The sequence below is a fragment of the Lutjanus erythropterus genome, chromosome 7 (assembly GCF_056507025.1).
Source record: "Lutjanus erythropterus isolate fLutEry1 chromosome 7, fLutEry1.hap2, whole genome shotgun sequence".
Taxonomy (NCBI): Eukaryota; Metazoa; Chordata; class Actinopteri; order Lutjaniformes; family Lutjanidae; genus Lutjanus; species Lutjanus erythropterus.
In genome coordinates this window covers 2902969-2975057 of record NC_139323.1, presented here as the reverse complement: position 1 = coordinate 2975057, position 72089 = coordinate 2902969, and the positions used below count along the sequence as shown (strand labels likewise).

Below are 72089 nucleotides of genomic sequence, written 5' to 3'. Positions count from 1 at the left end.
CTAAGTACTGTTGTGTGGTATTTATTCAGGTGGCTCCCAGACCCGCTAAAGTGGACTGGGATTTAAAAGCTAACACAGACACGTTAATTAAATTTGGTATAGGTGCACTTATTTAATCCAACATCTCACAAAGTTGACTTTTTTTGAGAGCGGATGGGCTATTTTTATATTAAGAATATATACTCTTCAATACAATGAGATTTGCAAGCATCTGTCAGCTACTGATCATTTACAGATATGGAAAAAATCACAGTCAGTTGTGTATCAATCAAAAGGTGTGTGTTGTAATGATTGTATAATGCTCATTTTTACTGTGTGATGTGTAGCTGCATTTGTGACAAACATGGCTACCTCCTTCCATTGTGTTGTAGACCCCTTGCTATAGCATTTCTGCCCCCACAAAGCAAATCCCAATTTAACCCCCTGATCTGTTGCCTTTCATGTAACTCAGCAGCACGCTCAGCCAGAACAATGCACAATGTGTGCCGCTGTGGATCCAGCCACTGATTCCTTTGTATCTGCTTCCAGGTCGCAGAAATACCAGCATTTACCAAGCTCCAAGGCTAATCAATCTAGTCCATTTTATTTTCCTTTTTGCTCTTAATTATCAGCCACGTACAATGATTCAGTGAGCAGCCTGCTCATTTTAGGCCTGATGTGACTGTCACTTTATTTATTTTAAAATACAAAAGTCACAGGCATTGCCTGATTTGTGTTCATGCCAAACATTATGTGCCAAAACGGTAAAAATAATGGTTAAAGCTTAATGTTAAAGTGCTCATCCAGAATACATTTGTGAGGTAAAAGAAGCACCACTCTGTAACATCAATAATAATAAGAATGTCATTAGTAATATTATTATTATATAAACTCTATTTATAGAACAATGAAATCAGAGAAAAAAAATAATACAAGTAATTATACATAAATAATACCAGTAATAAAAACAATAAAAAAAGCTTTAGATAAAAGCATAAAACATATCAAAAACAGTTTAGTACAATATATAAATTAAATTAATTTATTAATTGAAAGCAAGATCATAGAAATGAGTCTTGAGCAGTTTCTTAAATCTATCAACAGAAATTGCTTGTGCTCCAAACACTGTGCTTTTTGTCATTAAGTTTAGGAATATTTAGCAATCCTGCACCACAAGATCTAAGAGGGCAGTTTGGAACATACTCGGATAAGCACTCATAAATGTATGAAGGTGCTGAGGCATTGCGAACCTTAAAAAACAAGTAAAAGAATTTTAAAATCTATCCTCAGTGACACAGGCAGCCAGAGTAATGATGCTATAACTGGTGAAATGTGATCTCTTTCCCTGGTTCTTGTAAAAAACCCTGGCTGCTGAATTTTGCACGAGCTGCAGCTCATCAGTGGCTTTTTCAGTAATCCTGAATAAAGTGCATTACAGTAGTCCAGGTGAGAAAACACAAAAGCATGACAGATTCACATCTAAACCTGAAAAACGGGGAAAAAAGTCTTAGTAAATCTGGTCCTCAGTGTTTTAGTAAAACAACAGAGCAGTGACTCTTCTCTAATTAAATCATAGCTGTGTTTTCATGCATTACATCAAAAATAAAAGCTTATAAACTTGATAATTATAAATCAGGACCAGGGCAGGATCTTCACAGCAGCCACAACAGCCATCGCCCCCATCAGTTGAGCCTTCTGCCCCTCAAAAAATCATCGGCCCTGCAGCCACATTGACCTTGATGCCCCGCCTGTACTGCCCCAGCTGATATTGACATTTTCTTCTCTGCCTTTTTTTTCTGTCAATATAGATTTTTGACACTTGGATCTTCTGTTGAGATCCTGATTGGGCAAGATCAACTGCGCAGAGCACAAAACCAGTGGTGGGTTAGATTTAGAGTCTTCAAACAGCTCAAAAACCAGGCTGTTTAGTGTGATGCAGACTCGCAGCAGAGAGAGAGCGAGAGAGAGAAGGTGCTCACACTGTCTCTCAGAGTGCTCATGTTGACAAATGTGAGAAACACAGTGGATGAATATGGACAGAAGTGTCAACTTGATATGAATTGATTCCTGTTCACATAAATGAATCTATAGATTTAATTTTCCCGTGCGCACAATTTACTATCTCGTGCACACGTTTTCATATCTCGTGCGCTCGTTTTACTATCTCGTGCACATGATATATATTTTTTTTTCTGCATGACACTTTAGGGGCTCCGTATAATAAGGTATTACATTATCGGTAAAAATGTTATTACAATATCAGTCAAGAATATTTTATTACATTATTGGTGAAGTTATTACATTATTGGGTTTTATTACATTTTCGATTGAGTTAAGTGCAAATTTTATTACATTTTCAGTAAATTATTACATTATTGGGTGCTACAAAGCTCAGTGAGCGTGCCAGTCATGGCGGCTGCCTCTACCATCGACAGTTTGCCACACGTGCCTCTCATTGTTGTGAAGTGTTAAGCATTGCTGTATGAGGTACTTGTTGAGCAGGACTGGGCCAGGAGACAGTTTCAAAAACTGATAGAAGTCGTCACGCACTTGCTAGGTTGTTTGTAAATTGTATTAAATCACACTAGGCATACGGGTGCTGTCTCTCTGTATTTATGTTTTAAATCTCGGTAGGGTAGCTTGTTAAAGGTGTTTTCTTTTCCTTATTTCTAGTTTATTTAGTTTCCACAAGTAGTTGTTAAGCTCCCACTTTGGGAACTCTCTTTTTGTTATATTTTTTTTTTTTGAGTTGAGCAGCACCCATTGGCCCTGTCGCCTGTTTAATTTCTGTCACCTGTGTTTTTTGGTAATTTGACTACTGGTGTTAAATAAATAACTTTACCAATTCTAACTGGTTTATGTTCCTTCCCTTTTCCCATCACAAGTTAAGGGTCGGAACATTGCCCAACTCTGGAATGCATTTTATGTTCAGAGTTGTTTTCTCTGCAATTATCACACAGGTGTTATATTTTTGATAAAGCACTGGTCCATTAACCTGTCATTAAAAAGTACAGAATTATGTGGCACCTGGAAATTCAGGTCAGCAGAGATCACTCAAGAGCCAAAGCACTGGGTTTTATAGAAATGAATACAATGGAGCCAGACAGGCTGAGAGACCAGCTTTTTCCTGCTGTGACAACAGAGAGAAACCTCTTTATCAAGCCAACCCGAGCTCCATCCACAGTCAATATCAAACCTGACTGAAGTGAAAGAGCAAGATAGACCCTGCTTCTCCTTGTCTTTGTGTTCTCCGCTGTGTCGGGGCAGATATTTGTCAGTCTGGGTGGGTGCAGAGTATAGCGTTGGCTTCCTGCCAGTCAAAACGCTTTAATGTCTGTGCTGTCACTGGATGCATGTGTGTTAGAATTTAATACAGCAGTGTGTGTGTGTGTGTGTGTGTGTGTGTGTGTGTGTGTGTGTGTGTGTGTGTTTGAATTTGCATGTAGGCTGTGTGTGGAGATGGAAGTGAGTGTGTGGATTGGGGGTTGAGGGTAGAGTGTGTATGTATGTGTCATGATTGGAGGAAGCAGCAGAGACATGGATGTCCCCTGACACAGTGAAACATTAAAAGCAGCATTCTGTCACTCTATGTCCAAAGCATGTCTGCACAGCAGGGAGCTGACACATGCATGATTCATGTGTCAGTGTATGTGTGTGTTGGTTGCATACTCCATAACAGCTCCCAGCCATGGTAACACAGACATAAGGCATAATTTCTCCATATATCACCGTCCTCTCTGAATTACTGTATGGCTCCATGGAGGTGTACAGAGATAGGAAGTAACTAAATACAAATACTTTGTTACTGTACTTAACTACATTTGTCAGGTGTTAGGCTTTTTTGGAATACTTTTTACTTTTACTCCCTAGATTTTAACACAAATATCTGTACTTTCTACTCCTTACATTTTCAAAACAGGCAATGTAAGCTGAAGACAACATTAAAAAAAATGGAAATAGCAGAAAAAGACTTAACAAGACAAATATTTCTAAGGACATGGCAAGACAACAATGTCCGAAAAGACACATCAAGACAAAAATGACGTAAAAGATTTAAAAAGACAAAGAAGACATAACAAGACGTAAATGAAGTAAAAGATGTGACAAAACAAAAATGAAGCAAAAGATGTAACAAGACAAACATGATGCAATAAGACAAAAATTACATAAAAGAAGGAAAAAGACAAAAATTATGTTACAGATGTAACAAGACGAAAATTATGTATAAGACATAACAAGACAAATATGGCATAACAAGATCAATATGATGTAAAAGATGTAACAAAATGTAAAAGATGTAACAAGGAGTAAAAATATGAAAATAAAAGATGTAACAAGACAAATATTACATAGTGATACTGAGACCAAATAAGTGTCCTTGACCAAGCGTCAACCAATACACACAAAAGCTAACTGCTGTGAAACATCATGAATAACAAAGGAAAAATATCACTTTTTATTTTATTTAATCATTTTAAATGTTTACACTTAAAGATGATCAGGTTATTGAGACAGACTCTGTGCTGCTCTGGTGCCTCAGTTTAGTTTAGAGACAGAACAATCTAATCCACCTCTTCTGCAACTACTCATCATGACCGCTTCCCTGTTCCTCCGAGGAGAATTTGGTGATGTGTCTGACATGTCTCAGTCCACTGTTTAAACATTATTCAGGCCAGATTACTCCCAAACACACACTGTACGGACAGCTGAAGTCACCACAGACATGCCCGCATTTCTTTTTTATTTCTTTTCTTCTTTTTTCCTGGTTTAACTTTACCTGTTAAATGTCAGTGGATGGTTGCTTTGTGGTTTGCACACGGCACATCAGTCTGCAGCCTTTATATGGATTTTTTCATATGTTAATTGCACATTTCCTGGTACACACGTCCGATTTCAGAAATTGAAATGCGATTCATCTGCATGCTTAGGTGGGCAAGAACAAACATGACTGTCATTCCATGTTTCATGAATCCAACATTGGATTTCTTATTTTTCTCTAACTGCTTTGTTTAGTAACACATGTAAGAGAAAACTCAGAGAACATTCATGCATGAGGCCCATTTTGTACCAGCTTAGACGTTGAGGTCAGAACTCACTCACCTTCAGTTCTTCAGTGTAATTTCTTTCCAGTTTTTTTCCTCTTGTCTCTGCATGTTTATGAAGCAGATTCATGAAGCCCCGGGACACGCACAAATCTTGAAACATTTCTAACCTCAATTTGTTTTTCAATTGACTTTGTATGCAAAAGTGCATTTTTTGGCAACCGAGGACCCAAATGTAAACACAGAAACAGAACAGGTCAAAGAATAAAAGACTTACAGTCAGGCGTGAAGGCAGTCCAGACAAGCCAACACACCCAGACGGGCAAAGCAGAGGGAATGTTGTATGAAAAAGACAGCATTTATACATCTGTGAACAAAGACTGGCTGGATAAGAATCACCCCCAACATCAGCACTTGTAATAGAAGTGGAAGCTTCAAGTTCAATATAAAGTAGAAGCTTCATGCATGTGCAAAAAGTTAGACAGAGCCGTCTAATGACAAACACAAACAATTTAGAGAGAATTCAGTCAGATAAAGCAGAAACTGCTGTATTCGTAATTCTTTACAGTCAGTCCCTCAAGTTAATGCATGAAACACCCTGCAGTAACACATGATTCGTGTGTGTGTGTGTCAGCCAACCAAGACAGTGATTAATTAAATCCAGGGGGAATCGTATTCATTGCAGAGGAGGCTAGAAACAGTGTGACATACACATCCAGTTGATAGACCTATCCCAAGTCAATAGGTGATGTATTACACCGCAAAGGGACTGTGTAAAGACCACCATCAGTTAATAGACTTGGCTCAACTCACTGGACAATATACAGTACAGTACCTGGGGGAGCAAAGGTGAATGATGGTATAATCATCCCATCTCATGGGAGACGGGGACTCGTATACACCCACTACAACTCAAACTCAGTCAATACACAGTGCATTAGTTAGGGACTGGAATCCCACAGAGAGCTGTCCACTGGAATAACAAGACAGACACGTGACAAAGAAGACAATCAACAGCTCTGACAAGTCACAATATTACCAATAAGAGACGCAACTGCTCTCAGCTTTCCTGTAGTATGTGTCAACGGTCACATTCTCACCAGGAAAATGGTCCTACAGGGAAGTGTGGCCAAAATGATGCACTGAACTTTAAAGTCATTAAGGTAAAATGTAAAATCAACAGATGTGGAAAATGCAGAGTCCTGCATTCAAAATCTAAAAAGTAAAAGTACTTGTTATGAGGAATAATGTGTTTTTGAACTATAACTGTTGATGCATTAATGTGTTTATCACTTTAATTTTGCAACAGGTAAAGGTGGAGCTTGTTATTATAACTTTACATTTGGTGGCTCAATCTGTACTTGTCTAACATCTACAAATTTAGATTAATGATTTTATAAACACTGATCAGGCATAATATTATGACCACATGCCTCATATTGTGTTGGTCCCCCTTTTGCTGCCAAAACAGCCTGGACTCCACTAGACCCCTGAAGGTGTGCTGTCGTATCTGGCACCAAGATGTTAGCAGCAGATCCTTTAAGTCCTGTAAGTTGCGAAGTGGGACCTCCATGGATCAGACTTGTTTGTCCAGCACATCCCACAGATGCTCGACTGGATTGAGATCTGGGGAATTTGGAGGCCAAGTCAACACCTCAAACTCGTTGTTGTGCTCCTCAAACCATTCTTGAATCATCTTAGGTATGTGGCACGATGCATTATCCTGCTGAAAGAGGCCACAGCCATCAGGGAATACTGTTTCCATGAAAGGGTGTACATGGTCTGGAACAGTGCTCAGGTAGGTGGTACATGTCAAAGTAACAGGCAGGACCCAAGGTTTCCCAGCAGAACATTGTCCAAAGCATCACACTGCCTCCGCCAGGTTGCCTTCTTCCCATAGTGCATCCTGGTGCAATGTGTTCCCCAGGTAAGCGACACACACACACCCGGCCGTCCACGTGATGTAAAAGAAAACTTGATTCATCCGACCAGGCCACCTTCTTCCATTGCTCCATGGTCCAGTTCTGATGTTCACGTGTCCATTGTTGGTGCTTCCTGTGGTGCACAGGGGTTATCATGGACACCCTGACTGGTCTGCAGCTATGCAGCCCCATACACAACAAACTGTGATGCACTGTGTATTCTGACACCTTTCTATCAGAACCAGCATTAACTTCTTCAGTAATTTGAGCAACAGTAGCTCGTCTGTTGGATCAGACCACACAGGCCAGTCTTCACTCCCCACATGCATCAATGAGCCTCGGCTGCCCATGACCCTGTCACCAGTTCACCACTGTTCCTTCCTTGGACCACTTTTGATAGATACTGACCACTGCAGACCGGGAACATCCCACTAGAACTGCAGTTTTTGAGATGCTCTGATCCAGTTGACTAGCAATCACATTTGACCCTTGTCAGACTCGCTCAAATCCTTACACTAGTCCATTTTCCCCTGCTTCTAACACATCAACTTTTAGGTCAAAATGTTCACTTGCTGCCTTATATATCCCAGCCACTAACAGGTGCCATGATGAAGAGATAATCAGTGTTATTCACTTTTCCTGTCATTGGTCATAATGTTATGCCTGATCGGTAAATATATATATATATATAAATATATATATAGTAAACAAAGTAACTAGTGGGTCTAAATATTTGAAACTAAAGATTTAAAATAAATGTTAGTTGAATAAAAGGGATATTTGTCTCTGATGTGGTGGAATTGAGTAATTAGATGGAGGAGCCTCAGTGTTCTGAAGCTGACAAACTGTGGCCCCTTTAAGTTGTTCAGTTACATTAAGCTGTTTTTCAGCCCCAGGAACTCCACCAGTGGCTGGAAACTGACTGGGAACTGGCTGGAAGTCAGCTGGCAGCCATAGGGCTTTCATCTGGGAGGGGAAATATGAGGTGGCTGCATCTGTATCAGTCATCTGTACAAACAACTTATCATGGCACCATATTTATGTAAATTATTAGGCAGCACCCTCTAGTGGCCATAGTGATTATGACTTGAGAAGTGTATCAAGAGCAGAAGTTAATGTCAGGCGGAGGTTGAGGTGGATGGATGGCTAGACATTCAACAAGAGGACCGGGGTTCACTGGTGGACTCAAGGGGGTGCACTGGACAGCTGGTACACTGTTGTTTTTTTTTTTTTTTGTTTGTTTTGTTTTCACTGCTGACCCTCACACAGCCTGAGTCTGCCACTACTGGGGTTTGGATCACATGTGAAACCAAAAGTCAACATTTTAGCTACTTAAGTCTCATTAATCACATCACTTCTGTCACATGACATAAGAAACATACTTATATTAAACCATACCACTTCCTAAAGCTAACCAAGTAGTTTAGTATGCCGAAACCTAAACAAATTTCTGCCGTTTCACAATTTTAACATTTAACATCATGTGGCTTATGCCAATTGACCTACGTCTCGATAACCAAGGAATGAGTCTCATTCCCAGGTCATCGAATACTGACATTTTGGGTTGGAAGCTGGCTCTGATTGGCTGTTGTCATTCAGGTACAGTGGATTCTTGTATATGCTATTAGGAGGAGCCAGAGAAACCTGTTTTTTTTCACATCTTATCTGTCTGATATACTACTGTCAGGATATAGTGACTGTTTGAGCAAATGACAAAAAGCTACTTTCTGAACGATTAAGGTCTCCAAAGCCTGTCACTAGTGCTCCAGTGGTCATACATGTTGTTTGTGGAGTCACTGGCAACCAACTTACTCATTTACGTGTGGATGTGTTGTTCAGTATTTTTGTGATGTGGAGTTTCTTTTGGGTTTTGTTTTTTATCCTTTTTTAGCTGGTAGTGATCTTGCAGTAAAAATATTGTTTTCTGGATTTCCAAAACTATACACAAATGTTACCTTATTAGAGTGAGTAAGGCAGTAAGGAGTAAGGCAATCTGAAATATTCTGATTTTCTTTTGGTCAAGGGTACATAATAGAGGCAGAAGTGACTGATGCACACTTCAGTGATTTAACAGTGAATTTTCATTTACCAGTGTTTAAGTTTCTGACCATTTGAAATGTTCACTAGTAAATTTCGATGTATTTCTTGTCACACATAAAAATAAAACAATATAAATGATGAGCACATAAAGTGCTGGTGGGTGTTTTTACCACCAATCTGGATCTGTGTTCCACCCAATTCATAATTTGGGTTTTTCTTGCAAGTTTAATGAAAATGAGTGAAACCAAATTATAAAAGCAGATTGGTGATGTTATAGGATCATGACCTGCTCTCATTTTCAAATTTCACCCTGAGCTGGATCAGATTTTGACAGGAGAGTTGAGACACAGTCTACATCTCTAATAACTGGAGTTATTTCTATTCATTAATTTTCAGTTTGAAATGGCTCATGTTCTTTTAGCTTCCCACAACGGCAGCACTGAACCACGGTTGGAGACCTCTGATTTGTAGCTAATTTAGCCCGGCTCATGGTAACATTAACAAGCCTTCGCAGGACCTGTTGGACTGTCAGACATGAACAAGTGAGTCCTATCTCCTCTGTATTAGCAAAATGCAATACATAGGCCTATATGAAGAAAATCAGAAGACTCCTGTCATACAGGTGTGCAGAGACCTTTTTTAACATAGGCCTATATAAAACTGGGATTTTTTTTTCTGAGTTTCCAAAGACGTGTAAGGGTGACAAACTTGCTTTTTTACAACCACTGACAGCTGACTTCTCACTCTTCTGAACTTGCTGCTAGGAGCTGCAAGTGATCAACAACTGCTTCAGTTTGAAATCTTGTTTCAGCTTGGGACATCATATGTGGGGATCATGTTAATGTTGGTGCAACTTTACAAATCCTTGGCAGTTGTTGTAAGTGTTGTCAAATAAATTGTGTCCACGATACACTAATAAATAATTGAAAGTCAGGAATTTTTATGCAGTAAATAAGTTAATAAATAAATAAATAATTTGCATTAAGGTTAAAATTTATGTATTGAAATCTGTTGTGTAAAAGGTAAAATAATATAATTTACTAAAATGTTGCAAGCACATATGCTCTAGTTCATTGTTTAAATTGTACATTTATTGCCTAGAACCAATGTTTTCTTTTTGTGGCGCACCTACGGTCAAGTTTTTTGTGGGACTATATACAGCGCAAGGCGAACGCCTCACAAGGCCTTATCTGTTTCTTGTTCAATTCATGTTAATGTCTGAAGCCTAAGCAGACGATAAAGAGACTTTAAGGAACTTAAAGAAACTTGAAAGGATTTTCATGGACCAAACCTCTCTTAACAACAAGCGGCCAACGAGGTATTTATTTCAACTGTAAATGTTCTTCATTTCATGTTGGTGCTGAGCGCCATGTTATATTTGTTTTCATTTTCATGTTCATCGTGCCTTGTAGCTCATTTGGATATTTGCACTGTTTCTTTACAATATAGTTCTCACGGCGTATGTGTGACGGCAAGAAGGAGAGGAGGTAGCAGTGATATGCCCAAGCAATAAAACGCCTGTTTTAAAGAACCGACCTGTGTCTGTATTGTTGTGGAGAGAGCTACAGTTGTGGTGGCATTGCAGTAGGTGCTTCACCATCTGTTGCTTGGTGGGGCTCTGCACTCCACTGAGTGACCTGTTCTAGTTTTGGTTTGGTTCAAACTGAAAAGTCACAAAACCCTTCATGACTGCCAAAAGCTGTGCCTTTCAAGCACAGATGATGGCCATCAGTAGCTGCTCGACAAGCTGAAAAGTTGAATTTTCGTCAGCTCTGACAACTGGCAAATTGCTGTGTGGTCCTCAAGTGCACCATCGGCTCTCTCTCTCTTTGCCACTGCTACAGTTCACTCTTAAAGTACCTTCAAGTGCAGGAGGGGAGGGTCTTTGCCTAATTTAACAGTGTACTTAGGCTTTAAGATTTTCTGTGATAAATGATGATGAATTTTCTAATCAGTGTTCTGAGCTGCAATATCAGCAATGCAAAATGGATAAGAGTAAAAAGTATTCAAATTGTCTGTAGTTGCTTCATCTTCATTTTAGTGAGTGGATTATTATATATTATATATTTTATATACCATGTAAATTTAAAGTGGACCTGGAGAAAACGGGAAAAATTACTCTGCTTCCCCAAACAGCGGTTAACATGACAGTGTGACGCACACAGTTTGTGTTTGCAGTTTATGTTAGATTTATGCGTTATACAGATTCGTTTGGTGATTTTACGAACATACAGCTCAGTTAATTTTCATTTTTAACATCTTCTCTCAGTTTATAAGCTATATCGCTCATAAACAACCTTGTTAGGGCAATAATTAGCTTCAGGGCAGTGTTGCCAACTCCTCACTAAGGAAAGTAGCTATTGGCTGTCCTAAAAGTCCCTAGAAGTCACTAAATGATGTCATTCCCTAATTTGCATAATTGAAAATTTGCATGTAATTGTAATGGACGCTGTGGGAGAAGGAATAATGTCATGGGAGAGACAAAAAGTGAGTAAAAAACACCTTAAATATGTTTAGAACTACAAATGAACTTTCTTCGGTTTGTTTTTTTTAATTTTGCTATTGAAATAGGCCATAACTTCTCAAAATAAATAAATAATTAATAAATGACTTAAATGCTTTGTCTAGATCCACATTACATAAATCAAAGATTATTTTTTGCCTTTATTGTGATAGGACAGCTGAAGATATGGTAGGAAAGGGATTATAGAGAGGATGACACGCAGCAAATGGGCTGCAAGCAGGAGTCAAACCAGCAGCCGCTGCAGAAGACTGACAGCTTCAATAGTGCACACGCTCTACCAACTGAGCTATAGGGAGACCCACATAAGTCACTTTTGTCCTGTATTGTTAAATATTAGAATATCAAATTTAATAAAAAAAAAAAAAAAAAAAGACTGTTATGTGGGGTGGAATTGCAAGCTCTAACCAGCCCTCCTCCTTTATCCGGGCTTGGGACCGGCAAAGTGACCCAAAAGAGACACTTTGGCAGAGTAACTTGGTTTTTATTAGGGCCTGAGCACCCAAGGGTGCAAGGACCCTATTGAAATTGAAGGAATTATTAGGGCCCAAGCACCCGAGGGTGCGAGGAACCTATTGAAACTGAAGGAATTATTATTATTTCAAAATTTAACTGCTTATTTGGGGGCTTTAACATATTCAAAAACTCACCAAAATTGGCGGTTGCATCAGTTGTGGTGTAAATTTACGTGTATTAGGGTTGTCAGTGGTGGGTGGTACAAAATGGCTAGGCCATGCCCCTTAAACAACTCGCTCTGGCCCCGTCGCTAGCGTCAACAGCCTGATCCTATCTGAGCCATTCTCTCTTCACTACGCCACAGTCGATAATGCCATCAAATTAATTAAGTTGTTGGGGCAAGGTGCTTGGCTTTCTAAAGCAGATATTACTGACGCTTTTAAAATAGTCCCCATTCATCCGTCCCAGTGGAATCTCTTTGGCATCAAGTGGGATTCCAAATATTATTTTGCCGTGCGTCTCCCCTTTGGCTGCAGAAGCAGCCCAAGCATATTTAACCTAGTGTCGGAGGCTCTTTGCTGGATTTTGTTAAACAGGGTCAGAGTTCCCTCCATCCTTCATTTATTGGACGATTTTCTTCTCTTAGATCCCCCCCATGACAACTCAGGTTCTTCCTTGTCCAAATTAAAAGACTGTTTTCAAAGCCTCGGCATTTCCGTGTCTGCCGAGAAAACCCTTGGTCCAGCCACACACCTAGAGTTCCTTGGCAACATGGTCGATATGAAGGCACCCCTCCCTCCAGAGAAATTGCAGCGTATACGCGATATTGCAAAATCCTTCTGCGCTGCCGGAAAAACATCACTAAACAGCAGTTCCTCTACCTTCTCAGCCATCTCAACTTCGCCATGTGCGTCATTCCTCAGGGGCGTTCCTTCATTTCTCGGCTCCTGGACATGGCGTCCTCCGTGCCAAACCTGCACGATTTAATCGAGTTAGATGAAGGTTGCCGCTCCAACTTGCGTTTTTGGTCCTTCCTGCTCGATCTCTGGAATTGCATTACTTTTTTCTATGACGAGCTTGTGCATTCATCTGACTCTGTGATGTTTTTCACAGATATGGCTCCATCAGTAGGTTTTGGTTTTTTTTTTTTCAAGGAAAGTGGTTGCAAGCCACTGGCCTCCCTCCTTCGCCAGCCCCGATGCTTCCTCTGCGCTGTACGAGATTTATCCCATAGTGGTGGCATGCCAGGTTTGGGGCTCACACTGGGAGCGCAAACGCATCTCAGTGCTGTGCGACAATCAAGCAGTTGTCAACATCATAAACAAAGGGTGCTCCTCTTCTAAGGAGATCATGCCTTTCATGAGAAGTATCACGTGGTCTTCTATCACCTACAACTTTATTATCACTGCCTGTCAAATGCTCGATCATTCTAACGTCATAGCTGACGCTCTCTCCCGTTTCAATTTCCAGATTTTCTGACGACACCTTTGACATGTTTTGTGTCTTTGTCTCCACTCCTCTTAAACCTGTTTCCATAAATACTGTCTGCCTTTATTTGTTATTGCTTTGACGTTCGCCATTTCAAATCTCAGTACATTCGTGGGTTAATTGCCGGCATCCAGTTCAATATTCGATGTTATGATCCTTCCTTTCCCAGTCTGTTTTCCAACCCAGCGATTAAAATGTTGTTAAAAGGCATTTCCAAAGTTTCTCCTAGCATTCCCGATCACAGACGTCCTATCACACTCTCTATTTTGTATTTTTCTATTTTGTTGTTAGCTCTCAGAGAAGGCATTTTTTGTCCTTACATTGACACCCTTCTGGATGCAGTATTTTCTTTAGTTTTTTATGCATTTCTCAGAGCCGGAGAATTTTTTACTTTCTCTCATGGTTTTGATCCTAATCGGGGTATCACTTTTTCCGATCTGACTTTTCATCCAAATCACTACTGTCTAAATCTGAAACACTCTAAATGCGGCAGTGCATGCACTGTGTTTGTGGCCCGCACAGACACCCCTTTTTGCCCATTCTAATCCATGATGAAATACTTAAAATTTAGACCATCCACTAGCCTTCACTCTCCGTTATTTCTCACTCTAGGCAATTTACCATTGTCAAAGTCGTGGTTTACCTATCATTTAAAGAAAGTTCTTGTTAAATGCAATCTGCCTCCTCAACATTATTCAGGTCATTCCTTTAGAATAGGAGCCGCTACCTCTGCAGCAAATCAAGGTATTTCTCCCTCTTCCCTGCAACAACTGGGCTGCTGGTCATCTCTGGCTTTCACGTTCTACATTCGACCAGACATCAATGCTGTGCTGGCTAATCAAAGATCTCTAATCCCTTAATTTCAGGTAAGCAACATATAACTGGTGATGGTTTTGGTTCATGGCATTTACAACATTTATTTATATATATGCACTTTTCTCCTTTCTTTCTGCATCTCTGCTTTATCACCTATGAACTTTCTATAAAAAAAAAAAAAACTGCATCTCTGTCCATTCCAATGACCAGGCCGACGTTGTCTCCCTATCCTCTCTTTCTTCAAGATAAGTGAAAACTGGTCAGTGGACCTCATGCAAAACCTCAATGCTGCAACACTGTCTATTTCCAACGACCAGGCGATGGCCGGCGTTGCCTCCCTATCCTGTCTTTTTGGGCTACAAGCGTCACCTATCTGTGCATCTCTGTCTATTTCTTTTGATCGTACACCTTTATTTCTTTAGTTGGTCTGACCTTCTTCCAACCCTATCCAGATCACCCTTTATTCATTCTATCACTATTTTTCTAGTCCTCATCTCAGTGTTCACTACTCTTCACCTCAGGCATACTTTTCCTTTACCAACCCTCTGGTCTTTCAACCATTCTGTGGCTGCCTTCATTTTTTTTTTTTTTTTGGGGGGGGTAGGTTTTTTCCTTCAGTCAACCCTACTTCCTTCTTTGCATGCAGCCTTTTGCGGTAGACACCACGCTGACTGTGCTCTCTCACCTCTGCTTGCACGATCCTAGTTATCAGTTTCACCCAGTCCACTGTATTCCGATCGCATTTCCGATTGCTAACTACCATCTCCTTTTCAGCTTGTTGTGCTTGCATTTTTATTTTGTGCCTAATTCTTATGGTTTATCTCATTAGAATCATGCTGTCTGCTGAGGTAAGGATGCATGATTTAATCTGAGTATCCTCTCTTATTATTATTATTATTATTTTTTTTTTTTTTTGGGGGGGGGGGGATCTTCACTACAGCTTCATCACCCCCATTTATATGTGCATATTGTTTCACCTCAATGTCAACCTCAAAGTCTAACCACCATGAACCAACCTGTTCATGTTTCATATCTCATGCACGTGTCAATAAACCATTTTCTTTTACTCTTAGTCTCTCCTGATTGAAATGAAGCTCAGCGTAAGTTCAATCATGAAGACCTTCTATTACACTGCCTTCATTCATAACTTTCCTTTACTCGTCTCTCTCTTCCTATTCCCTCTAATCAGCTGTTTGTGGGCGTTCACCTTCGTCTTTACTATCCAATCAGATTTTGCCACGGTCACAGTAGCCAGTCAATTTGCTGCTGCCAAAACTTTAAATCGCCTCTGTCTTTGCTCCATCAGTTGTCATTCAGTCAGTCGCGCGACCCTCCTCCACCCCTCTTTCCTCCAGTCATTGGACCCAGGTGCCTGATGATGTTCACCTCGATCCTCCCTGACACCCTCTCCTCCAGTCTTCAGGTCCAGGCAGCAGGAGTCTAGAGCCACAAGATGTTCACCTCGATCCTCCTCCTCCTCCTCTCTCCTCCAGTCTTCAGGTCCAGGCAGCAGGAGTCCGGAGCCACTTCACCTCACCAGTCTCTGCTTTGCACCTCATCATCATCACCACCACCACCAGTGTCTAGACCCCGGGAGGTTCTCTTCACTACAGCTTCATCACTCCCATTTACATATATGCATATTGTTTCACCTCAATGGGGTCTAACCGCCAAAGTCTGTTCATGTTTCATATCTCATGCACATGTCAATAAACCATTTTCTTTTACTCTTAGTCTCTCCTGATTGAAATAAAGAGATTCTATGTCTCTGTTTCATTGGCTTAGGAAGTTAGTACACTGCTTTTAAGTTTTGAGGACCCAGGTTCAATCCTTGTTTTTTTCAGGCCTGTGTTCAATGGAAAGAGTGAAAAGCTCTAAGAAACAGAGATCAACTGCCTGTTCAGAATCAGAGTGGACTGTCTTAGGTTTCATTCTTATGAGGCTCAGAGAATTTTGACGTCCAGCACCCAAAGTGAAGACATAAAAGCATTCAGACAGGACATCTTAGTGCAAAGTGGACTTGTTGACATGCTGGGTTGATTCATGACAAACCAAAGTTGTTAGCTCACTCAGTTATGTATTGGATGCAGGATATCAAGGTTCTGGGTTCAAACCTGACAGAGATTTTTCAAAACAGAACTTTCTTTAACAACTCTAAAAGAATCCCAAACAAGCTGAACTTGCTGCAGAGAGATCAGCTCAGGAGGCTAAGAGGCTAAGACTGAAGTTGTCTGATCAGTGTTGGTTTGAATCCTGCTTAAGGACATGTGTTATTGTCTTCAAAGACACCAGCAGAGCAACGCCCCCTACAGGCTGCTCTGATTCACAGTGTATGTGGAGATGATTGTTCTTAAACCAAGAAGATTAACATTCATCTGCAACCACTTACCTGAATGATGATCAACCAGTTAACAACAGGATTGTTTCACATTACATGTTTAAACCAACAAAGTTCTTTAAAGTCATATTTGAGCATTTTACAGGTTGTTTATGAACTCCTGCTGTTCAGCCTGTCAGTGTATCAGATTCATATCTCAAAAATATACTATGCCTACACTCTTAATGGCATGTTTATAGAACATATGTGGGAATAGTCCTAATATATTAGGACTATAGAACTATGGGTCAGAATGGGGTTATTGAACCATCAACCTTGGGACACCAAAACCCTGGAGAGTAGCCTCCAAGCTAATCCAACCACTCCACCCACCTCCTTCAGACATAATCTACTGAACTGTGGCAGACATGGTGCTACTGGTGGGGACTGACGTGGAATTGACATGACTGTGATAGACTTGGTAGACTGAGTATACTGGGTAGGAGCACCTGCTCATTTATGAACATCAGCCATATCAAGTATACTCAGTCTACCAAGTCTACCACAGTCATGTCAATTCCACATCAGCAGGAGTCTGCCGAGTCCCCACCAGTAGCACCAAGTCTACGTTAGTCTAGGGGTTAGTCTCCATTGTCTGTTGTCCTCAGGTTGATGGTTCAATTCCTCATTCTGCCTTATGCTAAAACACTTTGTGCTAAGGGGGGGAGGACCTGGAAGCTTCAACATGATCTTGCAGAGCATCAATATCATCGCCTATCAGTGTGGTTGTTCAAAAGATTCAATACAGCTTTGTCTGTAGACACACCAACACTTGGTTTCTAAATAGCTCAAACTCAGACCACAGGTATGAACACCACTGTTGGCAATACTGAAAAGAAAAATGTCAGCAGGAATAGTTCAACAAGGTAAGCTGCTAATGTTGGATACACAAGGTTGGAGGATCAAATCCAAGTTCACCTGTCCTGAGATTTTCTTTTTCTTTTTTCTGAAGTTTTCTTTTGAGTATTTTGGCCAAGAAATACAACTACAATTGAAACACAAGGTGAAAGAAAAAAGTGAAAACCTCTGAGAAGGAGGAGTTCTTCACCCGATACGATAGCTCAGGTTGTAAGAAGAGAGTTTGGGAGTTAGAGGTTGTGTGTTCAATCCTTATCACCTTCAGTGAATTCTGAAGTCCAACACCCAAAGTGAAGAGTTGAAAGCGCCCAGAGAAAAGGTCTCAGTGCAAAGGGATTCTATTGGCGTTGGGGAGGTTCATTGTGACCACAGAGTCAGCAGGCAGTGCACTGCCTGGTTTGAACACCCGCTTCAGCCATTTGGAACCCTGCAGGGCTGGGAAGGGACAGTGTCCACAGAGATACAAGCAGGAGGTTATGCAGAATGTTTTGCTAATTTTGCCTCCTAGTCGCCCAAGTGGTGCATTCCAGCTAGGCAGGAGACGACAACAGAGGACAGAGTCCCCCCCGTCAGTAAGAAGATGTAAGAAACTGCTGCATCTGCTGCATCGACGTCTTCTCTGACAGTGGACCACTGGGGGCAACTGCCTGTAAAATTCAAAACCCAAGTGAAAAGCAACTCTTAAAGGGACAGTTCATCCACAGTCAAAAATACTTTCCTTCCCTCTGGTCCGTAGTGCTGTTTATCCATCTAAATATTTTTGGTGAGAGATAACAGCCGTAGAGATGTCTGCCTTCTCTCCAACATAATGGGACTAAATGGCACATTATAGTTCTTACATGAAACTGCTCACAAGGTCTGTGGATTATTTTTTGGGTTTTGAAATTTTTAAATGTATTTTTTGGTGCTTTGAACACTGAAAGCTAAGTGCCATTTAGGCCCATTATATTGAAGAGAAGGCAGAAATTCCTACGACTGGTATCCCCAAAACTCTGCAACTTACACCAAAACAATCTAGATGGATAAAAAAGAAATTTACTTTTGTTTTAGGGGTGAACTGTCCCTTTAAGCAACACCTTTAGTTAACAGAACATTTGGCTTCAGTGGAAATTCTTTAAACTTTTCACATATTACATATTACAGCTTTAAAGAATGTAAAATATGTCCATCAGTTGAAGGGGGCAGCACGTCCCCAGAGTCACTGCTGACTGCTGCTTTCAACTACATTTGGTTATTGAATATTGGAAAAACAAACTTGATAAACCTGATAATGTTTGTTCATTTGTTGAATGCTTTCATTTTAAATTCTGGACATATTTTACAGATTCCTTCCTTAGCAAAGAGACGACTCAATTGAAAACATTTTGTCTGCAGCAGCTGGTCAAACTGAGAATAAATATCTCACCACAGTGAAGATGTTCTTTCACTTGGTCATCTTCCAAGATATCCTCCATTGAGGCTGCATATCTACAAGTGTAAGAGAAATAAAAGTCAGGTTATTTGAAGTGTGGTTGTCTGAGCGACTGATCCACAGTCAGTGTGTTTCCTACAGTAGATGGTGTTCAGTAAGCAGTGAGGGACACCAGCACAGAGGCTAAACAGAGTCCTGTTGTGGACAGAGTCAGCAATAAAACAGATTTTAGACAAAAAAATGAAGAAAAAAATGAAAGTCAGTTCAAATATTTTCAGCACTTTACCTCGCTGTGAGGCAGCCTGTTCTTTTAGGAAACCACCGTTACAGAAGTCAAATATCTCTCCAAGTCCCAAGTTCTCCGGCTTCCTCTCACAGTCCAAAGACATGCATGCTAGGTTGACTGGTGACTCTAAATTGCCTGTAGGTGTGAATATGAGTGTGAGTGGTTGTCTGTCTATGTGTCAGTCCTGCGATGAACTGGTGACTTGTCCCGGGTGAATCTCGCCCAATGTCAGCTGGGATAGGCTCCAGCAACCAGCAACCCTTATGGAATAAGCGGTTACAGAAAATGAATGAATGAACAGAGGAGTTTCTGTTCTACTGCTGCCTTGATCACTTATTTCAATTATACAGAGGTGGAAAGAGTACTGAACATCTGTACTCAAGTGCAAGTACTGTTACACTGCTAAAATATTACTCAATTACAAGTAAAAGTACTGGTGTTACATATATTTTTAAGTACAGTAAAAGTACAAATTATTTGTCACAAATACTTCTCAGTGTTAGTCATTTCTAAACGTTGATGTCAGTCACCTCTAGAAAAGGTTACAAATTCTGTGCATTAGTGCATAGTTGAAAATGATTATTAATCATTAATAATTTATATGATACAAAGCACATTTTTCCTTTCTGTTTTTTTTTCATTTTAAGTCTTAGTTTAATTGTCCTTATTCAATAAACAGCTCCACCAGACAAAACATCAAATGAGGTGAAGTTACCAGACAATTGCACAAGTCCCTCCAATCCGAGTCCCAAGCAAGTATCAAGTAATTTGGTCCAAGTCTCAAGCAAGTCCCAAGTTTTTTTATCATGGGCAAGTCAAGTCAAGTCACAAGGTTATGTCGAGTCAAGTCAAGTCAAGTCACAAGGTAATGTCGAGTCAAGTCGAGTCAAGTCACAAGGTTGTCGAGTCAAGTCAAGTCAAGTCACAAGGTTGTCGAGTCAAGTCAAGTCAAGTCACAGATTATGTCAAGTCAAGTCTCTCACTATTGTTCCTCATCCAAAAAAGAGCATGCAGTCTAGTCTGCATGGATTAAAGCATAAAGCTATTAATTTTATCTATTCTTACATTACATGTTTGATCATTTAGACCAAGGTAGATGGGGAAAGGCTACATTCCTGGGCCCAGGTTGGAGGGTGCAGGGGGTGCCAGGACCATAGATAAAGAAACTATATACTTCTGTTTCTATATCTATGGGTGGGACCTCATTAAATTATGGAGTAATTATTTAAAATATTTCAAAACAGGCCTATTTGTGGAAAAAAAATCTAATATTTGAGTTATCATAATAGCTTTTTCCCCCCCTAGTTGTCCTTAATATAGTGCACAACCCCCCCCCCCCCCCCCCCCCCAAAAAAAAAAAAAAAAAAAAAACACAAATAGTTTGGCCATCAAACTTTGACGTTGTCTTTTTTTTGTTCAGTATGCTCTATGTGAAGAAAATAGAGGCTTTAGAGATTTATTAAATATTTTTTAAAATGGTGATGACCATAAAGCTGAGACCTTTACAGTCTATGGCTGAGACGAGCAAAGTCAACGTAGCGCAGGGTAAAAAAAACTAACAAAACAAAAACAAACAGCGAAGCTATATGTTTACCAGCCTTGTAACGTAATACTGTCCAGCTCTAATGTTAACATCCATAGGTATAAAAGCCACGACACGTCATGTTTTTGACAGGAACAGCTGACTGACTGTCAGAGAGGAGGCAGAGAGAGGAGGAGAGCAGAGCGCTGCGGTCAGGTGAAGGAGGGGCTCGTTGCACCGTGGTGAAGCGGGCGCGCGAGGGGGGAGGAGAGAGAGGAGAGAGCAGCAGTCAGGTGAAAGAGTGATGTGGGAGGGGCTCGTTTGTCGTGTCTCAAGTCGAGGGGAGTCATCAATCTTGTCTCAAGTCGAGGGGAGTCATCTTGTCTCAAGTCGAGTCCAGTCTCGAGTCTCTGACCCTCCAAGTCCGAGTCGAGTTGCAAGTCATCAAATTTGCGACTCCAGTCGACTCGAGTCCGAGTCCCTATGACTCGAGTCCAATTGTCTGCAATTTATTTATCTCTGAAATGATACAAATTATATTCTGTGTGTTTTGCCAGATGAGAATAAAAATGATTTTCTTTTATGCAACTCACACCACCATTTACTTACTTTACTGTATTCTGCAATATATTATAAGACAGATAACTTTCCTGTCTAACTTACTGCAATAGTGGACACATAAAACTGATGATATGATTTTATTGAATCTCTAAAACCACACAGAGTTACCTGGAGCTGTTTTATATGATTGAACTCTGTACCATAAAGCTGCATGGTAACGATCCTGAAATCTGGCATCTCTGATCAGATGGACCAGAGATCAACCAGGAAGTAAAAATGGAACAATGAAACTATCAGGAGAATATTTTCCACAGCACTTAATGTGGACTGTGGTGGTTCTACCCTTTTTTCTTTACATTTAATAAATAATTTGAAGAGTCTGCTCACTAAAATACTAGATGGATGGAATGAAGCCGATCGGGCCATACATAACATCGACCAAGTCATCCATCACAGAGAAAATACTAAGCTTTTTTATACTTTAAACTCACTGAACTCCTCCCATCTGGCATGTAGGAAGCCCCCAAAAACAAACTGAAACATGTTTGCAAATACTGTTTGGTTCACTTCACCAACTGAGAAGGATCAACTGTTTCTCCTTCATCTTTCCTCTTCGCCTCTCGGCTCTGAAGGCTGAACTGAGTGGCACTTCCGTCCTACGTTACTTTTTTTTTATTTCAAGCTGTTTTTTCTTGAATAATTAAACTAAATAAATAAATAAATAATTTTAATTTCTGCTTGTGAGCTCATTATTTATATACTGAGGTGTCCAAAATAAGTCTACACAATATTTCAAATGTACTTTTTGATGCTTTGAGCGCCACAAGCCGAGAGCCATAGAGATTATATTATCTCTACAGCAGATACCTCCAAAACTCTGCAACTCACACCAAAACTATTTAGATGGATGAATAGCACTAAAGGCCTGAGTAAAAGGTGGCGTCTCCACCCAGGTCATCACCATAAGTCATCGCATCAGTGATCTAGGACACTGGCTATAGTATGAAAACTTCTCCTTGAAGTACCATATAGTTTACACACGTGCTCAGTTTGACGAAGTGATTAAAGCAATTCCCATATCAGTCAAACTGTTAGTTCAAAACATAGATAGGCAGTCATGTGTGAATTTTTTAACTGAGTGAAATTCATATAAATTGATATGGAATGCTTGAATAATGTACTGTTCCCAATTAATCTCACAGAAACTCTGTCACCCAACTGTTTTCAGACTGAGAAATTTGAAAATGGAGAACCAAATATATCACTTACCCTATCAGCCCTAAAACCAAAGAAATCCATTTTTAAAACTCTCAACAACATTTATTCATCCAATGAAAAGCTAAGAAAGAGATTTAACATTGATCACAATAATTGTTTCTTTTGTTATACTGAAATTGAAACCACAGGTTGTCCACAGGTCAATGTCTATACTGTGTGACATTCTGGGAGGACTTGCAGGACTTGCTACCATCCAAAATCCCACTACATGTTCCTCTCACAAGAGAAACTATTGTGTTTGGTATTGATCTCAAGGACACTAAAGGTGACTTGATATTAAACAGCCTTACACTACTGGCATTTTTTTAATCTACACATCTAAATGGAGGAAAATTAAACCCCACTTCTCAGTTACTTAAAGGGACTTTATGGCCAATCATCTGAGTGCCTTAAAATTAATGGAAGGAAAATAATCCAAGTCTCTCCTCAAAATTTATGAAGAACTGAAAGTTTTTTATGACCCCTAGATCAACTTAATGCATTTTTCCTTTTCACAATTTTGTTTTTCTGTTTTTTTAGTTTATTTTTTTACTACTTATTGCTCTGCATTATAATATCAATGTTAAATTACTTTTCTATACCATGCCTTGTATGTTATTCCTCTATAATGTTTTTCTATGCCTTGTTGTAATTGTTTTGTTACAAATAAAGTTTTAAAAAATTCAGTCAGCCATCTTTGAAAAAAAAACAAACAAAAGAATGGTATCCCATAGCAACAACAAGATCAAAGAACCGTGTTCTGATGATGTCATCAAGTCAGTTCTGGAATGTGCTATAAAAGGCTTCTCAGAATCAAACCTGCATCAGACACGATTTTCACTGTCGAGTATTCAGACACGAATTTCATCGTCACAAGTTAGCAAAGAAGTTTTACAAGTTCAAACACGAGTTACAATGGAAACGACACAAAGTCAGAGAAAGCAGAGGAGGCAGAGGAGAAACAACGCTGAGATCCATCAGCAGACTCATCAAGTCAAGGATTTCGCCACCAGACGCCTTGATTTCTACCTCCATTCCCTGGAGGAGGAAATAAGGTGCGAGCTTAAGGACAGCGAGGCAAGGCTGACCAGGGGTCGATCTGAGCAGAGGCTCCACTTGGACATCCACGTGGACTCGCTGACCGCTCTCATCGATCAGCTCCAGGACAAGCAAGAGGACAACAAGAGCAAAGAGCAGATGCAGAGTGAAATATGTAGACTGCAAGCCCTGCTAGACGCGGCTCCAGCCAAACATAACCGCTCTGAACAGGAAGATACTGAGACTCTGAAATTACGTTTCAGGAAAATCTGCTTCATGCTGCGGACAGCTCAGAGCGACCTTGAGCAGAAGACATCCTACACCAAAGAACTTGAAGTCAAGTTGGAGGCCATGACCAAAAAGAACGAGGACCTTCAAAGTGAAGTCGAGGCCATGAAGTTACAGGTCCGTGTTGAGAAACAGCTGCGTGCCGTGGCTGAAACCAACATGGAGACGACAACTCATGGCCTTAAGTTACAGCTTTTTGAAAAGAACACCGCGGAGTTTGAGGTTCGCACAAAGGCTGAACAGCTGGAGGCCGAACTTGTGTTTGAGCGGGATCAAGCTCATAAGCTGCAAGAAAAGCTGAACAAAATGGAGGAGAGTGTTGCTAAACAGAAGGAGGATGCAAAAAAGACACTGGAACGAGTCAAGGCTTCCCATCAAGCCCAGCTGGTGGAACAAAAAGCAGAGACCAGGAAGATTTCTTCTGCCCTGAAAAAGGCAGAGGATCTGCTGGAGACTCAGCGTCGCAGCTGGCAGCAGAAGGTGGAAGCAACAGAAAAATCAAAGACTTTATTTGTGGCTCAACTTGAAGAGCAGAAACAAGAAAACAAAACTCTTGCAGATGCTCTGCAGAAGGTTGAACAGCAGCTGGAAACTCATCATAACGAGTGGCAGAAGGAAAAATCATCCCTCCTTCAGGCCACAGAAGACCTCAGGAAGACTCTCCAGGAAAAGGAGCAGGAGTGGAAGAAGAAAGAGTTCTCCCTGAACTCCCAGCTGACAGCTCTTGAGAATCAGCTAGCCAAGAAGAAAAAGAAGAAGAAGTGGTACCGTGTCCTCATGTGTGGCGTCTGAAGATCATCTACAGCCCACACACAGACTTCCAGCTCAGGGACAGGGACTTACACAAACAGGTATTTGTGAGTATTAATCAGTTTTAACCCCCAAACAGCACTTTGAAAACGGCTGTTTGAGGGTCAAGACTTTATGTTCGTGCAGCACGGTGGTCAGCACTGCCCCCCTCACAGCAGAAAGATCCTGAATCTTAAACCCACTTGGATCAGGGTCTTTCTGCATGGAGTTCAGATGTTTTCCCCGTGATTACGTGGGTTTCCTCCAGGAGCTCTGGTTTCCCCACGCTAAAAACAAAAAGAAAGAAAATTGCACATACTCACATATATACTCCCAGCCGTCCGTGAAGAGGGGGATCTCTCTTTGAATTGCCTTTCCCGAGGTTTCTTCCCCTGTGTCTTAAGAACTCTTCGTGGGGAGTTTTTCCTCATCTTCTTGGAGAGCTTGGGCTGGGCGCCTCTTCCTGAGCTGGATCTGCGAGACACATTTAAACACCATCAGCCACATGAATGAACATCACTTTTGTACATCAAAAAAATAAATAAAAAATAAAATAAAATAATGTCATGTTTCTTGGTCATTTGTTGTTTGGAATTTAAAGTTGCACTGTGTGTCACATTTGATATTAAATGGTTTGTCTGATGAATTAATCAGGGACAAACAGTGATCGGTCAGTTTTGTTGACTAGATCTCAAAGATGCTCATCAGCACATGGTCAGTTACAGTTCTGAACAGTTCTGTACACACATACATGCTAAAAGATCTGCCATAAGACCCGAAAAAGGTTGCTTGATTGCAGAAAACAATGGTTTGAACAATGGTGGTTTGGTTGTGACATTAGAATGTGGGACTTTTTTTTACATACAGCCTCATGATTTTAAATAAAATATATGTTGTTGAAATTAGAGGTTATGGTTTGGGAAAGCTGCCTCCCAACTGAAACTACACTACAAATCAGCAAATAAGTCATTCCCAGTAACACCCAGTTGTGATGGAAGATTTTATTTAAGTCATCAAATACATTAGACCATTGAAGAATTAATGCAAATTTAAGATTTATATCTGTAGTAAACCTTTTAAAAAGAATTTCAAATGTGCAAATATTGTTTTTTTGATGACAGGAAAAATTGAGAGCCTGTTAATTCTGCTTAAATTCACTTATTTTGTCTGGTTTATATATTAGGCTAAAAGGTCCTATATTGTTACACAGCCTAAATGCATTTATTTCTGATTTAAAGAACTTAAATACTTAATATGTTCTCGAGAACACAGGTCAACATAATCTAAGACGATCTGGAAATGACAGTAAAACTGGTCACGGCCATTCATTTATGCACATATTAACTTTTACCAAAATGTGTTGATAAGGCCTATTGTGGATTGTTTCTTGATGGTTTATCTTTTTTATAAAGTGGATCCTAAGGAACAAAGTTTGGGAAACACTGCTATGTAAGGGATCCTGCAGGGTTCTGCATCACACTGTCATGATTTATTTCACAATAACGACCTACTCACTGTACATTATCCTGCTTGATACATGGTTATTCACAAAAAAAATCAAAAAATTGACACAAAATATTCATTTCAAAGTGATTTTGGTAATTTAACAGTGACTCTATTTTTCCTGCAGAGTCTATGATTAGAACTGTATCCATAGCAACAGTCTGTTTTTCATAACAACGGTCTGCTATACAGAAATAACACATACATTGTGTCCATGTAGTCCACATGTATCTGAGATGAAACGGTACAAACATTTCATATTGGAATGAAAGAATTAAAATTCTTTATTTCAAACATAAAAAAAATGAAAGAAAAAGAAATAAAACAATAGAAATAAATAAAAACAAACAAACAAATAGAGTTCAATAAACCTATACAGCAAACTCAACAGGCAAATATGGTTCTGCATAGAACCCCAAGTTAGGGTTCTGGGTGGGACCATTACTCCCAATAACGGATCCCCCTATTAGACCCTCTAGTTGGGGGTTCTGGGTGAAACCTTTCATGGATGGTTCTCGGTATAACCCTTTATGTCAGGTTATTTGAAGAACTCTCTGATAGGTTTCCAAGTAGAACCTTTATAAAAGGTTTCACCAGGAGGCGAAAAGAGTTCTCCTATGAGGCCAAGCTGAAGAACCATTTATGGTTCTTGTTAGGAGTTTTATTTCTAAGACCTGCTCTTGTTACATTTAAACAATACTGCACTTAATGCATTAACCCAGCGGTCACCCTGAGTGATGAGTGTGACCCCTAGGGTGTCTTCAGTTACTGCGGGGAGCCTCCAAATTTTTGTTTGATCTATTTATTCCAAAAATATATTACTTGAAATTATGTTTGAAAACACATCATCGTTTTTATGAATGCATACGAATGTTATATCTAAGGCTAAAGAGAGATTTTACAAACACAGATACTGTTGTAACATGCAGCTTACTTTCACATACAGTCAGTCTTGGATCACCTTTAACATTACAATTTATCAGACAATTGCACAAGTCCCTCCAATCCGAGTCCCAAGCAAGTATCAAGTAATTTGGTCCAAGTCTCAAGCAAGTCCCAAGTTTTTTTGTCATGGGCAAGTCAAGTCGAGTCAAGTCACAAGGTTGTCGAGTCAAGTCGCAGATTATGTCAAGTCTCACTATTGTTCCTCATCCAAAAAAGAGCATGCAGTCTAGTCTGCATGGATTAAAGCATAAAGCTGTTAATTTTATCTATTCTTACATTACATGTTTGATCATTTAGACCAAGGTAGATGGGGAAAGGCTACATTCCTGGGCCCAGGTTGGAGGGTGCAGGGGCTGCCAGGACCATAGATAAAGAAACTATATACTTCTATTTCTATATCTATGGGTGGGACCTCATTAAATTATGGAGTAATTATTTAAAATATTTCAAAACAGGCCTATTTGTGGAAAAAAATCTAATATTTGAGTTATCATAATAGCTTTACCCCCACCGTAGTTGTCCTTAATATAGTGAAGAACCCCCCCCCCCCAAAAAAAAAAAAAAAAACACACACAAATGGTTTGGCCATCAAACTTTGACGTTGTCTTTTTTTTGTTCAGTATGCTCTATGTGAAGAAAATAGAGGCTTTAGAGATTTAATAAATTTTTTTTAAAAAGGTGATGACCATAAAGCTGAGACCATTACAGTCTATGGCTGAGATGAGCAAAGTCAACGTAGCGCAGGGTAAAAAAAACTGACAAAACAAAAACAAACAGCGAAGCTATATGTTTACCAGCCTTGTAACGTAATATTGTCCAGCTCTAATGTTAACATCCATAGGTATAAAAGCCACGACACGTCATGTTTTTGACAGGAACAGCTGACTGACTGTCAGAGAGGAGGCAGAGAGAGGAGGAGAGCAGAGCGCTGCGGTCAGGTGAAGGAGGGGCTTGTTGCACCGTGGTGAAGCGGGCGCGCGCGGGGGGAGGAGAGAGAGGAGAGAGCAGCAGTCAGGTGAAAGAGTGATGCGGGAGGGGCTCGTTTGTCGTGTCTCAAGTCGAGGGGAGTCATCAATCTTGTCTCAAGTCGAGGGGAGTCATCTTGTCTCAAGTCGAGTCCAGTCTCGAGTCTCTGACCCTCCAAGTCCGAGTCGAGTTGCAAGTCATCAAATTTGCAACTCGAGTCGACTCGAGTCCGAGTCCCTATGACTCGAGTCCAATTGTCTGCAATTTATTTATCTCTGAAATGATACAAATTATATTCTGTGTGTTTTGCCAGATGAGAATAAAAATGATTTTCTTTTATGCAACTCACACCACCATTTACTTACTTTACTGTATTCTGCAATATATTATAAGACAAATAACTTTCCTGTCTAACTTACTGCAATAGTGGACACATAAAGCTGATGATATGATTTTATTGAATCTCTAAAACCACACCGAGTTACCTGGAGCTGTTTTATATGATTGAACTCTGTACCATAAAGCTGCATGGTAACGATCCTGAAATCTGGCATCTCTGATCAGATGGACCAGAGATCAACCGGGAAGTAAAAATGGAACAATGAAACTATCAGGAGAATATTTTCCACAGCACTTAATGTGGACTGTGGTGGTTCTACCCTTTTTTCTTTACATTTAATAAATAATTTGAAGAGTCTGCTCACTAAAATACTAGATGGATGGAATGAAGCCGATCGGGCCATACATAACATCGACCAAGTCATCCATCACAGAGAAAATACTAAGCTTTTTTATACTTTAAACTCACTGAACTCCTCCCATCTGGCATGTAGGAAGCCCCCAAAAACAAACTGAAACATGTTTGCAAATACTGTTTGGTTCACTTCACCAACTGAGAAGGATCAACTGTTTCTCCTTCATCTTTCCTCTTCGCCTCTCGGCTCTGAAGGCTGAACTGAGTGGCACTTCCGTCCTACATTACTTTTTTTTTATTTCAAGCTGTTTTTTCTTGAATAATTAAACTGAATTTTAATTTCTGCTTGTGAGCTCATTATTTATATACTGAGGTGTCCAAAATAAGTCTACACAATATTTCAAATGTACTTTTTGATGCTTTGAGCGCCACAAGCCGAGAGCCATAGAGATTATATTATCTCTACGGCAAATACATCCAAAACTCTGCAACTCACATCAAAACTATTTAGATGGATGAATAGCACTAAAGGCCTGAGTAAAAGGCGGCGTCTCCACCCAGGTCATCACCATAAGTCATCGCATCAGTGATGTAGGACACTGGCTATAGTATGAAAACTTCTCCTTGAAGTACCATATAGTTTACACACGTGCTCAGTTTGACGAAGTGATTAAAGCAATTCCCATATCAGTCAAACTGTTAGTTCAAAACATAGATAGGCAGTCATGTGTGAATTTTTTAACTGAGTGAAATTCATATAAATTGATATGGAATGCTTGAATAATGTACTGTTCCCAATTAATCTCACAGAAACTCTGTCACCCAACTGTTTTCAGACTGAGAAATTTGAAAATGGAGAACCAAATATATCACTTACCCTATCAGCCCTAAAACCAAAGAAATCCATTTTTAAAACTCTCAACAACATTTATTCATCCAATGAAAAGCTAAGAAAGAGATTTAACATTGATCACAGTAATTGTTTCTTTTGTTATACTGAAATTGAAACCACAGGTTGTCCACTGTATGACATTCTGGGAGGACTTGCAGGACTTGCTACCATCCAAAATCCCACTACATGTTCCTCTCACAAGAGAAACTATTGTGTTTGGTATTGATCTCAAGGACACTAAAGGTGACTTGATATTAAACAGCCTTACACTACTGGCATTTTTTTTATCTACACATCTAAATGGAGGAAAATTAAACCCCACCTCTCCGTTACTTTATGGCCAATCATCTGAGTGCCTTAAAATTAATGGAAGGAAAATAATCCAAGTCTCTCCTCACAATTTATGAAGAACTGAAAGTTTTTTATGACCCCTAGATCGACTTAATGCATTTTTCCTTTTCACAATTTTGTTTTTCTGTTTATTTTTTTTACTACTTATTGCTCTGCATTATAATATCAATGTTAAATTACTTTTCTATACCATGCCTTGTATGTTATTCTTCTATAATGTTTTTCTATGCCTTGTTGTAATTGTTTTGTTACAAATAAAGTTTTAAAAAATTCAGTCAGCCATCTTTGAAAAAAAAACAACAACAAAAAAAATGGTATCCCATAGCAACAACAAGATCAAAGAACCGTGTTCTGATGATGTCATCAAGTCAGTTCTGGAATGTGCTATAAAAGGCTTCTCAGAATCAAACCTGCATCAGACACGATTTTCACTGTCGAGTATTCAGACACGAATTTCATCGTCACAAGTAGGGAAAGAAGTTTTACAAGTTCAAACACGAGTTACAATGGAAACGACACAAAGTCAGAGAAAGCAGAGGAGGCAGAGGAGAAACAACGCTGAGATCCATCAGCAGACTCATCAAGTCAAGGATTTCGCCACCAGACGCCTTGATTTCTACCTCCATTCCCTGGAGGAGGAAATAAGGTGCGAGCTTAAGGACAGCGAGGCAAGGCTGACCAGGGGTCGATCTGAGCAGAGGCTCCACTTGGACATCCACGTGGACTCACTGACCGCTCTCATCGATCAGCTCCAGGACAAGCAAGAGGACAACAAGAGCAAAGAGCAGATGCAGAGTGAAATATGTAGACTGCAAGCCCTGCTAGACGCGGCTCCAGCCAAACATAACCGCTCTGAACAGGAAGATACTGAGACTCTGAAATTACGTTTCAGGAAAATCTGCTTCATGCTGCGGACAGCTCAGAGCGACCTTGAGCAGAAGACATCCTACACCAAAGAACTTGAAGTCAAGTTGGAGGCCATGACCAAAAAGAACGAGGACCTTCAAAGTGAAGTCGAGGCCATGAAGTTACAGGTCCTTGTTGAGAAACAGCTGCGTGCCGTGGCTGAAACCAACATGGAGACGACAACTCATGGCCTTAAGTTGCAGCTTTCTGAAAAGGACACCACGGAGTTTGAGGCTCGCACAAAGGCTGAACAGCTGGAGGCCGAACTTGTGCTTGAGCGGGATCAAGCTCATGAGAGTCTTGCTAAACAGAAGGAGGATGCAAAAAAGACACTGGAACAAGTCAAGGCTTCCCATCAAGCTCAGCTGGAGGAACAAAAAGCAGAGACCAGGAAGATTTCTTCTGCCCTGAAAAAGGCAGAGGATCTGCTGGAGACTCAGCATCGCAGCTGGCAGCAGAAGGTGGAAGCAACAGAAAAATCAAAGACTTTATTTATGGCTCAACTTGAAGAGCAGAAACAAGAAAACAAAACTCTTGCAGATGCTCTGCAGAAGGTTGAACAGCAGCTGGAAACTCATCATAACGAGTGGCAGAAGGAAAAATCATCCCTCCTTCAGGCCACAGAAGACCTCAGGAAGACTCTCCAGGAAAAGGAGCAGGAGTGGAAGAAGAAAGAGTTCTCCCTGAACTCCCAGCTGACAGCTCTCGAGAGTCAGCTAGCCAAGAAGAAAAAGAAGAAGTGGTACCGTGTACTCATGTGTGGCGTCTGAAGATCATCAGTTTTAACCCCCAAACAGCACTTTGAAAACGGCTGTTTGAGGGTCAAGATTTTATGTTCGTGCAGCACGGTGGTCAGCACTGCCCCCCTCACAGCAGAAAGATCCTGAATCTTAAACCCACTTGGATCAGGGTCTTTCTGCATGGAGTTCAGATGTTTTCCCTGTGATTACGTGGGTTTCCTCCAGGAGCTCTGGTTTCCCCACGCTAAAAACAAAAAGAAAGAAAATTGCACATACTCACATATATATTCCCAGCCGTCCGTGAAGAGGGGGATCTCTCTTTGAATTGCCTTTCCCGAGGTTTCTTCCCCTGTGTCTTAAGAACTCTTCGTGGGGAGTTTTTCCTCGTCTTCTTGGAGAGCTTGGGCTGGGCGCCTCTTCCTGAGCTGGATCTGCGAGACACATTTAAACACCATCAGCCACATGAATGAACATCACTTTTGTACATCAAAATAATAAATAAAAAATAAAATAAAATAATGTCATGTTTCTTGGTCATTTGTTGTTTGGAATTTAAAGTTGCACTGTGTGTCACATTTGATATTAAATGGTTTGTCTGATGAATAAATCAGGGACAAACAGTGATCGGTCAGTTTTGTTGACTAGATCTCAAAGATGCTCATCAGCACATGGTCAGTTACAGTTCTGAACAGTTCTGTAAACACATACATGCTAAAAGATCTGCCATAAGACCCGAAAAAGGTTGCTTGATTGCAGAAAACAATGGTTTGAACAATGGTGGTTTGGTTGTGACATTAGAATGTGGGACATTTTTTTACATACAGCCTCATGATTTTAAATAAAATATATGTTGGTGAAATAAGAGGTTATGGTTTGGGAAAGCTGCCTCCCAACTGAAACTACATTACAAATCAGCATATAAGTCATTCCCAGTAACTCGGTTGTGACCCACAGGTGGGTCACGGAAGATTTTATTTGAGTCATCAAATACATTAAAGACCATTGAAGAATTAATGCAAATTTAAGATTTATATCTGTAGTAAACCTTTTAAAAAGAATTTCAAATGTGCATATATTGTTTTTTTGATGACAGGAAAAATTGAGAGCCTGTTAATTCTGCTTAAATTCACTGATTTTGTCTGGTTTATATATTAGGCTAAAAGGTCCTATATTGTTACACAGCCTAAAGGCATTTATTTCTGATTTAAAGAACTTAAATACTTAATATGTTCTCGAGAACACAGGTCAACATAATATAAGACGATCTGGAAATGACAGTAAAACTGGTCACGGCCATTCATTTATGCACATATTAACTTTTACCAAAATGTGTTGATAAGGCCTATTGTGGATTGTTTCTTGATGGTTTATCTTTTTTAAAAAGTGGATCCTAAGGAACAAAGTTTGGGAAACACTGCTATGTAAGGGAACCTGCAGGGTTCTGCATCACACTGTCATGATTTATTTCACAATAACGACCTGCTCACTGTACATTATCCTGCTTGATATATGGTTATTCACAAAAAAAATCAAAAAATTGACACAAAATATTCATTTCAAAGATTGATTTGGTAATGATTTTGGTAATTTAACAGTGACTCTATTTTTCCTGCAGAGTCTATGATTAGAACTGTATCCATAGCAACAGTCTGTTTTTCATAACAACGGTCTGCTATACAGAAATAACACATACATTGTGTCCATGTAGTCCACATGTATCTGAGATGAAACGGTACAAACATTTCATATTGGAATGAAAGAATTAAAATTCTTTATTTTAAACATGTAAAAAAAAATGAAAGAAAAAGAAATAAAACAAAAAAAATAAATAAAAACAAACAAACAAATAGAGTTCAATAAACCTATACAGCAAACTCAACAGGCAAATATGGTTCTGCATAGAACCCCAAGTTAGGGTTCTGGGTGGGACCATTACTCCCAAGAAGGGGTCCCCCCTTATTAGACCCTCTAGTTGGGGGTTCTGGGTGAAACCTTTCATGGATGGTTCTCGGTATAACCCTTTATGTCGGGTTATTTGAAGAACTCTCTGATAGGTTTCCAAGTAGAACCTTTATAAAAGGTTTCACCAGGAGGCGAAAAGAGTTCTCCTATGAGGCCAAGCTGAAGAACCATTTATGGTTCTTGTTAGTAGTTTTATTTCTAAGACCTGCTCTTGTTACATTTAAACAATACTGCACTTAATGCATTAACCCAGCAGTCACCCTGAGTGATGAGTGTGACCCCTAGGGTGTCTTCAGTTACTGCGGGGAGCCTCCAAATTTTTGTTTGATCTATTTATTCCAAAAATATATTACTTGAAATTATGTTTGAAAATACACATCATCGTTTTTATGAATGCATACAAATGTTATATCTAAGGCTAAACAGAGATTTTACAAACACAGATACTGTTGTAACATGCAGCTTACTTTCACATACAGTCAGTCTTGGATCACCTTTAACATTACAATTTATCAGACAATTGCACAAGTCCCTCCAATCCGAGTCCCAAGCAAGTATCAAGTAATTTGGTCCAAGTCTCAAGCAAGTCCCAAGTTTTTTTGTCATGGGCAAGTCAAGTCGAGTCAAGTCACAAGGTTGTCGAGTCAAGTTGAGTCAAGTCACAAGGTTGTCGAGTCAAGTCGAGTCAAGTCACAAGGTTGTCGAGTCAAGTCGCAGATTATGTCAAGTCTCACTATTGTTCCTCATCCAAAAAAGAGCATGCAGTCTAGTCTGCATGGATTAAAGCATAAAGCTGTTAATTTGATCTATTCTTACATTACATGTTTGATCATTTAGACCAAGGTAGATGGGGAAAGGCTACATTCCTGGGCCCAGGTTGGAGGGTGCAGGGGGTGCCAGGACCATAGATAAAGAAACTATATACTTCTATTTCTATATCTATGGGTGGGACCTCATTAAATTATGGAGTAATTATTTAAAATATTTCAAAACAGGCCTATTTGTGGAAAAAAATCTAATATTTGAGTTATCATAATAGATCCCCCCAAATATATCACTTACCCTATCAGCCCTAAAACCAAAGAAAAACTCTCAACATTTATTAATCAAATGAAATGCAAAGAAAGAGATTTAACATTGATCACAATAATTGTTTCTTTTGTTATACTGAAATTGAAACCACAGGTTGTCCACTGTATGACATTCTGGGAGGACTTGCAGGACTTGCTACCATCCAAAATCCCACTACATGTTCCTCTCACAAGAGAAACTACTGTGTTTGGTATTGATCTCAAGGATACTAAAGGTGACTTGATATTAAACAGCCTTACACTACTGGCATTTTTTTTATCTACACATCTAAATGGAGGAAAATTAAACCCCACTTCTCAGTTACTTAAAGGGACTTTATGGCCAATCATCTGAGTGCCTTAAAATTAATGGAAGGAAAATAATCCAAGTCTCTCCTCAAAATTTATGAAGAACTGAAAGTTTTTTATGACCCCTAGATCGACTTAATGCATTTTTCCTTTTCACAATTTTGTTTTTCTGTTTATTTTTTTTAACTACTTATTGCTCTGCATTATAATATCAATGTTAAATTACTTTTCTATACCATGCCTTGTATGTTATTCTTCTATAATGTTTTTCTATGCCTTGTTGTAATTGTTTTGTTACAAATAAAGTTTTAAAAAATTCAGTCAGCCATCTTTGAAAAAAAACAACAACAAGAAAAATGGTATCCCATAGCAACAACAAGATCAAAGAACCGTGTTCTGATGATGTCATCAAGTCAGTTCTGGAATGTGCTATAAAAGGCTTCTCAGAATCAAACCTGCATCAGACACGATTTTCACTGTCGAGTATTCAGACACGAATTTCATCGTCACAAGTTAGCAAAGAAGTTTTACAAGTTCAAACACGAGTTACAATGGAAACGACACAAAGTCAGAGAAAGCAGAGGAGGCAGAGGAGAAACAACGCTGAGATCCATCAGCAGACTCATCAAGTCAAGGATTTCGCCACCAGACGCCTTGATTTCTACCTCCATTCCCTGGAGGAGGAAATAAGGTGCGAGCTTAAGGACAGCGAGGCAAGGCTGACCAGGGGTCGATCTGAGCAGAGGCTCCACTTGGACATCCACGTGGACTCGCTGACCGCTCTCATCGATCAGCTCCAGGACAAGCAAGAGGACAACAAGAGCAAAGAGCAGATGCAGAGTGAAATATGTAGACTGCAAGCCCTGCTAGACGTGGCTCCAGCCAAACATAACCGCTCTGAACAGGGAGATACTGAGACTCTGAAATTACGTTTCAGGAAAATCTGCTTCATGCTGCGGACAGCTCAGAGCGACCTTGAGCAGAAGACATCCTACACCAAAGAACTTGAAGTCAAGTTGGAGGCCATGACCAAAAAGAACGAGGACCTTCAAAGTGAAGTCGAGGCCATGAAGTTACAGGTCCGTGTTGAGAAACAGCTGCGTGCCGTGGCTGAAACCAACATGGAGACGACAACTCATGGCCTTAAGTTGCAGCTTTTTGAAAAGGACACCGCGGAGTTTGAGGCTCGCACAAAGGCTGAACGGCTGGAGGCCGAACTTGTGTTTGAGCGGGATCAAGCTCATAAGCTGCAAGCAAAGCTGAACAAAATGGAGGAGAGTCTTGCTAAACAGAAGGAGGATGCAAAAAAGACACTGGAACGAGTCAAGGCTTCCCATCAAGCCCAGCTGGAGGAACAAAAAGCAGAGACCAGGAAGATTTCTTCTGCCCTGAAAAAGGCAGAGGATCTGCTGGAGACTCAGCGTCGCAGCTGGCAGCAGAAGGTGGAAGAAACAGAAAAATCAAAGACTTTCTTTGCGGCTCAACTTGAAGAGCAGAAACAAGAAAACAAAACTCTTGCAGATGCTCTGCAGAAGGTTGAACAGCAGCTGGAAACTCATCATAACGAGTGGCAGAAGGAAAAATCATCCCTCCTTCAGGCCACAGAAGACCTCAGGAAGACTCTCCAGGAAAAGGAGCAGGAGTGGAAGAAGAAAGAGTTCTCCCTGAACTCCCAGCTGACAGCTCTTGAGAGTCAGCTAGCCAAGAAGAAAAAGAAGAAGAAGTGGTACCGTGTACTCATGTGTGGCGTCTGAAGATCATCTACAGCCCACACACAGACTTCCAGCTCAGGGACAGGGACTTACACAAACACAGGTATTTGTGAGTATTAATCAGTTTTAACCCCCAAACAGCACTTTGAAAACGGCTGTTTGAGGGTCAAGATTTTATGTTCGTGCAGCACGGTGGTCAGCACTGCCCCCCTCACAGCAGAAAGATCCTGAATCTTAAACCCACTTGGATCAGGGTCTTTCTGCATGGAGTTCAGATGTTTTCCCTGTGATTACGTGGGTTTCCTCCAGGAGCTCTGGTTTCCCCACGCTAAAAACAAAAAGAAAGAAAATTGCACATACTCACATATATACTCCCAGCCGTCCATGAAGAGGGGGATCTCTCTTTGAATTGCCTTTCCCGAGGTTTCTTCCCCTGTGTCTTAAGAACTCTTCGTGGGGAGTTTTTCCTCGTCTTCTTGGAGAGCTTGGGCTGGGCGCCTCTTCCTGAGCTGGATCTGCGAGACACATTTAAACACCATCAGCCACATGAATGAACATCACTTTTGTACATCAAAAAAATAAATAAAAAATAAAATAAAATAATGTCATGTTTCTTGGTCATTTGTTTTTTAGAATTTAAAGTTGCACTGTGTGTCACATTTGATATTAAATGGTTTGTCTGATGAATAAATCAGGGACAAACAGTGATCGGTCAGTTTTGTTGACTAGATCTCAAAGATGCTCATCAGCACATGGTCAGTTACAGTTCTGAACAGTTCTGTACACACATACATGCTAAAAGATCTGCCATAAGACCCGAGAAAGGTTGCTTGATTGCAGAAAACAATGGTTTGAACAATGGTGGTTTGGTTGTGACATTAGAATGTGGGACTTTTTTTTACATACAGCCTCATGATTTTAAATAAAATATATGTTGTTGAAATAAGAGGTTATGGTTTGGGAAAGCTGCCTCCCAACTGAAACTACACTACAAATCAGCAAATAAGTCATTCCCAGTAACTCGGTTGTGACCCACAGGTGGGTCACGGAAGATTTTATTTGAGTCATCAAATACATTAGACCATTGAAGAATTAATGCAAATTTAAGATTTATATCTGTAGTAAACCTTTTAAATAGAATTTCAAATGTGCAAATATTGTTTTTTTGATGACAGGAAAAATTGAGAGCCTGTTAATTCTGCTTAAATTCACTTATTTTGTCTGGTTTATATATTAGGCTAAAAGGTCCTATATTGTTACACAGCCTAAATGCATTTATTTCTGATTTAAAGAACTTAAATACTTAATATGTTCTCGAGAACACAGGTCAACATAATATAAGACGATCTGGAAATGACAGTAAAACTGGCCACGGCCATTCATTTATGCACATATTAACTTTTACCAAAATATGTTGATAAGGCCTGTTGTGGATTGTTTCCTGATGGTTTATCTTTTTTAAAAAGTGGATCCTAAGGAACAAAGTTTGGGAAACACTGCTATGTAAGGGATCCTGCAGGGTTCTGCATCACACTGTCATGATTTATTTCACAATAACGACCTGCTCACTGTACATTATCCTGCTTGATACATGGTTATTCACAAAAAAATAAAAAAATTGACACAAAATATTCATTTCAAAGTGATTTTGGTAATTTAACAGTGACTCTATTTTTCCTGCAGAGTCTATGATTAGAACTGTATCCATAGCAACAGTCTGTTTTTCATAACAATGGTCTGCTATACAGAAATAACACATACATTGTGTCCATGTAGTCCACATGTATCTGAGATGAAACGGTACAAACATTTCATATTGGAATGAAAGAATTAAAATTCTTTATTTCAAACGTACAAAAAAATGAAAGAAAAAGAAATAAAACAATAGAAATAAATAAAAACAAATAAACAAATAGAGTTCAATAAACCTATACAGCAAACTCAACAGGCAAATATGGTTCTGCATAGAACCCCAAGTTACGGTTCTGGGTGGGACCATTACTCCCAAGAACGGGTCCCCCTATTAGACCCTCTAGTTGGGGGTTCTGGGTGAAACCTTTCGTGGATGGTTCTCGGTATAACCCTTTATGTCGGGTTATTTGAAGAACTCTCTGATAGGTTTCCAAGTAGAACCTTTATAAAAGGTTTCACCAGGAGGTGAAAAGAGTTCTCCTATGAGGCCAAGCTGAAGAACCATTTATGGTTCTTGTTAGCAGTTTTATTTCTAAGACCTGCTCTTTTTACATTTAAACAATACTGCACTTAATGCATTAACCCAGCGGTCACCCTGAGTGATGAGTGTGACCCCTAGGGTGTCTTCAGTTACTGCGGGGAGCCTCCAAATTTTTGTTTGATCTATTTATTCCAAAAATATATTACTTGAAATTATGTTTGAAAATACACATCATCGTTTTTATGAATGCATACGAATGTTATATCTAAGGCTAAACAGAGATTTTACAAACACAGATACTGTTGTAACATGCAGCTTACTTTCACATACAGTCAGTCTTGGATCACCTTTAACATTACAATTTATCAGACAATTGCACAAGTCCCTCCAATCCGAGTCCCAAGCAAGTATCAAGTAATTTGGTCCAAGTCTCAAGCAAGTCCCAAGTTTTTTTGTCATGGGCAAGTCAAGTCAAGTCAAGTCACAAGGTTGTCGAGTCAAGTCAAGTCAAGTCGCAGATTATGTCAAGTCTCACTATTGTTCCTCATCCAAAAAAGAGCATGCAGTCTAGTCTGCATGGATTAAAGCATAAAGCTGTTAATTTGATCTATTCTTACATTACATGTTTGATCATTTAGACCAAGGTAGATGGGGAAAGGCTACATTCCTGGGCCCAGGTTGGAGGGTGCAGGGGGTGCCAGAACCATAGATAAAGAAACTATATACTTCTATTTCTATATCTATGGGTGGGACCTCATTAAATTATGGAGTAATTATTTGAAATATTTCAAAACAGGCCTATTTGTGGAAAAAAATCTAATATTTGAGTTATCATAATAGCTCCCCCCCCCCCCCCCCCCCAGTTGTTCTTAATATAGTGAAGAACCCCCCCCCCCCCCCCCCCCCCCAAAAAAAAAAAAAAAAAACACACACAAATGGATTGGCCATCAAACTTTGACGTTGTCTTTTTTTTTTGTTCAGTATGCTCTACGTGAAGAAAATAGAGACTTTAGAGATTTATTAAATATTTTTTAAAATGGTGATGACCATAAAGCTGAGACGAGCAAAGTCAACGTAGCGCAGGGTAAAAAAAAACTAACAAAAAAAAAACAAACAGCGAAGCTATATGTTTACCAGCCTTGTAACGTAATACTGTCCAGCTCTAATGTTAACATCCATAGGTATAAAAGCCACGACACGTCATGTTTTTGACAGGAACAGCTGACTGACTGTCAGAGAGGAGGCAGAGAGAGGAGGAGAGCAGAGCGCTGCGGTCAGGTGAAGGAGGGGCTCGTTGCACCGTGGTGAAGCGGGCGCGCGAGGGGGGAGGAGAGAGAGGAGAGAGCAGCAGTCAGGTGAAAGAGTGATGCGGGAGGGGCTCGTTTGTCGTGTCTCAAGTCGAGGGGAGTCATCTTGTCTCAAGTCGAGTCGAGTCTCGAGTCTCTGACCCTCCAAGTCCGAGTCGAGTTGCAAGTCGTCAAATTTGCGATTTGAGTCGACTCGAGTCCGAGTCCCTATGACTCGAGTCCAATTGTCTGGAAGTTACCGCCACGACTATTCAACGCATGAATACATTTTGAATTGGTAAAATTCTTAACAGCAATTTATTGATTAGTAATGAATCATTAACGTCCTTACTCCAAATGTGTGCTGCTGCAGTGTTTTGGTTTGTTTTTCACTTGTATGTCATGGTTTTATTGGCTTGTTTGTGATCAGATCACCTGATTGGCTACTAAAATTCAGATGAAAGGTTTGGATATGAACTCAAATCATACTCAGTACCCACTAAGATTTTAAAAGTAACTAAGTAGATTACATCTTGTAATGCATACTTAAGTGCGAGTAAAAGTACAAGTACGCCACAAACTACTTAACCCTTCTATCATCCTCAAATATTACTAACACATTTTACCCTTGGGGTCAATCTGACCCCAGAGATATTTGTCTCCAGAAAATGATTTACAGAAAATTGTTGACCAAGTTTTTGTGTCAGGCACTTTGTTTATTTGTTGAATACATAAATAACCCCTTGATAATGAAACCTTGGCCTGTCCTCTAGCACCACCATCAGGCACTAGAGGATTAGAGGAAATTAATTAGAATTAATTTATCTTGAAAAGTTTTCATCCAAATCTTCTCAAATTTACTGACAACATTAATGACCACAAAAGTACAAACACTATTGATTTTGGTGACGATGTGACCTTTCCTGCAGCGCCACCATCAGGTCAAATTTTCAGTTTTAGAGTTAGTGTATCTTGAAAATCTTTCATCCAAACCTTTTCTAATTTGGGGTGCACATTCATGACTCTCACAGAATGAACCATATTTATTGATGTTGGTGACCCCCCTATCCTCTCATAAACATATTTACTTACTTATTTTTATCTCCTTTTTTCATAACATATTTGTGGTTGGTCACTATAAAGTCTCACTCACCCCTCCTCTTTTGTTATCCTTTTTTTTTGTTTATGATTTGTTTTGTTTTTGTTTTTGTTTTTTTTGGTTGTTTTTTTTGTTTTTGTTTTTTTGGTGTGTGTGAGGGGGTTCACATGTTTGAAAATTCACCCATTTATGAAACAGAAAATCATAATGAGAACATCAGTCAGATAGTCAGAACATGGAACAGTTCTTTATCCCCACAGTCAAGCTTCTAGTCTGCACTACTTTACACAGGATGTGCAGAGAGTGTGTTCATGCTCCTTGCAGACATATTTCGTGCATAGTGAACAGGTCATGCTGGTCTTAGAATAATTTCGGGTGGGACAAACCTGACATGTAATATGTGTTCAGCGCATTGAAAAAATATCATCATGATAATTTTATGCTTAATCAATTGTACCCATCAAATTAGGAAAAGTCATGAAATATGAAGCAAAAAAACCAAAAGTCAACTATTATTTTTTGAATGATAAACATTGAATGGGGTCAAATTGACCCCAAGGATAATAGGAGGGTTAATTACAGTAATTAGAGTATTTGTAATTAGTTACTTCCACCCCTGCATTTATATCAGGGTCAGTGACACAGCAGACAGACTTTTGTGTCCAAGTGCAAAATTTCCTTTTAAAATAATTGAATCAATTCATGGCAGCTATCACTGTATACTGTGGAGGCTGTTTAGTTAAAAAAAAAATCTGAACATTCAAATAATATATTTTATGTTTTAACATCTCAAACCCCCTCAAAATGTCAGGTGGTGCGACTGTAAGAGAAAACTATTAAAAATGATATTTTAATGATAGTTAGTTTAAATAAAATACTGTGACATGAGTTTACGCTTGAAACTTTCCAAAACAAAAAAAAAAAAATATATAAGACCCATAGTGGTAAAGCTGTTGAGATTACTGAAAGAAATTTATCCAGCAATGTGTATGTTCTGAAATGTCAGGGTGTCATAACTGTAATAGTTGTACTTTAATAGTGAGGAAAAGAGGTTCAAACAGGAAACAGGAGACTGCTGCTCCAAATACTTACTTTCAACTGGTAGGTAGTAGAGCTGCACAATTAATCACAATCACAATAAAATCACAATATGGACAAGTGCAAAATCCAAATTGCAGAACCAGAAGCAAATCACAGTTTTCTGAAAAAGTAACAATGTGTGAGAAAACAATCTTATAATGAGGTAGTGTAGAGCTGCAGAGATGATCTGAGCTAAAAATCTCCAGGTCAAAGAAAACATGTTTGTTTGGTTCAGATCTCAATAAATATCACATCATCACTGTTTTCAGTGAACATGAAAATTGTGATGCAAAATTCATCATTTCCACTAATCATATCACATATTACAAATTCAGTCAAAATAATTGTATTGTGTCTTTGTTGCCACATCATGCAGCTCTTGTAGGCGACTGAAACACTTGTGATTTCAGGTGGTACAGCTGATGTAAAAACAGTCAAATGTATTTTATCATAAATGCATGAACTTCATTAGAGATTGTTGATGAAAAAAAACCAAACACTTTTTTGTGTTTGAAATAAAAATGCAATAATTCATCATATTTCCTGTCATCACTGTCAGGTGGTACAACTGATCACAGTCAGGTTGTGAGACCAGGTCAAATATTTCATATAGAACTTAAACCAATACATAACAGGTTGAAATGAATAAATTATTGATAACTATAATGTTAATAGCTATTGTACTGATACATTCATTTACATGTTTGTATAATTATTTGGGGTATTTAAATGTAAAATTGGATGCTAAAAATTCTAAATACCTGGCCAATAGAACAGACAAATACTTGATGCCTGCTTTATATTTTAAAATGGGACAGGAAGTTAGAGATCTCACCATGTCAAATCTATAATATCCTTAACAGATTTAGAGAATTCAGAGAAATCGCTACATGTAAGAGGTGACATTGAATGTCTGTGACCTTTGACCCCTCAGTCAGCACTGCTTTAAAACCTTCATTTGACTGAAAAAAAACCCAAAAAACTATTACAGTCATGATGGTGTGGTATTTGTTGGGGTCTGTACCAAATAAACTTTCTTTTCATCTGGAGAAGAAGATTTGAAAATACATTTCATTGCTGACTCTGTTCACAGCAGTACATTTCTGAGCTTTCAGGCTGGCGACCAACTCTCCTTCTAAGAACTGGGGGCCGTTGTACTGCTGTATTTACACTTATATGTATAATCAGAATGAACAGTAGAAAGTGGACTAACCTGAAGACTCCTCCATAGTTTCCCACACACAGTGTGAAGAGCAGAGCAGTCCACCTGGAACCATCTACAATCAAACACAAAATAAATGAAGTCAGCACAATTCAGAGTTGTACACATTCAAACCAACCTCAGTATATACGATAAAAACTGCATATTTGTACTCATCAGTTATCTTTCATTCCAATGCATTCCACTTTTTTTAATCTTTCAGAAGAGAACTCCTTAGCCAAGTCTGTTTTTTAAATATTTTTTTAAAAACAAAACAATTATTTTTTTCATAGGAAAAACATAACACTAATATTTTTAATCTGAAGTAATCTAAGTATCTGAAAAATTTGTGCTTAAAAAATAAGAAGTAAAAAATACAAAATAGTTATATTTACACATTATAACATCACATGTGAGACTACTAAAAATTACTACTACTACTACTACTACTATTATTATTATTATTATTATTATTATTATTATTATTATTATTATTATTATTACTACTACTACTACTACTACTACTAATAATAATAATAATAATAATAATAATAATAATAATAATAATGAGAAGAAGAAGAAGGATAATAATTTTCTGATGGATCATAAATGGCCAAAAATCAATAATCTTTTATGACTCTTTAAGGCTTGACATCCTTTTTAAAATTATTTGTATCTAGGGAACCATGATAAATTTTGCAGCCCATGATGGGAAATTCTAATATTGTTTATTATGACACTGAAATAAAGCGATTCTGAATTGACCAACTGTGTCAGGGCTCATGAACTCTTAGGCAAAATCTTCTATAAAAGCCAAAATATGTTTGTGAAGTTTTTTAAATATAAATGAATCTGAATTGCTCTTTGTTTTTGTCAGATTTGGTTTGGTCAGAGCTGTGGAATATTAAATCATCCATCATTACCCTCAGCTATATATAAACTACAGCTTATACGAATGTCTTCACAAACACTCACACACACATATGAATATATAGATATACCAATATAGCTAGATATGTAGATAAAAAAAAGTCACATTATTAGTTACAAAGCCAAATTCTGAGATAAAGGCCCAAATAATCAGAAAATGTCATAATCAACAATACAAGGTTATTATGATTTAAACCCATAATTATGACTTACTATAGGGATATTGTTTGTACTAGTGTTTATCATTCGCAGTTTAGGAAATCCTTCATTTGCGTAATTCTTGCAAGATTTGCAGATGTTTCTTTATTGAGCACGTTGTATAAACGAATTATGTTTCATACTGTGGTTTTATAAGGTGACAACGCTGTGGTCAAAAAGAAAAAAAAAAAGTCTGTATCTATGGTTTTAGCGTTAGGTAAATTTATGGTTTGTCTCAAAGTGGTCACTCTCGCGAGATCTGTTGCGGGTCTGGGGTTCCCTTCTAGATGCGATCGTTCGATACCTGCTTTCGCTCAGTACGCATGCACAGGTGGCGTTGATTTACTCTGACAATAACACAAGGAAAGTTTGACAAAAGCGATATAAAACTACATGTGACATCCCACAATAACTTCACAATTTTCCCTTTATATTAAATCTTTAATTTAAACTTCCCTTCATTTATTCGGGTCGATGGCCGCTGTGCGGTTTGTTTATCTGCCTCAAACGAACCCACAGGTGTTGTTAGCTTAGCTGTTAGCCACCTAGCAATGGACGCAGCAACACTGTTTGTGTTTGTGTGTCCATTCAGCCTCCGACTTACCTCAAAACTTCAGTTTTTGTTGTTGTTTCCATCCATTTGGTCTCATTTTCCCTCTTGTACTCCACGTCTTCATTAAACAGGTATTATCCGCTCAATATGCAACATTTTCAGATGTGTCCTCTGATCACGAATTAAAGATTTTTTGTTTTCATATTTATTTTTAGGGATTTTGAAGGCACCACAGTGGAAAAATAACTGATGATTCCGGTGCAAACAAAATCAGAATACTAAGTTTTATATTCAATTTGCACTCAAAATAAAATAAAAATTATAAATCTTTTTTAATATCCACGACACACACAGTGAACCAGAGCAGCCTGTAGGGGGTGTTGCTCTGCTGGTGTCTTTAAAGACGGATTCAATCCAACACTGAGTTGAAGTTAAATCTTAGCAGGTCATCCTCTTGAGCGTCTCTCTGCATCAACTTCAGCTCAAAACTAACCCAAGGACTGAACCTGGTTCCTCAGAACTTGAAAACAGTGTTCTGCCTTCCTAAGTCAATGACTCAGAGATACATGAAGACTCTTTCTTAGAGCTTTTCACTCTTTCCTTCGGAAACAGGTCTCAAAACTAAGCCAAGGATCAAACCAGGGTCCTTGAACTTTGAAGTAGTGATCTATCTACCTAAGGCAATGAATCACAGATACCTCAAGCCTCTTTCTGAGAGCCTTTCAATCTTTCTGTTGTATTGATTAAACCTGGAGCCTCAAAACCACTGAGTGGTGATTTTACTTCTTAAGTCAATTAACCAGAGACACTGGCGAGCTCTTTCTTAGAATGTTTTACTCTTTCCTTTGGAAACAGGTCTCAAAATCAAACCAAGGATTAAACCTGGGTCCTTAAAGTCCCAACATTGATCTAACTTCTGAAAGCAATGAATCAGAGATTGAACAGCCCACCCCCCAAAATATAGACATCCAACAGATTTTTATAACTTTTATTAAATGTTCGATCTGTGAATAAATATCTGAAGTGCTTGCAACACTCAGTAACCAACGGCCATGAGCTGAAGCAGCATAACCATACATGAAGAAGAAACAGAACGACACCAAACACGTTACATTCAGAATAGTTCAGTCGCAGCTATAAACAGAGACCACTTCATATGTAGGACAGCTGAGTGAGCAGAGCTGCAGGTCAGAATCACTTCATGTGAAAGAAAAGTCAAATCCATATTGCTGATTTCATCTTGCAATCATTGCCTTTCTATTGCTAATTCTCTCTTCAGACATTGCAGTTTTTAGGTGCAGTTTTGTGCTTCATTTTAATCACTTCTAAATAAAGACTTTGAAATAATTTCAATCAAAGCAAATGAACTGATCCCAACCTGTAGAATAAAAGTGTTTCCCACTGCACTACATTTGGATTGTTGATATCAACATGTTGGTTGCATGAGTCAGTTTGTCTGTACAGAAACAACATGCAAACTTCCAACATGCTACAAACACACAAAAACCTCTGGAAAAACTACACATCTGCACAACTTTTCAAGTCTGACAGATTTTTTATTTTTTTTTTTAAGAAAAACAAATCCCATCTGCAGTATAAAGCTCCTTTAGTTTTTGTTTTTAGTGTTTAGGTCTGAGCTGTTTGTATCTGAAATCCTGATTCCAGACAGATCTTTTTCTGACAGGAAACAGGAGGAGAAGAAGAAAGCTGTCAGAAAATTAGTTTGTCTCTAACATGACAATTGCACGTTAAAAAAATAAAACTTCATACAGCAGATTTAAACATGACGCTGTCAGTCTGACACTATCTCCTGATGACAGAGATGTGGATAGCACAGAATGTTTTGGCCAAACCGACGTAAAATGAGTGTAACTGATTTAAATGTATCTTTAAAGAGTAAAACACTTTTAAAAAGTTATGAGTAGAATATTAAGGCTTAACATTTGCAGTGAATGTGATGTTTGTACCCTAATAGGACAGCATGCACTGCAGTTTATGTTGTAAAATGAATTGCACTCTGACAGCTTACATCTGCAAAGCATCTTCATTTTACCTCTCAGTACACAGCAGTCACTTGGGGAAGCACTTGTCATTGCCCTTGCTGCACCAAGTACTGAAAACCTCTTTGAAGCAGCGCACTCTTTTGTTCAAGCTGAAACATTTTTTTTCTTTTACTTTGGAGGCCTGGCACTCTGAGCACACGCTCAGCCCTCAGAGCTGTCATCAGAGTGTCCTTTCCGCAGTAAATAAGGAGGAGAAATAAGCCAGCGTTGTAAAGAGGTCCCCAGTGGACAGACTGCCTCATGGCTGATGCAAACAACTCTCATCTTCTGCCACTTCAAATTGGTCTGGACGCTCAAAGCTGAGGTAAGCGTCCGATTCTCATTATGGGGAATGGATATCGCCCAATTTCAATTTCCATGTGATCAATCAGAGTGCCATCAGCCTATCAGTGTGGCTCAGCCTTGGCTAAAAATATCTTCTCTTTTTTTGGCAGAAATGGAAAAAATGTCAGGTATCTCTGATGTATGCATGCTGATGTATGAACATATTCATGCATAGATGTGTATGACCACACACACGGGAAGGGATAAAAAAAAAAACAGCCAGGATGCCAATAATGCAGATTGACCACTTAATCCCCACTGGTGCGTCTGTCACCCAGCAACAGAGGTGGCCAGAGATCAATACACCTATTACCTGATATAAGAAGAGAGAGCAAGAGTGAGGTGGGGAGGGGGTGAGAGACAGAGAGAGAGAGAGGCCCAAGGCCGACATGGTGTATCTCATATCAAGATAATAACCCTGGTGGCCTTCTGACAGCTGTCCAGATAGAATATATGACGAAGGACAGAAAAGAAGAGAATATGGATGGATGTTGACTGAAAGGTGGGAAAACACTGTTGCAAGGAGACAGCCATCAAGACAGAGAGACAGAAAGACAGGCTGATACCCACAGAGTAGGTTATACCATAGGTGGAATTAGATAAAAGTGGATCGCATTTACCTTGCAAAGGTGCTAGATGTGCAAGATCACACCAGGTTTCAAGTTATCCACTTGTGTCTGCACCAAAAGTGATGCAGCCAATCTGAGGAGGGTCTGCTGGCAGCTATGTGACTGGTTTTAGGTGTGATTGCAGTAAGAAGCAATTCGTCTCAAACAAACAATGGCGACTCCTAAAGTAGTTAGCATAGATCCTGTGGTAGCATCAGTTATATCAGATATCTGATTGTTTGAAGTTAGCCCATGCTGGATGTGATAGGCAAATGATTCATCTAATTACCTGCAAAGTGTTTTTTGAAAGTGCCTGTCCTTTTTCCAAACATTATCTCACACTATCTATCTTTCTGTGTAACAAAACCATCTGGCCTGTCAGATTAGAATAGAATTGCACAACAAGTACACTTTGATAGCTCCCTTTATAGGCACAAACAACTTGGTTGGGTTTTTACAGTAACTGGATTACATTATGTACATCACATTAAGTCAATGAAGTGAAAGTCACATGACAAAAGTCAAATGTCAAAAGTCATGTGACACACTTAAGTTGTGTCACTGGAGCAAATCACAACACGAAAGACACATGGTAAAAGTCAAGCCCGGAGTTTGTTTGAACCATCCATCCACCTCCCCCATAGGTGGATTTTCTCCCTCATTATACTATTTCAATCAGGAGAGACTAAGAGTAAAAGGGAAATGGTTTATTGGCACATGCATGACATATATGAAACATGAACAGTCTTTGGCGGTTAGACCCCATTGAGGTGAAACAATATGTATATACTATAAATATATATGAATGGGGGTGATGAAGCTGTAGAGAAGAGAACCCCCCGGGGTCTAGACACTGGTGGTGGTGGTGAAGAGGTGCGAAGCAGAGACTGGTGAGGTGAAGTGGCTCTGGACTCCTGCTGCCTGGACTTGAAGATTGGAGGAGAGGGCGTCGGGGAGGATCGAGGTGAACACCGTGTGGCTGTAGACTCCTGCTTCCTGGACCTGAAGACTGGAGAAGCGGGCTTCAGGGAGGATCGAGGTGAACATCTTGTGGCTACCTGGGTCCAATGACTGGAGGAGAGAGGGGTGGAGGAGGGTCGCGCGACTGACTGAATGACAACTGATGGAGCAAAAACAGAGGCGATTTAAAGTTTGGCAGCAGCAAATTGACTGGCTATCGCGACCGTGGCAAAATCTGATTGGATAGTAAAGACGAAGGTGAACGCCCACAAACAGCTGATTAGAGGGAATAGAAGGGGAGAGCTGGAGTAAAGGAAATTTATGAATGAAGGCAGTGCAATAGAAGGTCTTCCTGATTGAACTTACGCTGAGCTTCATGTCAACAACCTGGGGTGTCTTCTACAGCCACGGATGGGTACACATTGATCATCATAACAGTCATTACACTGATTGTATCTGTATGAGTCACCAAAGGGTGGTGACAAATTGTTGGAATGTGATGAGTATGAACGGGCTGTATTCACACAGTTTTTGTAAACGAGCAAGCTACTTTTGTAAGCACTGACATGCCCACAGCAACTTGTGTTTTCCATGATGGTGTTTCTTGCTGAGCAGCACCTGAGGGATACTTGCAAGCAGCTGACCCGACAATGGCAGCAAACCTACAACTTGAACGTGAACTTTTGACTTTTATAAATCGATTCAAAATCTCCCACATCTGCATCGCGATTCATCTAAGAATCAAATATTTCCCCCACCCCTACCGTAGACCCTGCCATCCGTCAGCTGTCTCCCTGTGGTGTTCTGCCTCAGATAACTTGACTCAGTCTGCCTAGCTGCTCCTCATTTTGCAGTCAGTTTCAGTATACTGTATAGAGTGGGTATGCATGCAATTTACATGTAAGTCTCCACAGCCACTCTCCCCTAAGTGGCAAACACACAACCGCCAGCATTTGCCACTGATGCATTCACACGGAAGAAAAAGACAAAAAAAAAATAAAAAATACTGCTAAAATGGTGAAGAGCTGCTGTGTAATCGACTGTATAAACAGATTCAGAGAGGATTCAAGCAGACATTTTTACAGACCGCTGAGGGGTAAAGACAAGAAAAGCAATGTGAAGTGGTAATTTCAGGGGCAAAGTACTAACAGGTTTTTGCATTAAACTTTCAATAAAATAATAGAAATCCACTGGTAGACAACAAGAACATCATTTCAAGTTTTCATGATTTTTATCAGGCTGACTTATCCTGCTTTCCTGGAGTGAACCATCCATTTAAATGTATTCCAATTTAGGTACACACAGGCTGCAATATAAATGTGGACTGTTACTGTGACTGAGCAGCTGACAATTTGATCTCATACACTTTCATGCCAGCATAGAAGAGTGACTTCTCTCTCTTCTGCAGATAAAAGCTGGTTGTTTATGATATTATCAATAAGAATTACCTCTAAAACATATGTCACAACATAGAATGGAAGGAACTGTGTAGACAATCTGCATTTATTGTCACTTTACTAGGGTCAGCACTCTGCATGATCACACACACACACACACACACACACACACACACACACACACAAACACACACACATAATCAAGAGTCAAGTCTTTTCAGCAGACTATCAACATGTTCTCATTCCCAACTCATCAGATATGTCAGCTTGGTTAATGTCTTCAGACTGTGATGCTGTACATCCCCTCTAGCATCAGTTTTGCACATGCAGGGTCAAGTCTGGTTTGACTGTTAAACGGATACTTCACCCAGAAGTAAAAATTCAATCATTATCTACTCACCCTCATGTCAACTTAAGGTCAGGTTTATTTTGTTAGTCCACAAAACACTGCTGGAGTTTCACAGGAAAACAGTGTTGCAGAATCTCTCAAACAATGGAAGTGAATAGTGACCAGTTTTCAAATGGAAAAAAAAAAAAACAACCAAAAAAAGAACAAAGCCTCTATACAGCTTGTCTGGTATAATCCAAGTCGCTTACGTATATTAGTTACATCATTTACATGTTAACACTTTAACAATAAATCAACGTTGACTATAGACGAGCAGCACCACCCTTACTGTGGTGGCACGTCATAGTGTCTGTCATTTGGTGTCTGCTGGATGTGTCTAGACGGGAAAACACGATTTGTGAAACTCTTGTGAGATTTTGTCCTAGTTTTGATTAAAATCATCACTTGTGAGATCTTTTGCAGTTCTGGAGTTCCCTATCAGACACCATATCTGTTGCTGCCTGCTGACAGTGACAGCATGGATAATTGGACTGATGATGTTGGCCAGTGGCCCACAGTAACTGATGAAGGTACCTTTCTGGATGGCAATATTATGGTTCTTCAAATTTTTCAGGAACAAAGTCCCTTCCGTAAATATTCTTGTTCTACTTCTGGCCTAAGCCCGGGGAATATATGTAGAGTGTACAGACACAGACTGTGAATCTATGAAGAGTAAAGGCTTCTGTATTTTGTATTCCAAAGTTGAAGTTTGACACTACTGTTGGAGGAGTGAGAACTGCACAGGTTCTTCCCGACTTCCTAGACATCATTGTCGAAACTAATATTACATAACAAGCACATGTAAAAGTACCTAAAAACTTTTCATGACAGCTTGCATTCAATCATATGCATACTGTAGGGAGATGCCACTTTACAGGGAACTTCCTCAGATTTGTCTGTTGGTTTGACATAGAACAGAAACGCCACTCTCCAGGGTGAAAATCCTGCAAACTTTTTGCCTCTTAAAATATCATAATATTAAAGTATAATGCTAGAGAGACACCTCCAGAAAGTTACAAGCACACGTACAGCATCATACTTTAAAGCATAAAGACTCATTTTTGTCCCTTTCACATGTGAAAATATTTTCATTTCAAATAATGTAACCATCACAGCCCACATACTTTCATGCAGTCTTTACATTGGCATGGATGTTAAGAAACACATCCACTAGAGGGCGTCATTTAGGGTCAAAAGTTACATCAAAGACGAAAAGACAAAAGTTTCCGACAACAGAAAACATGGCGATGCTGGAGGAGGCTGTCATTATGTAACTCCTGAAAAAGAGGCAAAAGCAGTGTTGTAGACTCCATTGAATACACTGCAACATGTGGACTGAGAATTATTTTCTCATTTCTCATACTTTTTTGTCCTGTCCTGTAGTTGTGTCTCACTTAAACTACTGGCTACACTGCCCCCATGACTCCTGGTGGTCCTGTCCTGTTTCTGTCTGTCTGTATCCATAAGCTTTGCACTAATTCAGGTAAAATTAACAGAGAGCACAGATGGCAGGCTCCATCCTTATCCATATCTAACTTTGTGCTTAAATTAGCCTTAAGAGCACTGATCAAGCTGCCCCACCCCCCCAACAGACGCCCCCGCCCTGCCAACAGGACCCCCACACAGAAATTCAAGTTGGAGATTTTTTTTAATTCCATTATTTCATTTTTATTTTAATCAAAAGGGTCTATAACAGGTTTTTATCAAATTAAAAAGCTAACTCTAATTTGTGCGATTTCAGAGTCGGATGCGCTGCTATCGTTTCATTACATTCATTACAGTGCATTTCTCCTCTCCTCTGTGATGGGCGGGCCCCCCCCCCTCGCTCCTCTCTCACAGCACACACCCATTCACCGGTACAGACACACCCACCCACACTCAGAGAGCGGAGGAGAGAGAGTTTCCCACCATTACGGTAAAAAACAACAACAAACAAACAAAAATTATAAATGGACGACCGGAGGTTCCCCAACTGTTTGCCCCCCCAAGCAAAAATATTGTCATTTTTTAAACGAACCGTACGTGGCGAGGCAGGAGGCACAGGTAGCTCTGCGGCCAGTGTTAGCCAAAATGAGAGCATCTCTCCCAGCCCCGACCACAGCTGCCGATCTCCTGCCGCTGTTAACGTCACCACGACTAGACCTAAACACACCTGTTCAGCCCTCCAACCGAAGCACGCAGTGAAAAGCTGCAGACGGGTCACCACCGTCAGTCTGGTTTTGATCCAACATGGCTGTCAGACTGTAGATACTCCACATGGCTGTACAAGACTGTTTCCAACTGGTAATCTCACTTTAACAAAAATCACTGGTATCACACTGTGGATGGCGATGAGCACTTCCAGTTGATTATGACACTTTTAAAATCTTTTTAACAGTTTCAGTCTGCAGTTTATATTTATTGCAAATGACACAGGATATCTCCTTATCTATGTTTTCTCTATGAAACAAGTAGATCAATACATCAATTCATTAAGAAAACTGTCATGTTTTTCCTTTTAATGCAATTTCAATTGATCTGGCTGGATTACTCTCTAAATTGATTGCAAGGAGAGAGAGAAACGAAGCGATCAGAATAATGGGTGAGCTACAATGACTTTTAATAGGAGAGAGAGCGCGGTTCAATGCGCTGTTCATTCATAAACTTAACTATCTGTGCTGTGAAGGTAATCTGAAGACAATCAAGTCAAGCAGCAATATTCAGCTCTACCTCCTGTATTGTCTACATTTTATAGACATTCTACTTTTGATGAAAAATGAATTTGTAGATATAAAATAAAACAATGATAAGCTTTCCTCAGTATACCGGTCATCACTTCTGCTGAACAACCGCCATAGTGTGACATGTGTGCACAAGCGCAACATATCTGGTGCAACAAATTATGGCCCACTGTGATTGGTCCAGACTTCACATGTGATAATATTTGATAGCCAGGCATTTAAGGTGGGCCAGTTGTATGAGTGGGTGGGCCCAGGCCTGTTAGGCCCACCCATAACGCCGTGCCTGATGGATGGATGGATGGATGCATAAATAAATACATGAATGAATAAATAAATAAAAACAGTGTTCCACTGCTAAAATAAAAGAAATGTGAACACAAATCAGTGTTAACTGTTTATTCAGGTCCAAATGTTCTGTAATCATGGCAATGGGGTCCTTTGGCAAGAGGGTACTGCAAGGACCCCAATGACGGACCACACTCATTCCAGCCCAGGTACCCCCCCTTCCAAAGCAAAAAAGCTAGGGGAAACACTGAGGTGCAACACTTTTGGTGCAGACACAAATGAATAACTTGAAGCCTGGCAAGATGGATTCTTGTGTGATCTTGCGAATCCAGCTGCCTTGCAAGATAAAGTGAGAACAGGTGGACAGTACAACATACATTTGATGTTATGGAAGACTGGCCGGATGTTGGAAGACATGAGTCAAGGATAAAAAAAGAAAATAAGTTACACAAGGGTGATAACAAGAAGAGCTGGGAGTTGATCCAGGGACTCATTTACCATCCTCTCCTCTCTCTTCTTTAGTTCCTGTCCAATTATGACAATGGAGAGGAAATGAGAAAGGGATGTGGATGCAGAGCAGGCAGGAGGAAGAAGATGAGAAAAGACACCAGGGGTTAACAAGAGCAAAGTGCCCTGCCATCCTGCTCACACACCTCTCGGTGAGTCACGCAGTGCTCCGGAGAGATTTCTCATGATCAGGTGCCGATCGCAGATGACGGCAGCAAGACGCAAACAAGAAACATTTCCACTGTCTTGACAGGGACATGAAGTGAGACTGGGAGCAATTAGAAGGGCACATTACCATTTAGCGACCTCGCAGTTGACTGTCTCTTCTATTTTTAGAGTGTCAGCAGTGGCAAGACTTTAACCTCATTTAATACAGCAGCATGCTGGGGTCACATCAGGTTCTTATTATGCAGAGTTCACTCCAACCTGATTAGTTTGGCTATGAGTGAGGACATATTAGGCCAATGTTAACCTTTCATCAAAACCTGAACAGGATGGTCACTACTGTCCACTTTGATAGGATGCATTTTGTTTATTGACAGTTGAGGCTGAGATTCTGGTGTGTTGTGCTGGGGGTGGTGAACGTAGCTTGCTCCTCATTCCCACCTCAAGCAGAGCGTGACTTTTAAAGTATCAGTTAGTATGTGAGTGATGACAGCAGCTGAAATGTCACTAGAAGATTAAAAATGAGTTGAAATATCAGTTTCTGTTACATTAATGCACAACATTGTTGAAGATGAGAATGAAGACAGCAGAATTATTCAGACATCCATGGTACAGTAATCACTGCAGTGTTCATTATGCTAAGTGCTCAGTATAGCATAGTGCAAGCATGACAATGAAGTACTCTTTAATATTTCCAATTTATACCTTTTATGTCACATATAAAACAAGCCATTTCTTGATTTCCCTGTTTCCTTTTTCTTGTACACATTAAAGGGACTGTAAAGCAATAATAACTGTATGTTCTGAGTTTGTCACACCACAGAAACATTGAGCCAAATTTGAGTAACATAAAAAAAATTACCAGTACGGTGACAGGATGGTTTTTTTTTCTTCAGTGTCGGATTGTTGGAACTGAAGTGAGCTGAAGTGAACTGCTGATTTGGACTGAGGGTGTCACTGGAGGTATGTTTGCAACTTGCATTAGCGAGGGTGAGGGGAGGGAGAGGCGGTGCCATTCATGTATCAGTTCGTGTGGCTTATATAGTGTTGGAGGACCATGGCTCCGGCACATCACCCAGACATGGTTCAGGTCTGCCCATGAAATCCTGAACACAGAAATTGTGAACAACAGTTTACCGTCTAACTCCACAATTCAGTACTACACCGTTTTCACATTTTCTGCAGCTATTTTCTGACAGGTATCATGTGTTTAGAAGAAAAATATCAGTTATCTATTTCCCATTTTACCAATAACATTTTCAATATTTCTCACAGTATTTCACATTTTGCTTGTTGCTTAAGTAACAATATATGAGATGTGTCTAAATTGTGAATATAGGCTACAGCATTCTGTGCCTTTTCTGCACAGTTCAGTTCAATGCCTACAACTTAACTTACACATATCACATGGTCTAAGTCCCATCTGTCCACCCCACTTCCTCCATATGAGGACAATTATGTGGATTAAATATTTTTGGCAGTAAAAAGAGACCCACTACAGGTAGGTGGTGGAACAAACCAATTTCAGGCATGATGAGGGGAGCATGCAATCTTTCAAAACTAAAAAAAATACATTGCTTTGCATCTATAATTATCACAGGTGCTTTGTCACAAAAGACTGTATCTCACTCATCTGATTAGTCAGCTTTATAATTTTTTGATAGAAATCTTTGCTAGAGGCATTTGAGCAATCCTTGCATTCAAAACCTGAGTAAAAGTATTTAGCAAAAAGTATTAAAATATCAAAAGTAAAAGTAATCACTGAGCAGTCCCCATCAGTGATTTATATCTGATGTTTTTAGATTAATATTATTGCTGCATTGATATACATGTTGCATTTTACTGATGTAGATGTTTAAGGCTGAGCTAATTTGAATTTATGTATGCATGTCTGTCCTGTGTAAACCACCTCCATCTCTAAAAAGTAGAGTTTTCATGAAGTCAGAAAAACAGCTTTTCAGACATTTTCAGCTTTGTGACGATGCATTTTCCAGCTAATCCAAGGGGTTTTTTAAACAGTTTATTGGGTTTAAAGAGCTAAAGACTTTTTTCATCTGTAAAGGTACACTTAATCCTTCAGTTTATCACAATATTCACAATCACAAACTTTGGAGCTACATGGTTTTCACTGGACTGGAAAATTGTAATCTGAAAAGTAACAAGTAAACTAAAGCTAAAGACAAATGTAGCTGAGTAAAAAGTACTTTGAGATGGAGTAGAAGTACAGAATTGTATAAAATGGAAATTCTCAAGCTCAAGTACATCGACTTCATACTAAAGTAGAGTACTTTTATAAATTACATTCCACCGCTGATAATTACTAAAGCCACTAGAGGACCAAAGCATAAATGTAAATTTGGGTCGTCATAAGCTGCTGGCACAGATGAACTATACATAGAGCCTGAGATCTGTGCCCGAACCCAACAGGACCTGATGGGACCTGATGGGTTCAGGTCGGGTCGCGCCTTATTTCTCACATATTTCACAGGTTCATGCTGAGTAGAAGCTGTACTGTATTTCTTTATTTATTTTCATTTTTCTCCCCAATTTAGTCGATGCCTTCCCTACATGTATTGTTCCTGTCATTGAAAACTCTTACTGTTTGGTACGTAGAGAAAAGCTTGTTAAGAAACATGTCGGTCTGTAATCGGGTTTGGGCTGAAATATGCTAATGAGGGATGCGTTTGGCTCAGATTTGGACACAATTTTGTCAGGCTTGAGCCTTTTCAGGCTCAATTTTTCAGGCCTGATTAAAGTTTTACCTATGCAGCCATTTTTTTCTGGTCTGGGCAGGCTGAAATAAATGATAAAATGTTTCAATAAAAAGGGAAAATGAGACCATTTGACTTTTGTATCCAAAGATACCAAACACTTCACACTAAAAAGATAAATGAGACTAACTTGAAAATAAAATGTCTGCAAGAACCCAAAAGGAGAATAAAAGAGACACTAAACCAAAATCAATTATGATAAATGAACCCAGTTTGTCCAGTGGCAGAGGTCCATGTAAACAGTTAGACATCATCTGATGTCCTCAGAGTCCCCACAGACAACCCAGTGTGTGGACACATCATTGCCACTCACACACGCACAATGAGCTAGTTGCACAGCAGACGTTTTGACTTGTCAGAGCAGTAAAAACACAGATGGACTTAATAACAGTAATTACAGCTCAGTTCCATTAAATGTCCCAGTAACAGAAACAGTGAACCAGCAGGCACAATAAAAAGTCCTCCCCTAAGTGGAATGCTACAATCATTAATTCAACTGTGAGTTTCCTGGTATGACATGTCAAATTGTCTGCTGTGCAACCGGTCCATTGGCGCTTATAAGGGTGCTTTCTTACAAAACACAAATACATGGGGCTGCACTGGGCACAAGCCAGAGCAGGTGACACTGGGGGAATTTAAAAAGGTTGGTTGCATTTTCAAAAGGCCAAGACTGTCATCTCCAAACAAGAACTTATTGAATAGAAAATACAAGTTAACTAGCTGTAACCTGACACACTAGATGGTTTGTTACACAGAACCATCTGGGAAGTCAACCTCAGAAACTGTCTGGAAAAGGGCAGGCACTTTCAAAAAAACACAGGACAATTGATTGGATGAACACGCACTAACTTCAACCTATCAGATCAACAAACTATATGACATAGCAGGAGAGTTACCTTGCGAGGCAGCTGGATTGCTGGATCACATGAGCTGTCTAAGCTATGGACTATCTTGGACAATGTCTCATGCCCACTCCACGCTGTGCTGGTCAGGCACAAAAGTACTTTCAGTGAGAGACTCATCCCACCAAGATACAACACAACAACAGGAAATCATTTCTGACTGTGGTCATCAAACTGTACAACTCCTCCCTCTGAGAGGCCCTTGGACTATTTCACCCCTGTCAACAACTCTAACCCTTAAATTATTCCATATTTATACTGCAACAGTGCTCTGCTGACTGATGACATAATCCTGCACAATAACTTAACAGTGCAATAATTCAGCTTGTGCAATAACTCTACTGTCTCCTGTCATACAGCATTTCTGTTTACACTGATATATAAATATATTTTTTTGTAATATGATGCACATTGTGTACATGATGATTATATTTATTTCTTATTCTATATCACTTCTGTTCTATAACAGCACATATGTATAATATTACTATATTACTGTTCAGAAAACAAAGCACATACCTTTACTGTATATATTCTGTTTTATTATCTAATATTTCCATTTTGTCTCTGTGTATATGTGGGAAACTGTACATATTTTTACACACCTAGTTATATTTTTTATATATTTTTTTCTAATTACACTAGGCATTTTTTTCTGTTCTTGAAAGCAACATCTGTAATGTGAACAACTTCCCCCAGGGATTAATTAAGTATTTCTGATTCTGATTATTTGGTGTAACAAAGAATCTGGTATGTCAGATCACTACCAGCAGAGCCAGTAGGGAAAGCCGTCCAGGAGAAGAGAAAAAACACTGAGAAAAGCCTTCAGTGCCATTCTTTGCCAGTCAATGAAGAAATACTACACTAACCTCTTCAGGAGCTGTTCAGAGCTGCCAGTAGTCCCTCCTAGGACTCTGATTGGCTGCACCACTTTGGTGCAGACACAAGCAGGTAACTTGAAGCCTGGCAGGATGGATTAACATGCAATCTCACAAATCCAGCTGCCTTGTAAGGTAAAACTGGCTGTAGGGTGATATACCTTGCTGGTGAATGAGTTACAGATCTAACAGGGTAGCAAGTGCTTTGGAGTGGCACATTTGGAGTTCTGACAGTAAAGAAAATGAGATCAAATGTCTTCATAAACTTCTTCTGTCGGTGTGATTCTAACATCTTGAGTTCTCTCAGTCCACTCAGGTAATACTACCCCACAGCATGCATGTGTGAATACAGACATTGCTCCTGTACTAGGTGTTGAAGCATCATAATAACATTGAAGAGCTTGATGAGACCTTGGGCTTTACTATATTTGGAGCTGGAATGAGTCAGTGCTCTTTCCAGTCAGCGCTCATTGTAGGATCTCCTGAGAGTCGACACATCTGATTTGCATCTCTGGCCTATCATACCATCACTGATATGTTCATGGCTGAATAAAACAGTCAAGGGGTTGTTTCAGAAAATAATTGGCCAATTATAAATCCAATACCACCAATCTATTATAGACACAACCATTTCATTGTCATATAAGCGACAAATTGGGAGTGTGTGAATAACAATTATATACAATATGAATAAAATATGAATAAGTAATGGATGGATGGACAAAAAGTAATGTTAGATAGCCCATATATTATACAGTATACTGTACTAAATCAGTGACGTTTTTAACTGTGAGATTGGCCCTAACCTCAAACCCTATAGCAAAAACTACATTGAAGCCACAACATCGAAACCAACTGCCTGATATTGTAATATTGGGTGGGTGTTCTATGGTTTCTGCCACCAAAATATTAGTAGCAGATCCTTTAAGACCAGTAAATTGTGAGGTGGGGCCTCCATGGATTAGACTTCTTGTTCCAGGACATCCCACAGATGCTTGATCAGATTGAGATCTGGGGAAATTTGAGGCCAAGTGGATGCTTTGTCAACACCGGGCCACCTTCTTCCATTGCTCCTGGCGTAGAAGCCCCGTATGTAACAAGCTGTGATGCATTCTGTGTTCTACCATAGCCAGCAGTAACTCTTTTGGCAATCTGTGCTACAGTACCTCTCTGGTTCACCAGTCATCGTTCCCTAGACCACTTTTGATAGGTACTATCCACCGCATACCAGGAACATCCAACAAAACCTGTTGTTTTGGAGATGCTCTGACTCAATGGTTTAACCATCACAGCTGTTCAAATCATCATCAGATCATGCTTGCCCACATTCCCTGTTTCCAACACATGAACTTGAAGCAGTGACTGACTGAACAAGATGATCAACATCATTCACTTTACCTTATATTACAGAGGTGGCTTGGTCTGGGGTGTATTTTCAGCAGCACAGACACTGCTTATTGATCATAGAAATATTACAGGAATACTACAGGCAGCAATGTCTCTGTGATCCTCTCATTCTTCCGCATCTACGCATTGCTACTTGTCACTTTGATCATGAAGATGACCACACCCAACCCAGTAGCTGGATCCATATATTTGATTTGGTGTGGGCTTTTCATGATGATGACCTTCCAAACGCAACTCAGGAAGCAATCACTTGCATTTGTGCATGCGTAATCACTGGACCTACAGCTTGTCCTCAGGTAATATTGAATGCTACATGACCAATTAGCCTAAGTTTTTTTGTGAAGTATGCTAAAGGACCTCTGTGATTCACAGCCACAGGCATTAATCTTTCTGGTTATCTCATTCTGTTGAATGCGATATCTCAAGAATGCCTTGACTTGGTACAAATGGTCACTTGGACTCAAAGATGAAGTGATTAAATTTTAGTGGTCAAAGGTCAAGGTCACTGTGACCTCATGTCTGTCCCATTCTGTTGATCTGGTTTTGGACTGATCAGATTTTGGTGGTGAAATCTCAAGTTCACAGTGACCTCATTAAATGCATTTTTCTCTCAACTCAAGAATTCATATGCTAATTATGACAAAATAAAAAAAAAATATCTGAACCAGGCTTAGGAAAGGCAAATTGGGAGATGCCATCCCCAGTGGCTGGGGAAAAAACTGGATCAAGGACCCTTCAACATGTGATCAGGGGAAGGTTGGAATTGAATTGCTGACCCTCTGATCTGCAGACAACCTGATCTCCCAACTGAGCCAGAGATAGCCTATTTATAGAATATATAGACCACTATATAGTACAGAATTTAGAATTTGTAGTATACAGTTTAGAGAATATTATAGATTCGAGATGAAACTGACAGACATTACTTCAGCACCCTGGACAATGGCGTGGTTATATCAATACACAGCTTAGTTATGCTACTTACATGTCAGAGCCATGGACGGTGCCACCTATTCTAACCTCGGTCAGGTAAGGGATCAATTAGACTGAACTCGGTAAACATTCAATTGAACAATGGTTGTTTTACTAACAAGGACTGACTGACTACTCACATGTTCAACTGCAGTGAGACTCTGTGATAGAACCAGGACATGCTGGAGGAGTTATATATCTCATCTGGCCAGGATTTCTCAGGAAGAGGTGGGAAACATCACTGTGGTGAGAAACAACTTGACAACTTGCTTAGCTTCATGCCTCACAGGTTCTCAAGTTGGTTAATCTGACCCATCAAACAAAAGAAAGACAATTGAATTGAATTGACTGTATTTCTTGATCGAATTGCACTTCATAATCTGTTAGTGAAATCTGTTGCTTGTGGGATTTCAAAAAGTGATGGTATGCTCAATGTGGAGTGAATAATCTCCTAGAAATAATCCTTGTTGCCAGTATTATCACTTTACATGTTAACATGGTGGTAGTCTACCAAAGCCGTGTGTGTTTATCTTTGCATTTTTTTTTCAGCGTGACAGAAGTCATCCTTCAGTAAAGCTAATCGAGGATGAACGGGAGATGAAGGGGGAGAGATAGTGTGGGTGTGGGGTGCTGACAGAGAGGTTTGGACAGATGGACGGACAGACAGGCCGTGCTCCGTCAGCACCGTCTGACCTGACAAGAAGGGACAGAAAGCTGGAAGGACGGGACGGGAGAAGGAAATGAGGTGAAGGGAGAGAAGAGTCGACTTCTCTTTTCCCCATCAGTGCATCTGCAGAAATCCACATATTCCCCTTCTTTTGGCCTTTCTTTCTCTCTTCATATTTTTATCTTTCTCTTTCTATTGTCTCCTCTTTCAAGTGTGTATGAATCAGTCAGAAGAAGCTGCTATTTCTTTCATGATTTCATGGTTAGATTACTGTGCCACTGGTACAAAGAGGTGACTGAGGGTTAGGGCTGAGGGGGTTGTGAAAAGTGACATTATGTAATCATGGAAATACATGGATCAATAGCACTATGACAGTAAGAAATAGTAACAGAATTTGGATAAACTTTATATGTTAAAATCAAGACGATGAAAATAAATTCATTGAAAAAAAATATAAATATAAATGAGGTGTTTAACTTCAGAGTCCTAAAGTAGAAGGCTGCTATTTCATTTTGTTCTCTATTAGGGGTGTGCGATATGGCGATATTAGATCGTGAAGGATTAGAATGTGTAGACAATCTGCCAAAGTGAGGAGATCATATGGATCATCTAGGTCACATTCTATAAATTGCAGTTCTATGCTGATGCACTGACGCACCAGACGTATTATGTCGTCAACCTGACCAACCAATCATAGCAAATTTTGGGCAGTGATGCAATTTCTTACCCGCCTTCTTGTTTGTGTGTAGCAGTAGCCGCATGGAGAGCCATGTCTGAAAGCCAACCGGAGGAGTTGGTCACTAAGAAAAACTCCACTTCCATTATATGGAATTGGTCTGGCTTTTCCCCAAATGACAAAGCGCAAACAAAGGTAATTTGCAAAATTTGCACAGAGACGGTTTGCATGTCGGATGGCAATACGACAAACTTGTTCAATCACTTGAAGAGAAAGCACCCTAAACAATATGCTGAGAGCCAAACAGTGAGGGGAGCGCCGGCAGCACCGCAGCCAGAGGCAGCAGCTAGACCCAAACAGACAACGTTAACACAGGCATTTGATAAAAGCACTCCGTATGAGAAGACAAGCAAGCGGTGGAAAGAGGTAACAGAAGCAGTTACCTTTTATCTTGCAAAAGATATGGTTCTGTTCAAGACATTTAGGACTGTTTTACATATAGAAATGGTTTGGTTGCACTGACCAGAAACTTGCAAATTAGTCTCAAAAATACATGTAAGATCGTGATAAAATTGAAATCGTGATTTTATAATAAAAACAATCATGATATGATATTTTTGCCATATCACCCACCCCTATTCTCTATCCACTTAGAGTGTATTTATATGCATTTATTCATAATTATTTCAGCCCAGTCATATGGAATGGATTGAATGTAAATTCAAAACATATACAGCTCCACATTACACTTCGTGTGTACAGCTGCAGCAGTTGAAAAGAGGGAGCGATGAGGGAGTTCTTGATTCTTACTCTTCAGTTATTCTGGAAAATGTATTTTAAAAGATCAAACTCTTGGCTATTAAACATTGTAACAGGCCAACCTCCTCGTGATTAAATTTCTTATTAAATGTCAACCCCGACAGATGGAAAGTCTGACAGGGTCGACGTCTTATTATCTTGCGGGGCAGCTGGATTTGCGAGATCACAAGATCACATGAGAATCCATCTTGCCAGGCTCCAAGTTATCCGTTTGTGTCTGTACTAGAAGTGGTGTAGCCAGTCAGCGTCCTAGGAGGGACTACTGGCAGCTGTGGGCGTGGTTTCAGGTGCTCCAACAGCAAGAGGCGTCCATTCATCCATAGATACCGTGATAGCATCAGTTATATCAGAACCGGAGAGTATTTCGTAATCGAAAGAAGAACAAAGAACGACACTGAAGGCTTTTCTCCATGGAAAAGATGTTTTCACTCTTCTTCCCGCCAGCTTCGGCTTTGGTCGGTGAGTTGATCTGATCAGGTGAAGTTAGCCTGTGTTAGATGTGACAGATGGCTCATCCAATCACGTGCTAAATATTGTTTGAAAGTGCTTGCCCTTTTCCAAGCAGTTTCTATGGATGGTTTAGCAGATGGTTCTGTGTAACAAGGTGTAAGGTGTTAGATTAGACACCTTACAGAGTTGACTAAATGTTAGATTTTTTTTCATTTCACAGCATGGTTGTAGTGAGCAGAATTGGGAAAGTTACTGAAATTAGTAACTAGTTACAGTTACTAATTACTGCTCTCAACAAGAAACTGAATTACTAACTGAGTTACTGCCTTATAAAGTTAACTAGTTACTAGGAAAATAAACTTTTGCATTACTTATTTTGCTTCAGTACTTTAAAGCGCACACTATTTTAGTGTTGCTGTGGTGCAATGTAAGTACGGTGAAAGTAAGTTGTGAACCAGTAAAACTCAATAGATATGTATACTCAACAGGCCTTCAAATCAAGCAGTAGTATTGGTAAAAAAATGCCTAGCTTAGCAATTCAGGCTAGTCTTTGGCTAAATGAGTCATATTGTTTTATACAATGGTAAATCACCAACATGTCTATCATCAATAAGACAGACATTTTCATAAAAAAAAAAAAGATTTTAAAACAAAGATGATTATAATATCACATTTTATACCTATATAATCAGTAAGTATTGTAAGTTTAAAATTTTGAAGGTTTCATAACATATTGCTAAATTGTATGAAGTTTTAAATTTTTGTCTTGGTCAAGGGTGTTTTCTGATACAGAGCAAATTTAGAATAAAAAAAAGAAATATTAATTACAGCATTTCATAAAACACACTGTTTATATATAAAAATCCTCAAAAGCCAAAAGTTAAAAAAAATAAATAAATACTTAAATAAATAAATAAATAACAGGATTTAGTGCAGAGGTGAGCAATTATTTTTTTGTCAGTAATGTCCAAAACTTTAAGTTTTACAGTGTACTGGTACTGGCATACAGGTTGTAAAGACAGTAGCAGCAAAAGTAGAAGAACAACATAAACAACATGGATGTGCAGCACTGAGTGAATAAAGTTACAGTTTAATATAAAAGATACAGTTCATTATCATTACCAATGAACACAGCACTGACCCCTTTCAAAATAAAGGTCTGATAATGGTTTAACAGTGAGTAAAATGCTGTGTGTGTGTGTGTGTGTGTGTGTGTGTGTGTGTGTGTATACATATATATGACATAGTTTGTCCCAATTCTCTCAATTAAGTAGAAAAAAACACTTAACCCATGGATGTGCTCTACAACATTCAAACAAGAGCTGTAGTAATGGCTCTTGAACACAACAGTTCATGAGCTAAGTTTGGGTTGTATTCAGTTCTCATGCAGGAAACTCAAAATGCTACTTGCATGATTCGGGAAATGGTTGTCAGCCATCTAAGTTGTTTTATTCAGGCTGATTGTGCAAAACACCTTGTATGGTGGTTTAAGGTGATGAGGACACGTGTTGCTGTTAGAGGAGTTTATCATGTGACTGCAGCTGCAGACTGAATGTGTTTGAACTAGCTTGCAAGCTTTGCTTCTCTTATTCCATGTAGTCTTTTACATTAATGGCTCTACACAGTTTCATATGGCAGTGGAGGCTGGCAGTCTAGTTGGATTGTATATATTTTCAACTTAAGCTCATTTTATTTTAGTTTTCATTTTCACTAACTCTCACTACTTTGCCACTTCAGCTTTTGAAAGGAGAGAACTTTGAACTAAGAAGTGAACAGTTCTACAGAGACGTAGCCAAATTTATTTTAATGTGAATATGACATGCTGGAAAAGTGGAAAGTATAAAAGAGAGAGTTTTTGTCAAGGCCCTCAGGGTTACCCCGTGAGGGAAAAAAAGCAATATCTTTTTGTCCAATTATCGTCCTCTCTGACATCATACAGATTACATGTTTTAAATGTGGTCACATACAGTAAATGTGCAGCAACACAACACAATGGACGGTTGCAGTATTTGTGTGCTGAGAAGTTGGTATGATTGTTGAAGTCTAGAATTTAGTTACTTCTCAAAAGTTGATCCTCGTACAGCCAGTGTGTGTTGTTATCTTGGCAGTTACAACCTCAGGTCATTGACACTGACAAATAAGTCATTACATGATACTGTGGATAGACAGAATGCACAAACACACGTCTTACTTGGCTGCCTGGCAGGGTTCACCCTGCATCCTGCCTGCTGCAGATGTCTCTGGAAGTGGCTCGGGTTCAGCTGGACACACACACACACACATACACACACACACACACACACACACACACACACACACACACACACACACACATTCACACACACACACACAGAAGTTAGAGGAAACTTGCTGATCTCTGAGGGAAAGGAAAGTCAATATACTTTTACTGGGTGCAACAAATATGTTGTATAAAATACAACAATTACAGCTCCAGAAAAAGTAACTATGTTTCCATCAGTCTATACATTGTTTGTTCAAAAAATGTTGCAGAAAGAAAGAAAAGACATAATCCCTTTCAGTCATGACATGTGACCAACTAGAGCTGTGTGGTGGTGGCTGAGTCTCTGTATTTACTTTTTTACACAAAACATTAGAATTTGATGTCCTGATGTGTTCATGAACAGCTTGGATGAATCCTAATATTATCTATATTAGAGTCAGCAGGCTGGCTTGGGGAGTAATGGATTACAAGTAACAGGATTACATAATCTGGACACGAGAAAGAGGTAACTGTATTCCATGACAGTTACAGATAAAAAAGACGCAATCAGATTATGGATTCATTTAGTAAAAATGGGGATTTATAATTATAAAATTATTATTTTAAAGTAAAGAATGATATACTACAATACATGGTCTCTAATGTAAAAATGCTTCACTGGGTGGAAATTTCACCATTTCCCTTTAAATCTATTAATAAATGAATAAATTCCATACAACAAAGGAAGCTGGAAAAACTAATAAACCTAACAACAAACACTTAGAGCTGCAGTGATTAATTGATTATTAATTGACTATTGAATTTATCGTCAACTCTTGTGATAACAGATGAATCGGTTTGAGTGGACAAAACAAGACATTTGAGGATATCTTGGACTTTGATCAACACTTTTCACCATTTGCTGACATTTCATGGACCAAACAACTAATTGATTAATTGAGAAAATAATCGACCCAAAAAAGATTATATTAGGCATAAAGATTTCACCATCTAAAATCCACAAGTAATGGAAAGTAATCAAGTTACATTACTTTAATATTGTGATACTTGGATCACATTACAGGTAATTAGTAACTGTATCAAAATACATTTTTAAAGTAACTCTCCCAACCCTGGTTACAAGTCATCAGAAGGGGGACATGAGTGTGAACAAAATGTTGAAAATACATGGAATAGTTGTTGAGAAATTTCACTTCAAACCAGGAATGTGAACCTCATAGTGATTCTAGAAGTCAGAGGGACACAAAAGTCATTAGAACATGTTGTCCAATTACGCTGAATGTCAAACCATCTGCTAGATGTTGAGACATTTCACAGGAGAAGTGCAAAGTTACATCTGCTGGTGGTGCTACAGGAAAAGGCAGGCATTAGGATATGAAGGGGAATCATGCAAAAAAAAAGGCTCATATGAACAAATTTGTTCTTCAGTGGTGTGTATGAGTGATTCACTATTTTTCTTTCAGGCATTAACACAATTTACGAGGTCTAGACCTGTTGTAGAGTCACGTGCAGTCAGTCTGCTGGTATCAAAACGCAAGATTTTCACTTATAACTCTATATGTCATTGGTTTAAAGACATTTTGATTTTGAAAAATAAATTACACTACAAATTATAATATAATTGTAAATTTACACACAAAGCCTCTTATCATTAATTTAATGATGTATTAGTACCTGCTGTCAGGTTTATTGACTGTATATCTGCAAATGCAGGTTTATTGCAGGTTTTTTTTCCTTTGAAGACATTTTTCGAGACATTTCTTCTTTATTTCAGAGACAGTCTGACCCTCAGGTAACACGTCATGACAAGCACTAGTTTTTCATGTTTCTCTGCTTTATCAGGTCCCTTAATTCCACTGCTGATGCTGTTTTATAATGTGTTTGAATTATAGATTTTTCTTTTTGGATCTATGAAAGCAGGACATCAAACTCTGACCTTGTAAAGTTCTTCTTTTAACTCTTTGATGTCATTTTGATGAATGAACACTTCCTGACATACGGAACAGGAAGTGCAGCCTTATATGATATTTTTGGGGTGTTAATTATGCTAATTTACAAGTCTCATCACGTGCACTCAAATATACACAGGCCGATCATTTTCACAGTTCTCTGAAGTTAGGAGTGTTTGCTGAATCTGACATGGCATGTTTGTACGAGACCTTCGTACAGAAAAAGTAACATTAAAATGTTCTTGCATGAGGCCCATGGTCTGGAAAACACAACATCCTGACAAAATATCATGCGAATCTTCAGTATTTGTTCAGATATTTTAGTGGTGGACCAACCAACTGACAGGCCGACACCGCCATCCCCAAGAGACAACAGTGTGTAGAGCTAACCATCAAATGATCGAATTATTCTCCGTCATAATCACTACTTTTGAGTCTTTTTATAAGAAGAACAGCATACACACTTTTCCCTCAGCGTGATATAGCATTGGTGAAAAAAAATAAATAGAGGGGGAAGAGAGGAGCAAATATAGGTGAGAGCGGTGAGAGGAGGGGTGAGATAACAAGGCAGAGGGAACAGAGGAGTGAGAGTGCAAAGGAATAAATTTAAAATGCAGTTGAGAAACAAAGTTTGACACTTTTGTCAGAAGATATGAGTTTGAGATAAAAAGCGACACAGCCACCCTTATTTTCAGAGACTATATTATTGTTTTGTTATTTTCAAGCACACTTGCCCTGTTGCTGGTACTAGTAAGTCTACTTGTAGAAACCTAGACCTACAGAAAAATTATGCAACGCAAAACTCACCTGTAAATAGGAGTAAACTGTCTTGGAGAGATATATGAAGCATCTCAAAGTGTTTCATTAAGCAGTCTGTAAATACTGCTTGGAGATCAGTAACATGCTGTCACAATTAGATGTGCTGTGTGATGGCCGTGTCCACAGCCACACAAAAGGTTCAGTGATTCACACGCTCACTAATACCATTACCATGGTACTGGAACCATGTTCAGTGTCTTTGATTTACTCATTAGCACTTTGCTATTTGCTTGTTGTGTCAATTCATTACTCTTTTCTTCGAGTTACCTGACTGCTGCATGCTCTTCCTGGTTGGAGTCTGGCAAAAAATGGGGCTGAGGGCAGAATATGGCTTCATGCAGCAGGTCATCCCACAGACCACACCAAGAGCTCTGACACCATGGGGGGATTAGTGTTTCTTTGTGTTTAGTTTTAGTTATTGTCTATGTAGTTCTCCCCTGTGTTTAATTTGGCCCGATCAGACAGTATATATGTTTCCCCAATGTCTCATTCTGTTGATTGAGTTGATGTCCAGTGTTTGTTAGCCTTATTTGTCAGTAGAGTTAGATGTAGTTGACCTCTTTTAAGGGCCCTATAACTCTAATTTTCTTGGCTTCAATCACGGCTGGTCCACGACATGCTCTCATTTGCAGCAACAACAAGAAAAAGTTGAAAAAAAGCCTGGCTTTGGTTGCAGTTTGGAGTCCTAACAGTTACATGTTTTTGGGATGTGGCTGTAAATTAAATCTGTAAATATATTAATCATTACATCCAATGCTCCTGGATTTTAGGCCCACTGTTATGTGCAGGACTGCTGCACAGTTTGCTTTTGGCTATTTTGGTCCAGCACTGCTAGATTAACTCACAAGGTGGCCCAGAGTACCTCTTTTTTTTTAATTGTCTGATATCTTTACTTTGTTTGATTTCTTTGCTTGGTGTGTTCCACAAAATCACCCCACAAATTGATCTGCACATGCTTTTAAGAGTGGTGCAAAAACACACATTGTTTCAAATTTAATTCACCTCTTAAATTATACCCCCTTCTCTGTCCAAGAACATTTTTGCTATGTTGCCAAGAAGTAAGTTATTTCTTGCTTTGTTCATGACTTGAGCAGTTTTAAAATGCATGAATATATTTGACTTTAAAAATAGGTCATCCACCATTGTTTAATATTCCTATGGCTCTTTTTTGCAGTATGCATAATGGTTGTAGGGTAGTTTTGTAAGTGTTGCCCCATACCGCAAAACAATAATTTAAATATTGTAATACCAGAGAGCAGTACAGAGTATATAATGCTGTATGATCCAGTATGTGTCTGGCTTTGCCCAGAACTGGGATGCTCCTCGCCAACTTCATTTTGATAATGAATTACATAGTTTGAATTTTTTTTTTTTTTTCTTAAGGAAAACATGTCCACATTCTCAGCTTTCTAAATGCTTCTCTCTTTCCTCCTCTCTGACAGTAAACTGAATATCTTTGACTTGTGAACAAAACAAGACATTTGAGGACGTCATCTTGGACTTTGGGAAACACTGATCAACATTTTCCCCATTTCATAGACAAACCAACTAATTTATTAATGGAGAAAATGATCAACAGATTGATGAATAATAAAAATAACAGTTACAGAAACTACTTGAAAAATAAGTCCAAACATGTGGAGCACACGGACGTACAACCTATTTTTAAACTGATAAAAAAATCAACAAATTAATCGACAATGAAAATAGCTGTTGGATGAGGCCAGTTCAGTTCTAATTATTCCCAAACAGGTTTGTGATTATTGCAGTCAGCTCACTCAAATCAGTTGGGTAATTACTGCCTTTGTACCCTTGTGTTTATTTGACCCAGTGTACCAACTGTACAGATAGCAGCTAGCTAGCAACAGTTAGCAACACACCAAACATTAGCGCTTGTGTTCACTTCAACCTCTGATTGAAGTTAACTTAACATGCCAAATGGTCTGTTACACAGTCCATAGAAACAGTTTGGAACTTTCAAAAACAGCATTGGATGAACTATCTATCTGTCTAACCTGGGATAACATTAACTAATCAGATCAACATTTCCATGGACGCTTCTCGCTGTCGTCACACCTAAAACCACACCCAGGTGTCCCTCCGTGGATGTTGATTGGCTGCATTATTTGTGGCACAAACAGATAACTTAGTGAATAGATAAGCAACATGGATTCTGATGATTTCACAAATAAAGCTGCCTCACGTAAGACTGAAGTCAGAACTCACCAGAAACTCTGGTTCTTTGTGTGAGATCCCTCCAGTCTCTCTGCTTTTCCCTCTAGATTTTGCACATTCATGAAATAGCTCCACATCTTCACGTCAATTCATGATGCTCCAGGTAAGTTAACACTTTTCACGTTTTTCAGTTGACTTTGTATGCTATTGTGGCACATCTATAACTTACCACGAGGTCTGTTTGAACAGATTGTTTTAAAGAATGGCACACAACTTTCTGCTTTGGCACTGATTGTCACCCATTTTAAGCCATTTGAATAAATGCCTGCAAAATAGCAATTTTCATCACATGCTGTGGCATATGCTGATGTGATACAGTGCCTTGGTCTGGGAACGTTCTTTATTTAGACTCATTTCAATGGTTATTTTAAGAGATTTTTGCTCATATTGAAATCTTGCTCATTTGAACATTTGCTTGGCACCTCACAAAGTAGCTACAGCACCTCTACTTTTGCTTCATTAGACACTGCACAAATATAACTGAGAGCATATTCAGCATAATATATCATAAACATTTCCTCCTGAAGGGCTGAGCTTCTATCAAGAACTATTTGCCTCTGAGGAACCCTTTTTTAAAGAAAGGGTTCATCAAAAGCTCTTTGAAAGACTATGGTTCCATTTTGAACCATTTTCATCCAAAGAACCCTTCGTTCTTCGAGGATTG

The 72089-nt window shown here is 39.3% G+C and overlaps 3 protein-coding genes across 3 annotated transcripts; all 3 read left to right on the top strand.

The window, feature by feature from the left end:
- The first annotated feature begins 23394 nt into the window (after positions 1 to 23394).
- Positions 23395 to 24654, top strand: LOC146323421 (uncharacterized). The gene has a single exon (XM_084723054.1). It carries the CDS (start codon positions 23452 to 23454, stop codon positions 24652 to 24654), a length of 1203 nt encoding a protein of 400 aa, XP_084579180.1. The 5' UTR covers positions 23395 to 23451.
- A 5854-nt stretch (positions 24655 to 30508) lies between these two features.
- LOC146323420 (uncharacterized) lies at positions 30509 to 31678 on the top strand. The gene has a single exon (XM_084723048.1). The coding sequence runs from the start codon at positions 30509 to 30511 to the stop codon at positions 31676 to 31678; it is 1170 nt and encodes a 389-aa protein (XP_084579174.1).
- A 3862-nt stretch (positions 31679 to 35540) lies between these two features.
- On the top strand, positions 35541 to 36743 carry LOC146323419 (uncharacterized). The gene has a single exon (XM_084723037.1). It carries the CDS (start codon positions 35541 to 35543, stop codon positions 36741 to 36743), a length of 1203 nt encoding a protein of 400 aa, XP_084579163.1.
- Positions 36744 to 72089: the final 35346 nt, after the last annotated feature.

Coding starts and splice junctions, on each gene's coding strand:
- LOC146323421 (XM_084723054.1), top strand. CDS start 23,452: ATGGAAACGACACAAAGTCAGAGAAAGCAGAGGAGGCAGAGGAGAAAC.
- LOC146323420 (XM_084723048.1), top strand. CDS start 30,509: ATGGAAACGACACAAAGTCAGAGAAAGCAGAGGAGGCAGAGGAGAAAC.
- LOC146323419 (XM_084723037.1), top strand. CDS start 35,541: ATGGAAACGACACAAAGTCAGAGAAAGCAGAGGAGGCAGAGGAGAAAC.